At 39.7% G+C, this 72,089-nt stretch overlaps 2 protein-coding genes across 2 annotated transcripts; one reads left to right on the plus strand and one right to left on the minus strand.

The window, feature by feature from the left end:
* Positions 1-20,245: 20,245 nt before the first annotated feature.
* sec14l1 (SEC14-like lipid binding 1) lies at positions 20,246-34,207 on the plus strand. Its single transcript, XM_030790114.1, has 16 exons — positions 20,246-20,366; positions 21,453-21,542; positions 25,399-25,548; positions 25,944-26,075; positions 26,418-26,546; positions 26,953-27,154; positions 27,320-27,429; positions 27,666-27,855; positions 29,043-29,131; positions 29,246-29,316; positions 29,647-29,818; positions 30,133-30,267; positions 31,140-31,274; positions 31,886-32,119; positions 32,522-32,700; positions 33,255-34,207. Exons 2-16 carry the CDS (start codon positions 21,480-21,482, stop codon positions 33,358-33,360), a joined length of 2,097 nt encoding a protein of 698 aa, XP_030645974.1. The 5' UTR covers positions 20,246-20,366; positions 21,453-21,479; the 3' UTR covers positions 33,361-34,207.
* A 26,692-nt stretch (positions 34,208-60,899) lies between these two features.
* Positions 60,900-64,128, minus strand: nptx1l (neuronal pentraxin 1 like). Its single transcript, XM_030790764.1, has 5 exons — positions 63,688-64,128; positions 63,127-63,334; positions 61,934-62,178; positions 61,397-61,576; positions 60,900-61,121 (listed from the first exon to the last, which is right to left on the minus strand). The coding sequence occupies exons 1-5, from the start codon at positions 64,126-64,128 to the stop codon at positions 60,900-60,902; spliced, it is 1,296 nt and encodes a 431-aa protein (XP_030646624.1).
* Between the last annotated feature and the right edge of the window lie 7,961 nt (positions 64,129-72,089).

Here is a 72,089-nt window from a genome sequence, read left to right on the forward strand (position 1 = left end):
GCAGAAAGATTATACACCGATATCTCACCATGAGAATTCCACATGGTTATCAACATCCTACTAAGAAAAAACAAAAAAAACCTCTGTATTTGTACTGTCTTTTAGTCTTGATTCAAACAACCAATCACAGTGGCCAGTGCTGAACATGCCACTGCTGTAATCTCACAGTTGGGGAGAGGATTAATGACATGTACAGGCTGTAATGGCTTTTACTGTGATGGCTGCAGTCTTTTAGTTCATTCACTACCCATAGCATTGTGCTGTGGTTTAACTGAATTAAACTCTTTTCTCTTTTAACCATCTACAGCAGGGGTGCCCAAGTCCAGTCCTGGAGGGCCAGTGTCCTACTGGTTTTTCTTACCATCTAGCCACCTATTGTCTCTGATTGGCCAAAGGTAAAACACGTCAAAAGCAGCATCTAATTAAGAGGTGAAAACAAGAGCATTTTGTCCTCCAGGACTGGACACCTCTGATTTCTGCTATGTTTGACCATGCCGTTTCTCTCAAAAGTCATAATTAAAATACATCCGCAAAATAACAATATTGCTGGACCAAACAAACCATTACATTACCAAAATATCTAAAAATTCACATGATATTCAGTGTAAATGTAAAAATTTTTTTGCTGTTTCATAAAAAAAAAAAAAAAAAAGTTAATTTTATTTTTCCTGCTAGTTTTGAGACACTGCACATGAATACTGTCGCTCACGCTGGATTTATCAAAATGAAAGACAGAGCCAGATATGACGAGCCGTTTGTTAAAACATCATTTTTTCACGCCTTTCTGCTGTTTCATCGGATCAGATTGGACACATTTCAGTGAAAGAAGTTGTGACCTTGAAAAACTGACTCATCTTTCCTTTTTTGGAGATTACGGGAGGAGGGGCAGCATTTGAAGAGGAATCTTAAGCTTTGCCAAAGCATCTGCTCTGAAAATGATGTTGATTTGTTCCATATGAAGTACAAGCTGGCTGAATGCATTTTTAATGATACACTCAGGAGATTTTGCTGTTATTCTATCAATCTGAGCTGTTGCATAAGGGCTAGATTCAGTGCACGGTATCGAGCTAGTGGTTAAATGAGGTTTAGGATTTTCTCTCTCTCTCTCTCCTTCTCTCTCTCTCTCTCTCTCTCTCACACACACACACACATACATGCGCGCACACACACGCGCGCACACACACACACACACTGACACACTGTATTTTTCACTCACTGTATATGAATGTGCAGAAGTTTTTGCATTTAGCTCATGAAACTTGCTAAAATGAGCAAGAGTGCAGTGATGATTTTGATCGCAACAAGCTATCCCTTTCTATATCTCTTTCTTTCTCTCTCTCTGTCTCCCTCTAAATTAGGGTGCCAGTGGCAGGCTGAGCATGTCTGCTCACAGCAGGTAACAGACGCTCAGCATCTCTGCAGAAGAAAAATGGAATATTAATAACGAGCAGAGGTTTTCTTTTTTTTTTTTTTTGCGGATGGAGCCCAACAGCAGCTCAACCCTGAGTTGACTTCAAAGACAAACAAAGCTCTTAAAACTAGAGGCCTTTGAAAGTCCATAATATACACATCAAACTTTTAGCTCCCAAAGCAACAGCAGTTTCATTCATCTGAGGATTTTTGAGACTTAGCCCTGAGAGTGTTTATGGCAAAAAGTCCCCAAAGGTTGCCGAGTATTTGTGTGATATTCACGTGTGTGTATGTCAGTCACCATACAGTTTCCCACCGTGCCTTTTTGCCCTCAGAGACGGTCTTCTTTTTGCTACAAAATATCAGTTTATTTTAGAAAGTGAGAGCTGAGGAATTATAAGCATTGAACTCATGCCAACAATGTCGTTAGATTAATGCGAAACTTTCTGAATCCTTAGACACACGTAGGATAAGAAATCTTCTAAATTATCAAGTTCTTTCATGATGCATTAAGAAATGTCACCCTGACTTTATCTTGAGGAACACTGTATGGAGATGAATCACCATATTATGATAGTGTTTACTGAAGGCACTATATTACGGTCCTTGATAAAGATACCAGAATGAATAGAATACCCTCCTCCATTACATTTCCAACCTGCCTTGTAGCTTATTTGCTGATGAACATTCTCTGTCACATACTCAAGTTAAAAGACGCCAAAAATACATCACTGTAAGACAGAAAAAATAATACTAATAGTGTTTGAGATGAGCTGACAATTGAAGTCAATGATTAGAATCATAAATAAACTGTTTGTAAAGTATATGCTGTGTATTGCTCTAACACTATTTACACCTTAAAGTCACATAATTTGAATCCTTAAAATTTTTCTAGTAGAACCAGCTTACCAACCACCAGTTGGCTCTGTTTCAAGCACCCATGCGTGGGATAAGATACAGGGGGATACAGATCATACAGTATCGTATCGTATCGTATCGTATTGTATTGTATCATATCATATCCTATTGTACCAATCTGTACCATGTCATGTTGTGTCATGTCGTGTTGTGTGTATTGTATCATAGCGTAGCATTATGGCATCATAGCGTATCATAGCGTTGCATAGTGTAGCGTATAATATCGCATCGTTTCGTATCACATTATGTTGTGATTAGGTTTATTAGTATATGCACTAAGCCGACTCTATTTCTCAGTCCCACCCAGTCTCTCTCTCTCTCTCTCTCATCTCTTGACTCCCCCCTGGTGAATCCTAACTCCTCATCAGAGGTTTGGTTCTGTATGCATGGCAAAAGTAGAACAAGTCATGAGAGAACCAGTCATCTTCACTCCTGTAAGACATGCCATCTCCCTCTCTCCTCAGTTGCCTGTGGGTGGGGACCAATTAGAGCAAACTATGCCTACAGCTAAGCACAGCAGGGGTAAGAGCAGAAACAGAGTGTATAAAGGCTAATCATACAGGGAATTGAGGTAAAAGAGCTTCATTTGGGGTCGAGACGGTGTCACCTAAAGATGAGAGGTCTTTTTTTGATCCTCTGATTTGACTCTGAGGCCACGCTTGCAAGTTGACTGCTACCACACGTCAGAAAACACAGTTTAAAAACCTGGGGCAGATTCGGAGAGGTGCCTTTAGGCAATCTCTCAGTGCTAAACGACCCAAGAAGCACAATCCTCGCATGACAAAAATAAACAACCAGCAGAGATCTTTTTTTTGAAGGTCAAAAACACTGATGCATAACACACTATTAGATGCCCTTTACAATTCAGTTCTTCTGACTTCTAATGCGTTGCTACTAATAGCCTTGTGTGGGGGCTTTATTTTAAAACCAACTGATCCTTGTTTATTGGAAGTAATGAGTAAAAACATGCAGTAGGGTATATTTTAAGTAGTGTATTTCTCATTATTTTGGCTTCTATTAAACCTTGTGAGGGTATGCTGTACTGGTAAAGACAGGAGTCAATACCACAGTTTATTTCTGCAGCTCTGGGGGATCTTTGTGGTCCTGGAGCTTACAGGATTGGCCAAAAATAATCTAATGCTTTGTTTGCCAGTGTTTGCTAGTATTGATCAACCATTTTCATGGCCAACAGCACAGCGAATATATAGTACCTTCATCTTAGACTCTCTCTCTCTCTCTCTCTCTCTCTCTCTCTCTCAGCCTGTTTTTCTGTTACTGTTATTCTGTCATCTCCTCGCATGTTGGTGTGACAGCCTGGGGTGTGTGTGTGAGTGAGAGTGTGTATGAGTGAGTGTATGTGTGTTTCACGTAGTACCTTAATTGGTATAGCATCTGGAATGAAACTGCCTCATCCTGTAACTTCTTTGTGTGGAAGCTGACCTTCCAACCCTCCACAGTTTCAGCAGAGTAAGCTACGCACAAACGGGCAAGGTTATTGGACAGTTAGCATTAGTATGCTGAAGCGTGTGTTCTCTCTCTCTGTCTCTCTCTCTTCCTCTCTCTCTCTCTCTCTCTCTCTCTCTCAAAATGATCCCCATCTATTCAGGGCAGTGTAAAATATCTGTGTGCCGAGAAAATTGGTTCCAGTTGCTGTCAGGTGTTCTGCTGCTGCAGATGTAGGGAGTGCTGCATAATTGTCTAGCATTTTGCCAGGAGTATAATAATCTTAATATTCAAATTTCTGTATATTCCTTTTTCCCCCTAATCACTTACTGTTTTAGCAATATTTAGTTGCTGAGTGTTGAAATATGTCTTATTTAAGATTTGTTTCAATCATAAACATAACATAACATGTTGGAGGTTTTTTTTTGTGTTTTTTATGTTATTTACACTGTTACAGAAATTGGAGAAGTTCACTGATTCTACATTCAACATTTATCCAGGTTCATAAACATTCAACATTTATCAGTCTTCAGCTGAGTCAGATTCTGTGGCAATTAAAGGACTGCCACATAGAGAGAGGGAGAGAGAGGGGGGGGGGGGGGGGTGGGTGAGAGAGAGAGAGAGAGAGAGAGAGAGGGAGAGAGAGAGACAGAGAGAGAGAGAGAGAGAGAGAGAGAGAGAGAGAGAGAGATTTGTGTAGTTCTTTTGGTTATTAAAGCATTTTTTCTGCTTTAACTTGAGTAATCATCACATAGAAAAACATCTACTCACAGCTTCAATATCTTTATCAAATCTGTCTTGTCCTGCTTGTCCACTCACACACTCTTAGCTCATGAGGAGTATCAATAATTTCATTGTGTATTAATGCTTTGGTTAGTATATGTTTTCATTCATTGCTTTTAGCACATTTATCAAACCACTGGAGCCAATATTCAGAACAGGTCACACAACAAGCAGATCAGTTCATACAAACAGCAAATGTCTCCCCGGTGTATGAAACCTGGAGTTTCAGTCAAGCTAATTTATCATAAAAATCCCCATAAATGTTTATTTACATGGTTTTGTTTACTGCGTGTACTGTGTGTAATTCCTCATTTACCACCAGGTTGGGAAATCTGTGAAAATCCACTTGGGATGAGAAACACAGAGCATTTGAATAATTTTCCTGTCACTGTTTTTACTTGTCTTTTGAAGGCCACTTGTGATCAGTTTGTCATAGTAGTAGTATTAGCAATGGTGGATAACAGGTCTACCGTGGTTTCATGGGAGATATCTCTGGTACCACAGCATACTGGCTTCCTTTTTTTTGTCATCTCTTTCTCTTTTTCTTCCCTTGTTTCCTTTGTATCCTCCTCTGAGCTTCCAGTTAACCGTTTTTTCTCTCAGGTATTTGCATTTGGCCTGTAAGGGTTTCTTTGTGTAGTTTTTAGTGTTTTAAAATGAGATCTTTCCTCACTTACAATTATTAACAGGTTTGGAACTATAGTTCTCTGTGCGCACGGCTATTCTGTCTGAGGCAGTAATTTAGCCAGTTTCTAATGTTGGATCCCGGAGTTGCATATGCCACCAGTTTTTCTGTGATAATTAAAACAAGCCAAGAACTATAATGTACAACTGCATATGCAGTGTTCAAAGTCCATCTACACTGCAGTCATGGAGGTTAAGGCAATGTTAATATGGCTTGTCCATCCCAGGTTCTCTGGCTGCGGTACCAGCCACTGTCTTGTTGATAAAGCAATATTTACTGTGTATACACAGCAGTGTTTCATTTGTAGTTTATTCTCCTTTTTCTACAGTGCCCACAGGGGGTGCTCCAGTTCCTTTGCTCTTAGTGCGGCTGACCCTTTTATTTCTGTGCAATTAGCAGCACCTTGCCTTTCGTTAAGTCTGGCCTTGTGCTATTTTTAGTTTTACTTTTAATTAGAGGGAAATATAGCAGTCTTTAGTGTTCGTTCTCATTTATCTGGGCAGGCTTGCACTGACCTCCTTCTCTGGGTTACCAGTAAAGTATAAAGCTCGGCTTGGTTTAGTCTAGTGCTGTTATCTTATGTTTGCTGTACCACTGATCCAAATCAAATGGTGAGCAATCTGGTTTTGATATCTGACTTTATTCCATACTGTGTCTCACAAAGCTGAAGTCAGTTACTCCCTCTTGGTTGTCCTTCCTCTGCTTGGCATGCAGAGAGAGGCACCATTTGGATGTGGGGTGCTCACTTTGTAGTGGTCCTACTTATGTTCCGCTCTTCTGCATACATTATAATGGTGATTGCACCGCTGTGTGTGACACTATTTGCAGTTTCAGAGCAAGGCCATATGTACGAGACTGCTCATTAAAGACACTAATAATTCACATAATTGTTTTGTTTTCTCTGTTTCCTACCCTTCCACATCGCTCAGAGAGATTGTGTGTTTCAGTTGTGTGCTTTCATTAACTTAATCACTCACTTAAACAAAGGATCACAGTTCAATCTCTCTCTTTTCTTTTCCTTTTCTTCCTTCCTTTTTGAGTAATTGAATTCTGGTCTCTGTAATGACATCTTCATGTTTAGTCAACCATAAGAACATGCATGACCCACGCTGTGTAATCTCAGTGTGTTGAAACTCTTTGCTAACAGAAACTGTCTCCTTTAGGAATGAATATCAAGCCGGTGTAGTCTGGTTAGGCGCTCTCGCCTTTTCCTCTGCTCTGAACTTTGTAAAGATCCTTGTGGAGTTTGAGCCTTTTCTGTTTGACAGTGTGGGAATGTTTCAGTCCTCCATTTTTTCTGATGCCTAAATCTACTCCCGATATATCTGAAACTTATTCCGCCACGTGCAGACAGAAGAAATGGAAGACAGACAGAATAAATCCCAGGCGTATGTATAAAGTGAGCGTACACCTACACGGGAAAGAGTGTTGTTGACATGAAGAAATGAAGAAATGACATTATGTCATTTGACCAACATAAGTCTACAGATAAGTCTGTTCATTGCGTGTGTGATCAGAAAGTCTTTCCGAGCATCTCTGAGAAAAAAACACACTCCATTTAAAACCCTCAATTGTACTGTTATGTCACAAATACACACAATCTTATGGTTTATGAGATGACATAGTGCTGCTATTTGGGGATGGCTTTATCAGTTATTAAGTATGTTAAATTGGATACTTGTGCTCATGTACATCCTTTCTTGCTGTGGACTGAGAATAACTATCTGGTTAAGTTCAGGTTTCACCCTGACTACTACTGTGTATTAGGGACTAACTAAAGAGACAGTATGCAAATACAGTATGCAACATTAATTTACAAGCATTTGTCAGGAGAAATCAATTTAAGCATTAGGATTCTAATGCCTTCAGAACCAAGAACCAACTACACCACTGCTGCAGTTTTCTTTTTGGTGCTTATGTTTTTATATGAATATGTGTATATATATTTATAATTTGCTTGTATGCCTTTTGTTTTTTTAAAAAAATTATTTATATATTTTTTTGTTTTTGTTTTTAAATTGCTGTATTTCCAAACAAGAGCAATGAGTTTTGGGTCAATTTCCCAGGATAATCCTAAAAGTCTCTCAAATATGAAATTGCCATGTTTGAAGAAGCATATGAATTATTCATTCGTTTAAATCATTGTTTGTTGAATAATTCATGCAGCACTGTCAGCCATTGTGCAGAGAGAGAAAGAGAAATATAGAAAATTATCCCTGTAGTGACCTACGAGGCTGTGCAGCTTCATTTAATTTCATTAAAACTAAAGTTCCTAATGAAAGCCCCTTCAAACGCTCTGCTACTCCTTGCAATGCACTATCCTTAGGAGAGACAGCTGTGAAAGTCCCTTAATGACTCCATCACAAAGCATATACAGTTGTCTGGGACCATACTAATGAAAGGGTCCCATTCAGCTCTCAGGAGTCCTCGTACTTACTCCAAAAACCAATCAAGGGAGTGCCTTCAAATGAAAGTTGTTGGGAAAGGATCAAAGTGCGTTCTGGAGTTTTTCACGAGTCACTCTGTTTTCCAGCCGGCTTGTTCTCATAAGTAATTTAGAATGCTTGTGAGCGAGTTACTTGAGTGAAGGGATGGTTTGTGTGTGTGTATGTGTGTGTGTGTGTGTGTGTGTCCACAGCAGAAGCAGCTGCACTGCCTGCTATAATAACGTGTGCACGGATACACACGCACACACACACACGTACACACACACACAACTATGTCCTCTCTTACACATACTCTCACACATATACAGACACACACACTCTGCCTCAAGCGCACACACTGGAAAATGCAGAGACCACCCAAATTAATAGGGGAGGGAAAAGTGTTAGCTTTGACAGAGCTGTCATTCTAAATCTGTATAGAGTGAAGAAAAAGGTAAAATGCTTTTCTCCGCTGGGCTTTTCAACGAGGGTTTTAGTGTCACATGTCAGTACAGATATTATCACATTCAAGCCTATGCAGGTCTCTTTTGATTCATATGAGCCTCTTCATTTGAAAAGTTAATGAATATCAGCTGCTGACTAACCTCTATACAGCAGAGCACATGATTTGTTCTCATTTGTCAGTATACAGTTAAACTCTGCAAAATCTCTGCAAAAGTTTCTGTGTTAAAATTCAGAGCGGTGCGTGATTTTGCATTCCAGTGAACGCGTCTTGGGTGTGCCTGCGCTCCATTTTAAGTGACACAATGTGATAAAGTCTGTTACTTGAAGAGAACGTGTGTGTGTATGTGTGTCCGTGTGTGTCCGTGTGTGTCTGTGTGTGTGTGTGTGTGTTTATGTAATACCGTTTGAGATGGGGAGAGAATATGATCAACAGTACGAGGTTGTTCTCTCTGATTATAATAGACGTGGCTTTTCTCAGACTGGGAGTGTGGTGTGTGTTGTTTGATCTCTTTAAATGAAATGGCTAAAGCTCTGTGAGTGACAGGGACAACTCACCCAGAGCAAAATGAGTTTTTAAAGAGGAGAAGACTGGATTGCAGTTCTGGGTTGGGTTTCTCTCTGCTTCTGTGGTCTTTGCCTGTTAAATTAAACAAATTGTCTGTGTGTTTGTTACCACTAGTTGTTGCAAACAGCACTCTATGGGACAATGAGTCCATTCTGTTTATAAATGTTTTCTGATTTAATAACATAACATTCCTGCACATGGAATTTCATTTGACTTACATGGTGTTCCTTAAGGCATTTGAAAGATGGTATGTATGGTAAAGCATGCATTGAATATCTGTAGATTAATAACCAATTTTCTCTATCAGATACTAAGCTGACATTTTTCCTGTAGGATATGAAAATCCTGGTGATGTAACCTAAATTTAAACCACAGTCAAAAAGACCTAACAATCTTTTTAAGCGTTGGTGGAGTTATCAATCAACAAACTGTATTTCCCAAAACAGATCTCAGAGCTATGTAGGCATATCAGATTTGGAATTAAATTGTAGACATGATGGTTGTGCCGGACTTTGAAATGTCATTCATACCTGGTTTAAACAGAGAACAGCCTCCACTGAAAGTCTCTTTCTACCTGCTTTGCATCCAAACATCAGTATGACTGTCAAACTGTCAAGACTAACTCAGCCAAGGTAACTCCTTCATCTCCCAGCAAACCCTTAGTGCAAGCAATAAAAACGACAGAAAATAGCCAGTTAGCATAACATAGTTATCACTTCAGCCTACACCTGTGTAAGTATGAGAAATTCATAAATAAACACTCAAGGCATGAGTAATCTCCCGCTTCGATTAGCTCTAATGGAGCTCATGTCCACTATTTAAGGTGGACTGAGGTGCCTTGGCTACAGCTATTGCTGATCTTTGTCAGATTGTTAATTTCTGTTTTAATGTGTGGCACATCATTAGCCTAAACATGTTGCTCTCTCTCTCTCTCTCTCTCTCTCTCTCTCTCTCTAACAGTGCCTTTTGAGTTAGCATCTGATATGTCACCATATGAGTGATTACAAAAGCATTTGGGAAAGCACAAACAGTATATATATATATACAGAGATAGATAGATAGGTAGATAGATAGATAGATAGATAGATAGATAGATAGATAGATAGATAGATAGATAGATAGATAGATAGATAGATTTTTTTTGACAGAAATAAGTACATGAAAAGATGCACCGAGTAAAAGAATACATATGTGAACAGTATGAAAAAAAATGAACATTTTAAATGATAACAAACATACTGACAAACCAGTGTTATTGTGGTCGCAAATGAATATTCATTTGGATTTACAATTCAGCCAATGTATACATGGTAACACTCATTATGCATTCAGTCTCAAGCATACACTAAAATCCTGGCTGTCCACTCTATGTAGTACCTCAGGGCCTGTGCTAGCATTGATGTGTTTGGCTGGTCTGTGGGTGAATGAGAGGAGTGGGATTACAATGTCTTATTCAGGGACAAAATATCATGTATTAGAGAATAGTGCTAACAAGCCTTCAGCTGCATTTCCTCTGCAGTAATACTCAAAATGTAGACTTGACATCCACTGAGCCTCATGATGAGGGAAAATGCAGCTGTAAAGTCACAGAGGGAGAGATAGAGCTTCTTGTGATTGTTAGAATACCTTCAGTTTCAAGTTTGAAAATCTTTAGCTCCTACTCCAATGTCCTGTCTTTCAATTATTAGCCTTTTTTTCCTGTGCAGTCATTTCAGAACTTCACACTTTTTTTTTTTTTCATTTTGAATCTGATGCCCCAGGGACTGCATCTATCATTATGACTGATGTGTTACAGATATTCTAGTATTTGTTCTTCTTTGCCCTCCCCCCCTCAGTCTAACTACATTCATCTAACTTTCATCAATCTTCAAGACATAGTGATAATAATTTAAAAAAAAAAAAGAAAGGAAGAAAAAGAAAAAAAAATTAAGGACAAAATGAACTTATCGAGAGGCAAATAAAACGATTTGATGTGTACAGGAATGAATTTTGTCAGAGCCCAGGTTTCAGTGAAATGAAAATATTCATCGTACGCTAACATCCAAGCCCGTACAAAATGGCTGAGGTGACTCATCCCAGTCGCAGAGTGAGTATACGGAGGGTCTTTGGGTCTGAGGAGAGGGGAGGTCTTATGTGAACGTATGGACTCATTCACAATTTGTACAGTATTATGAATGATGACATTGTATTTTATATTCAGTGAGGTCATTGTGGTCTATGTTTAAGTAAATAAAGACATCGATAGTTACTCTGCTGACATTACCAAAGGTGATAAGACAGTGTGGGTAATGACAGCTGGCCTCTCTAAAAGGAGATATGTTTGCGCGCATTAGCAAGTCCACGTCCATGAGCACCTGCCTAGCATTTAAGATTTACATTTGTCTGTGTTTACTGGTCTCCCTGTGTTAAAACAGGACACCGGGGGGGTGGGGGGGGGGGGGGGGGGGGTTATCTAAGATTCATGAGGCTTTGTCTGCAGTTCTGCAGTGTGAGCAGGGTGTGAAAAGAGACAGAAAGACAAGGAAAAAAAAAAACTCAACCAATATGTTCAACCACTGCACAGACACAGATTTATGCTCTTCAGGGTGAGTTTTTATGAATTTGCCCGTAAAAAATTAAATGCAACAGCAAAGATTGATTATTCAACTTTTCTCCTTATTTTTCATCTCGGGAATATACATAACAAGACATGACCATGAAAAGATCTGCTGTGTAAATCAACACAAAAGCTATCCACTGTAACCCTCGAACATGCACAGCAATGTTCTGTCCACGCTTTTGGCTATACATATGGAACAGGCTGCAGTCCGGGGTTCCTCTTCCGCAGATAACCGTCCAACCTGTATTCCACTGGGAATCAGAAACATTTCCATATCTCAAACTGGAACTTTCCTGCGATTCTCAAGCAGAAGACAAGCATTCAAAAAGATGTGAGTTCAATTCATGCTTCCATTACACACAGCTTTTCAGAGAAAAAAAAGGGAGGGTATGCTTTCTGAGATAAATCCATCACATCAAGAAGGGATGTCATAAAGCAAGTTCAAAATATTCTGAGTTTCTCGTAATTATCCCGCTTCGCAAAACCACACGTTCCCACGCTGGACCTGATTAACATCACGACAGCGGTTAACAAGATGGGAGTAACATCGAGGGTTTAAAAATGGAGCATGTTTTGGGCAGTCTTCTACAGCTATGAAGAGCACTGAATTTCAGTTCAGAATCTAGAGGAAAAATAATACAGTCACTGCTGCTGAGTCCTGTGAAGACCCATGAAGAGGAGAGAGAAAAAAAAACATGTAGATGCATAAAAGTCCAATGAACATGCATGCTTTATGCCTTGATAACTCTATATAAAGTAAAAAATGATAATCATTTAAAAACGATTTAAAGAATGGTATCTGTGGAATATCACTACTGGGATTAGCTAGTCTTTCAACAAGAAAAAAAAGAAAAGAAAAGAAAAGAAAAGAAAAGAAAAGAAAAGAAAAGAAAAGAAAAACCTAAAGGGCATTTCTTATGGCAGAGAGGAAAAAGACAGTCCCCCAGCCCTGTCATTACACCAGTGTGAGTGCCTTTTCCAGGGCAGATATTCAGCCCGTTAGGGAAGGGGCACTGGAACAGTACTCTCCTGACTGTGGTGCCTCACTAAAAGGTTCGCAGATCTTACACAACTAGTCTGACGAGAGACGGTATGTTTCCACAAAGTTCATGGCTTTTGTCTGTGCATAAACATGCTTGACCGTTGCTGAGATCTTCTCACACATATATTTTTAATTTATTATTAAAACATATAATCTGTTGATGTAAGCCTAGGCAACAACATCAGTTTAAGATATTTAATAGATATTGTGCTAGTTTTCCTTTTTGACCTCTGACATCTATTTTGGTAATATTTTATCACACGTCATACAATGTTCATTAAATGTAAGCTCCATCGTCGTCTGAGTGCCAAGTTCTGCAGGATTTACAAGAAAAGGAGGCACTTTTTTTTTTTTTTTTGAGTGATCAAGAGATGGGGTCTATGTGTATGCGGAGGCACTAAGTTTGACATAACTCTCTCCAGAGTGGTTTAGGTTTCGGCCATCTTTCTGACCCTAAACTGAACCCAAGCATTGCTAACCTGAGAACGTGTATTGTGTCATACTCCACCCTTCAGGAAAGTGGATCGCAGAAATAACCGAGGAAAGCACGGGCGAGTATGACCCATTTCAGTCAGTCTGGCAGGCTCCATCCATAAATAATCATTAGCAAAAAGTGTTGCTTCTGTCTGCAGTGCCTGTTAGACACACTTGTCCGGGACCTCAAGCCCTCAATCCTTTGAGCTTTGTGTAACCTGTTCTGAAAATTGTGTAACCGTTTTTTCATTATGTATAAACAGTAGCCAGACTATTCCATCAATAGAGGTGACAGATTCTCTATTAAACAGAGTCCAGTGTTATGGGCAAGTCATTTAGTTTTTAATGAGTGCCTAAAATGTATAAAATACCTTGGATTCCTTTCCAGTGTGACTCCAATTTGAACTGAAACCTGTATTGCGAGAGATAATGTCACAGACTAATTAAGCATTAACACACCTTCTTCTTTGGGTTTGTTAAAAGAAAATCTACTGTTATCTGAAAAAATACACCCTGTGAAAAAGTGCACGTTTTTCAAGTTTGCTTCTTGCAATCATTTATTCATTCAAAAAAGGTCTGAAATGCAAATGTCTGAGGTGGGGGGGGGGGGGACAAAACCTAGTTCCAATGGCTGCTGTTGCCCCCACTGGAAGAAATCACCTCTTGTTGGTGTTTCTTGTAATTGTCTGTCAGTCTCCTGCGTTGACCTCTGAAAATTTTTTACCCACTCCTCATTACAGAACTTCCTCAATTTTGTGATTTTTGAGGGCTTTCTTGCATGCACTGCCAACATCAAGCCCCCACCCCCTCCCTCTGCATCTCTATGGGGGAGTTTGGCTTTTGACTTGGCCATTCCATAACCCTCTATTTCTTTTTCAGATTTCAGCTTTTTGTCACATGGCCTCACATTGTCCCTCAGTACTCTCTGGTATAATGTGGAATTCTTAGTTGACTCTATGATGGTGAGCTGGCCAGGCCCTGAGACTGAAAAACCACCCCAAACCATAATGCTCCCAGCACTGTGCCTTACAGTTGGTTTAAGGCTGTTTTTTTGCTCTCACCAAATATGTCATCTGGCACCGAGCATATTGTTGAAGTAATACTACTGGAACATTATACTGGAACAATATGATCGTCGCCTAAGTGTTCTCTGGCAAACTTCAGTCCTGCATCTATACTCTTTTTGAGAGACTTCCTGCAGTGTATTTTGGTCAGTTCTTAGGTTGTATTTGGTGAGATGACCTTTCTTCGTTAGACTGCCAATGGTTTGAAGTTTTTTCCATTTCGAGATGATCTTTCAGACAGTGCTGTGATTGCCTACATATTCTGTGGAAATGGCTTTATGACCATTCCGAGATTCACGAGCATCAACAATCTTTCTTTTGAGGGCGTCAGAGACCTCTTTTGATCTTGGAATGATGTACCCACACCCCTCTTACAAAGATTAAACCAGACCACGGGTTTCTTATTTTTATTAAAATCAGTGTGCTCCAAGTTACTCTCTAATGATGTTCTGTACCTGTTTTGCTGCACTGGATTCTAATTTTAGGTTTTTGATGCAATTATAATGATAGGGCTGTAGTGACTTTTTCTGGACAAGGACATTGCATTTCTGTTGATATAAATAGTACAAATGAGTGCAAAATATGATTTTTCAATGTTTTTTTTTTTAAATTAGACCACCTTTATCTATCAGTATTGTTGAAATGACAAATAAATATCCTTTTGTATGAATATGTTAAAAAAAAAGACAAACCCTTTCATGGGGTGTACTTAGTTTTAACTACTGCATGCATAGAGATTCTTTATAAATACAGCTGCAGTTAGGTGAAGAGGTAGACAATGTGACTTCCTTCATTTATGTGATTAATTTAAGCTGTGAGAAAATTTACTCAGTTGTATGGTTCATTTGTATGGCCCCTAGTGTATTTTTCTGACAAACAGTATCGTGTGTGACTCCAGTATGTTTAACACAAGAGGACACGGTTTAATGAATGGTCTCTTTGGTCCTCACAAATATAGACAATGTGTGTGCTGGAAGGGCTGCTGCTTCACATCGCGGGTCTCTGTTAATGGTGTCACATCTGAGATATTGTACTATATTCAGCACATTCAGATTTAACTAACATTAAACTCACCACTCTTTAGCTGGCACATGGTATACACCTCGCAGTTTTACATCCATGAAATAAACAAATAATCAATTAAACATACAAGCACATAAACAAAAAATGTCAACATGAATAGGTAAATACATAATTTAAGGGTGTGCGATTCTTGCTGAGGAAATGACTGAAGACGACTGTGCTGATAGTGTTAGCTGGAGCTTCCAGTAGGCTGTCGATGGGGACTGAACTGTACAGGCACCGAAACACAAGCCATCTTTGTTTTACTGCTCTTAAATCACCGGAAAAAGAGAATGCATTCAGTTATTGCCCATGAGCTGCTCACATCAGTCTGTAACTGAGGGCAGTTAGGCAAAACAAAAAATAAGCACTCAAAAACTGAGGTACAGTGAAAGAAATAGTTTCATATTGGCTAGCTGAATATCACAGAAAGGCCATTTTAATTTACAGTTTGCACTAATTTCCCATTTGGAACAATAAAGTTCTACTACTAGGCCCTACCATTCCACTGTTCTTCTATATCCTCCTATCATCAGAAAGATGAGCAGTGAGATATGTGTTGAATGATAATAATTTATTGAATAGTCCAATCCATGGACAAATCCATTGTGGTGAATGGCCCAATACTTGGATGAATCCATTGTTGTGGGTGGGCCAATTTAATTCTCAAGCCAAGCAAAGATGCTTCTTGCTTTGCCTGTTTATGGTAATTGCACTCGTACACTGGGACATGGCAATGAGCTGTCAATCATCAGTGGGTCCAGCTCCGCCTGCTCCTGCTGTATGAGCGATATGGCATTATTCTAGGGTTGGAGTAATGACATAAGTCATTTTGATTGGATGTCATATAAACATGCAGATGTCACAATATTGTGAGATGGAAGCTGACTGATGGCCATCGCTGTCCACTCCTACCCTACTTTCATTTTCGATTTCTGCAGTTTTTAGAATATATTCACAATATAAACCCAATTTACACAGGAAAAACCTACATGAATGAAGTATTCTGCCGTAGTATTCAAATGCAAGGATGGGAGAAAGATGCACAAATGCCATATCTGTTCTGTAAAAAAGTGTGTAACCAGTGTTTGTTCATACCTCAGCTCTGTGTTGCAACTTTGATTAAGGACAGAGGACTACCATGGGCTGACCGGGTCTGCATGGGTTTTTTTTTGTTTGGTTTTGTTTGTTTGGCTTTTTGTTTTGTTTTGTTTTGTTTTGTGTTGTTCTTTTTGACTATGCACAATTGCAAGTGTAAATCAGAGTGTGACGGTGAAACAGAACAGAATGGGGATCTTACTGGTTTGTGTGTGTGTGTGTGTGTGTGTGTGTGTGTGTATGTGTTATGTTTTGTTTTATTTTGTTTTCTCTTTTGTCCCATCTTATGCTTTATCTATGATGTATAGCTATTTTGGCTTACAACTTTGATGATACAGCTACAACAGTTTCAGTTCAAACTTTGACACTAAAAGACTAACAAAATCAGGACCAGTTATTGCTGGTTTGTTGTTACTAATGCATAAACACCAAATACAATACAGTTTGATGTAACAAAGCTGAATATGATGAAATGAAGCACAGTGTTTGCACTCCCTGACCAATGCACAGTAAGTTAAATTACTGTAGTGAGGCATAAAAGACAAAGTCTGGGCAGACTGCACAGCATCAGCATGAGCATGAACTGTTAAAAGATGAACTGGATGTGATTCCCTCGCTTCTCAGATTGAGGGGAAAAAGTTTGACCGAGATATCCTGTAGCAACAGGTGCTTGAACATTAAATGGCCTCCCAGAATGCTTTGCCATCCAGGAAAAGAGAGAGAGTTGGAGATAGTGAGCGAGAGAGAGAGAGAGAGAGAGAGAGAGAGAGAGAGAGAGAGAGAGCAAATAACTGATCCGAAACGAATTGATTACAACAGAAATGTGAATAAATCCAGAAGGATAAACAGGGAAATCTAACAAACACATACTGGTCATTCAATTCCTATGACATCCCAATTATCAAATAAAGAGGATAATACTTCAAAGTTAGTTCAAACAAAGTCACTTTGAAGTGCTAACATGTAGACAGGCAGATAAAGAGTGAGAGAGAGAGAGAGAGAGAGAGAGAGAACGAGTGAGGATGAATGAGCTGCAGTTTTAATGAGATATTGATACTGCTCATTGGGCCCACATCAGTGAAGCCCCAGGGGTCTATCCTCTCCAGCACCCATCCTGCAACCCCCCCCCCCCCCCCCCCCCAACACATACTCATACACACACATGCTGACACACACACACACACATACAAGCATACCAGAAATTTGATTTTCCTGGTAGGTAAATAATCCATTGGAGATATGCCTTGGTATCACTGGCTCAGTGCTACACTTTGAGACATTCAGCAATTGGATTCTGAGTGATATCCTCTGAAGAGTTTAAACTCTTCATCTTTTGACATACGTGCCTCTCCCTCGAAATGTATTTGTTCTAAAAGGAAGTCAGTTTTTCTTTTATTTTGCTCTTTCCCAGGAGAATGCCTCCATTTTCTGACGAATTACAACTGCCGACATGACTTTACTCCACGTATAATCATAAAAAAAAAACAGAGCTGCACCTTCAGCAATGACTTTGCTACTGATACAGTATTACCATTTACCAAAATAGAGAAACTCAAAGCACACATGAGAAAAGCATACTGAACTGAACTGTCACCAAGGAGCAACAGATTGCCCATGAACCAACGCCATACACTTTGCTAATGATGTCCCAGCTTGCTGGGGCAAAGACGTCAGACGCAGTGAAAAGAAAACGACAACATAACGAACAAGAGAGTGAGGCGAAGATCAGGCAACATTGTTAGGAGGGAGGACAACCATCAATTAACCACAATCACAGCATTAGTGTTAATCAGGCAACACGAGACCTTTCACTGCAACCCTGCTAAGAAGAGACAGTAACAAGGTCTCTTGTTTTTTTCTTTTTCTTTTTTTTTTTTCTTTCTTTTTTTTTTAATACATAATTATATTCAACCTTGCGATGAGGAGATTGTAGCTCTCCATGTAAACTCTGGCCTGGGGTTAAAGTCGGGAATGAGCACTGGTCAGGGAACACCTCCCACAACCTGAGTCTTAGTCTTGAAATATTAAAATTGTAGAGCAGATAACATTTAAATCTGGGGAATTTATAACTTCCACCACGACTGGAACAGCACGGACTGAAATGCAGCAGTTCAGAGGTAGTATATCTGTGTAAACCGTTCCACCAAACCCAGTCCTAAACATACCTAGACAGCACAATTGGACCATTTTTGCAGTTTGGACTTTTCTCTCCCTCAGGATTTTATTTATTCAGTGGTTGTTTCCCCTGAAAATCTAGTTTATAATTGCAGATACAGATAGTTTGAATGTGGGCAAACAGGTAACAGAAATGAGCTATGATAAGGTCAGCAAGAACAGTTTATGCTCATTCTGTGAACAAGTGAACAGGAGCAACAGAGATGGTGGTTGTATAATGTGCAATACACAATGCTATTGCATATGCAATATGTAATGCCAATATGAATGGCAATGCCATATTACACTAACATGCAAGCTATAAAGATTTCCTTTGCGTTTACTTTGCGACAACAAAACGGTGATTATGACTGTTCCACTGTAGATAATATTATTGACTTCAGTGGAGTCGGGTCTGAGTTCTCTTTGCTTTGGTTGGTTTGTTACTGGTTCTGTTGTTTTGCATGTTGGCAGGTGCCAGCCTGGCTATGAAAATGAGAGATGAGTGGCTGAATTGCCTTCACCAGCTGTTACTGGGTTGTTGTTTTTTTTTTTTATGATAATGAATATTTATTGTGTTTTCTCAGTTCTGACGGTGTAATTACGGTAGTTAAAGTCTGAAGCTGTGGCAGTTGTCAGTACTTTAAATATGTTCAGACACAGTGTCACTGACATGTGTGAAAGGGATGCAATGTAATCTTACGTGTGATACCGTGTGAACAGCCTAAGAGGAAAAATGAATTTTTTCTGACACGTTTTACATCGTCATGATTTTTTCTTTCTTTTCTCAGTTGGCTAATGGCCTAAAGGACCAGCCAGAAGAATGCCCAGGCTCACGGGTTTCAATTTAACCAGTGATTAATACAGAGAGGCAACACAGAAGTTTTCACCTCGCCGAAGAGCTGAAAAAAAGAAAGAAAAGAAAATGGTGAGATTGTTAAATGAGCGACTCCCATTCTGATTGGACGGGAGGGAACAGCGATGTCATAAAGAAAGCAGTGGAGTCCTACACGGCCACCACTGGTGCGTAAGGCTTTGGTGACGTCATGGGAGGTCCTGGAACCAGTGCACTCAATGGTTATTTGCTTAAGGATTCTATGGTGTGGTTTACTTCAGCTATGGTGTCTCTGCGTGCCATGTATTGTGCCACCATTGCATTTCTAGAGCACTGACTTTCTAGAGTTATCAGGCTTCATAAACCTCCATCAGAAAGGTCTCCTCCTTATTTTTGGTGGTGTGGACAAGGCATAGAGGCATTGCCACAGTACAGTTTTTGATCATGAGTAAAATATATGTCAGAGAACCATAATGAGGTTGTTGTTGTTTTATAAATAGCACTATTTATACATGCTTCTCACCGACTTTGGCTTCATTTCTAGTTTTTCTTTTTTTTTCAGATCTGCACGTTAAAAGTACAGTTTAGAACAGAGGACTTCTTCGTAGATCACTGTGTTTCTGCGAGTATTTCTTGGTGTGTCAGAGCGATAAACACATTCAATGGAGTGTGAATTGCTCTGTTGCTCTAGTGTAAATGTGTTTAAAGTCACATGGGCCAACTTTCATAGTTCAAAGACCCATCACAACGGTACAAGATTTTACTGAATGTGGAGACTGTTGAACTACGGCGACATTACAGAATAAAGAAGTACCGCAGCACCATCTACCGCCCGCTGTCTTGCCTGCAAGTGTTTTCTGAAACGAAAAATGAAAGACATTTATGCGCATTGTAGGCCTATAAGCACGCACTCTCAAACCACTAACACGCAAAAGAGAAACTTTACGGTTCTGTTACAGGACAGTATAATAGTATTGTATGACAACAATCAGGCTACTATAAAGACTAAAACAGCAACGTGGAGATCAAATTTTATTTATGCAGTGTGTCGCTTTAGTTAAAATTAAGTGGTCGGCTTGATTCACGACTCCAAAGTACCAAACTTCCTTTCCACAGAATTGCTGTCACAGAAGAAAGGGGTGGAGTTTGGCAGAGTCAAGGCCCGATTCAAGACTCAAGTGAACTCAGTTGTGCAACATCTGACCGTTTGGACTGCGCGTTACTTAGCAAATACTCGGTCTACCGGTGGACCGCTCCACAATGGATTTATAGTTGATCAGATTATTCGCTTAAGTGTTTTTCCTCTGTAAAACCATTTATGCAGTTCAAATCATACATCTAAGGTAAGATAAAAGATATTACCGTTCCTTTCCACATAATTCTCGTTTTGCATGAACGAACCCAATTTAAGATGCCGGGTACTTCACAAGGTGAAGCGATGAAAGAATATTTCGTAATGACGCACGTCATTATATCGCTAGTGCTATTACATTTGAGAGACTCTGACCGAAGATCAAAACTCTTAGTTTTTCGTGACTTAGTTCTACCCTCTGATTATTCTACATCTGAGCTGGATACATATTGTCAATGCACCGACAATGTTGCTGCAAACAATGATCACTTAATCATCATTTCGCTGATATATGATTGATGTTGTGTTTATTCACGTTGCAAATTTCCCCCGTCCTTTTCAGTACAGGATTAAAAAAAGTGCAGTAAAGTGTAAAAAACGTTCACACATTAAGATTTAGCAATGCGTCACTTATTGGGGAAGCGGTATGTTGATATTAGACCATTCTAGCTTGTTTTGTGGCCATATTTTATTTGGACACTAATGAGAAGACTTCAGGTATATGATGAATTCAGTGGGGTTTTTTCCCATGTGATAAAACTCTGTTGCTCTGAAACATCTGGTATTTTGTATGGAATTGAAGTGGTCAGCTATTTAGGCAACTAGACATTTACTGGTAGCTTCCCTCACACAAACGAGTTTATCTCAGACTTAAATTGGCCAACACTTTTTGACTGAACAGCAACACCACAGATGTGGAGGCTCACGGCACAGTGATGTCAGATGCACAGTACAGCAGCATATTTAACCAAATATTAAGTTCTTTCTCTCTGAGAAATAAACGAGGGGAAATACCATAATGTTTAATGACCAACTGAGGAACATTAATTTGCAGTGATACACATTCTGACTTAGCTGTTCATCAATACTGGGATGAGATGCATACTGCATTACTTCAACCCGTCTCCTTCTAAACGCATGCTGTTGTGTACGCTTAATGTGAAGAGATCAAATTGTTCCTCTTTTTTGTTTTCTAGTTCTGTTCATTTGATGGATTTCTGTGGAGCAGAATGGTAGTGTTTGTTGTGGTTTACTGTAGGGTGATAAAAGTGATAAAACTGCTATGTATTTGTTTCAGGAAGAAGACATTAGTGGAGTTGCAGTCATGGTGCAGAAGTATCAGTCACCTGTGAGGGTCTACAAATATCCCTTTGAGCTGATAATGGTGGTGTGTACTTCTGCCTGTCTCTGAGTGTGTGTGTGTGTGTGTGTATGTGTGTGTGTGTGTGTTGTGTTGTGCCTTGTTAAGAAAAACACATTGTTGTGGAGCTCAACTGAGTCTTTTTGTTTTCTTTTATCACTTCTGTTCTGAGTAAAGCAACATGTTTATTTAGCTGTAGCCACTGTCCATGTTGCTTATTTATTTATTTGTTATATGACCTCTTTCAATGAAGAGACCAAGTTTCAAAGCAGTTGGAGTGTACAACAAGTCTGTAAAACTATTTGTTTAAGAAACTGAGCTAAGTTTTTTATTCTTTCTATCTTTTTCTTTCTTTTTTTTTAAAACAAATTTTCAGAAAAGTTTCAGGTCTGATCCGAGCTAATTTTTTTTTTTTTTTTCAGTTTTGGTTTACATAGGGCCTACTAATTGATAGCATGTCTCTGGGGTTGTAAGTAACTTCTGTTGAAATGTGTTTGCAAGAGCACGCCATCTGTCCATACATTTGGTAGGCGGTTAAGTCTGAGTTTGTCTTCCCTGTCTCTGTATTTGTTTTTGTACTCACAGTAAATGAATAATGAATTGGGAGCTGTTTGCTCAAAGCTGTTTGTGGGAGATCATTTGCTAGACAGCGTCTCACTGTCAGCATTAATACGGTTCCAGGTCAGTACAAAAATCAGCTGTTCAACATTGTAAAACAAAGTGTTCTTAAGATCACACCAGAAACTGGGATTCGCTCCCAAACCGGTTGAATTTTTAACCTGTGCACCTGGTAGTCAGATCGTCTGCCACGGGACAACGATGTGTTGGCAGCGTTTATTATTAGGTCATTAATGTACTTGAGTGTGAAGAGTTAATCAAGGTGAGGTTCCTGTGACCTGCTGGTCAAAAATGAAGCTACTCCCGTATGTAAAGGTCTGTTATTTCACAGAAAAAGAGCTCTGTGAATTTGGATAGCATGAAATGCTGTTGCCATTGTTAATGGGTGCTTCTTTCGTACATGTGTGCCTATGCTGGTTAAGAGAAGTCTAGCAAGTGCTTTTCTAGTTCAGCTGCACAGGCCTACTAACTGAGGAAGAATTGGGAAATGTTCCCTCTTTATAGATACTTGGTGCTTCCAGGGTGAGAAAGGCTCTGTAAATGTTGGTTGTCTATGTCTCTCTGGTTTGCGGTCAGTTTAAGGAAAGCCCTGTATGAGTCAGTTAGGCAGTCCTTAGTGTGCAGTCTTTTGGTTGCTGCATATGGGTTTGTGCGATAACGCTGATAAGAGCAGATCTGTTTCACTGTGTTCACACTGCAGTCAAACACTCCACAGCTCACAGAGTTTTACATAACTTCTCTCTAGCTCAGAGAACGAGAAGGCTCCTTGATCAACATCACACACAAAGTCTAAACAAGGTGCAGGGAGTCACAAAGGTGCACTTAGACTGTACATTTAGGATAGTAGTGTGTTTTTACTGGAGATATCTTTTTCATTTCACAGGATTTGGGTAAACTGAGCTCAGGATTATTAGTTTTCTTATCCCTGCAGAGTTTTGCTGACACCACTATGCCTTTACATAAACAGTTATGTAACCCCACCAAACTTAATTCAGTGGTTGTTTACAGTTTTTGACCTTGAGAGTAAACCCCTAGTGATTGCTATGTAGAAAAGAACTGAAAAGTGCTTGTTCTGTACACACAGCATTAAAAAAGAAAGAAAAATCACCCTTATTTTGAAGAATTGAAGAAGCTGAGTGCTGGTTTCTCCTTTTTTGACCAAAGAAGGCATCTGTTTTCACTGGCAAGTTCATGGCAGAGAATCCAGTCGACCTACAGCAAAGAAGCACACAAGGCTTCATAAGGTTTTAATGTTACACAAACACAGATACTGATATATGTAGATATATGTAGAATACAGAGTCAATATTAGTTGTGTGAGTGTGGAGTATTTAGCCAATTATCTAGAAACCAAACATGGATCTGCTGATCATGCAGGTTTTTTAATGTTTGTAGTGGTGGTTCTTGGTTCTGGATGTTTCTTTGGTTGCTCATCAGCGCAGTGTCGTTATTGATTACTCCGTCGATCTCTCTGGTGATCTGGTTACAGTTTACACCCATCGATCCTCCCATGACTTCACCCCCACCAGGAGATTAATTGAACGGTTTTGTTTTTATCTCACATTACGTGGTTTTCGATCGAGCTTTTCACGCTTGGATTTTTAGCCTACGTCATTGTGTGACGTTGGGGTTCACTTAGCATTCACCAAGGCAAAAGTTCAACTCTCAGTTTAGTTCTTTGCTCTTGGCTTCCCAGCACCGAATGTAAAACATGCATAAATGTGTTCAATCCCGTCCTATTCAACCATGAGGAAAATTCAAATGAGCACAACAAATGTTTGAAGAATAATCCCTGAGCTGTAGACAGGAAAGTCAATTGCTTTTCTCTGTAGTCATTAAGCTAGAGCACTTGGCTTGCATCAGTTACATTCAAATTCTCCATGGCTAAGATAATGTTTGTTTGTTTCTTTGATTAATTATTTTTCTATAACATTACACATGGAATTGACAAATTACCCATATTGCAATAGATATACACATATCCTTTTTGGAGGATCACTGATGGAGTTGTGTAGTTTTAATAGTGTGCTTGATTCAGAGGTGGATTTTTGTGTGTAGAAGTATTTTGGAGATATTGTATTCAGCTGTGGAAGATTTAGAACATGATACAGCTGTACAGTGAGCACCCTCTGCATGAAACCACAAATCCTGTGTTATGTAACTTTATCTGTGAAGCATGAGCAGCCATAGTCAACTCTTCAGTTTATCAGTTGCCACTGTAGATGACGTCTATCCGTATAAATTTTTCTATTGATTAACCTTGACACACTTACTCATGTAAGTGTGTGTGTGTGTGTGTGTGTGCCTGTCTGCGAAAGCTAGATACTGTGATTAGTTGTAAAGTATTTGTGTTGTCCATTCATTCTTTTACACACAAATTTGTCAGTCTAGCTTTAAACTGTTGCTATAGCTTTAAAAAATGTAACTTCATTATGAGTTTTTTCAGTGTGGACCAGTGCAGTAACCAAATAAAAGCATTACTTCAGACAAACATTCTGTTTGAATTCTATTTAAATTCTATTTGAAAAGTGCTGGCACTCATATGCCCTGTTTCCTGCCTTTAAAACTTGTAGGGTTAACCAGAAATCCCATAGAAAGGCTCATTAAGGAATTTCGCAGAAAAAATGACACCAGTAAACATTGACTGGGTCTAGATGACCCACATATTAGATATTCCTCTCCTTCTCTTACCAGGAGGCAAACCCACACACACACACACACACAGTAGTGTGATGGAGACAGTGAGTAAACATTGACAGAGCTGTAGTGAATTACCCATCCCGCCATATGGTCACATGAAGTGAAGAGTCAGGTGTGGGGGGCAATAAAGAGAAAACGGCCTCGAAAAAAGGCTTACCTTTACTTTTTGTTTCAATAACTGGTGTTTTGTTTTGGACACAGTTTAAGATTGTCTGTTTCAAATCCAGGTAGCAGTTCAATAAGTTACCGGCAGGAAGTAAGTTTGTTTTATGTTGCACGCTTAGTTGAGCATTACCAACTGCAAATGTCAGACTTCACTTCCTCTTGCCAGTGTAACAAAGAAAAATATTGTCAGTGCTTATATCTGAGTGAAACTCATGATCCCTGTCTGGTGTGTGTGTGTGTGTGTGTGTGTGTATTTGCACCCATATTTTTATCTTTCCCATCTTATCTTCATTATTATCAATATTATTATTATTATTCCTATTATTTCCCTCTCCCTCTCTCCCCCTCTCTCTCTCTCTCTCTCTCTCTCTCTCTCTCTCTTTCCTTCCCTCACGGACAGGCCTATGAGAGGAGGTTCCCAAAATGCCATCTGATACCTGTATTTGTGGACAGTGTTATTGTAAACGAACAACAAAGTGAGGACGGGGCAGTGCGCGTGATTGAGCGCAGATGCACGGTGGATGTGGATGCTCCTCGGCTGCTGAAGAGAGTAATTACATAAAGATTTGTTGTGTCTTTTTACTGCTCTGGACGGGAAACTGTGAGCTCTCCTTGGACGGGAGCGCGACGCTAATACCCTGACACTTCTGAAGTGCTAAATTCCTCTGGTTTTAATTAAACAGCTTCTTTTTTTTTGGTTTGCTGACAGCAGCTAGATTAAAAACAGGATGCACTAGGCTTTAAGAGCGTCCTCGTTTTATTTGTAGCCAGTTATACTTATCGAATTGAAGCCTAATGGTTCCTCCACATATATTGTACCTCAGTCCATTCAGTATTGATATGTTATTATTGGTCTATATTAGTTTATTGATATTGCTATGACCTTGCTCAGCGGTGAGTAATTTGGCTCGTGTGCTGACGGTTGGTTGTGTTCTCTGGTTGCAGATCGCTGGTGTGGATTATCTATATTTCATCCAGAAGAACACTTTGGACAGGAGGGCCAGGACGTTGCACATTGAGGCCTACAATGAGAGTTTCTCCAGCAGGGTCACTGTGAACGAACACTGCAGCTATACGGTCAGCGTAAAATAAAGCCATCCCTTACTTTTTAGTCAGAGAGAGAGAAAGAGAGGGTGTGAGAGAGAGAGAGAGAGAGAGAGAGAGAGAGAGAGGGAACAATAGCCCCATATGTTTCCTTTCGGGTTGTGAAACACCAGAATAGGTATGACATTAAATGATTAACCATGTCTTTTGTAAAACAGATTATATTTAGGTACAGTCGACTACTTATTTATCCACCAAGTCGCTGTCAAGACTTTGCCATATTTACCTGTCATCCACATTACTGAAGCTCATGTTTTCAGAGGAGCTGTTTCCACACTGTTCTCATCAGGTCTGTGATGTCCTGTTCTTTCTCAGGTGCATCCAGAGAACGAAGACTGGACATGTTTTGAGCAATCAGGCAGCATGGATATAAAGTCCTTCTTTGGCTTTGAAAGCACAGCAGAAAAGATTGCCATGAAACAGTATGCCGCCAGCATTAAAAAGGTGTGTGAGTGTATGTTATGTGTGAGTGTGTGTGTGCGCGTGCGTGTGCGAGTGTGGATATGTAACATTTTTGTAATCTCTGGACCTATGCCAGGCTATTCTACCTTAATTATCCTGAAGAAAAGACTTGCCCTCCTTAGACTCTGTACAGTACAGTTTTATAATCCCGCAGTGAATAAGGTCACTGCTCTACTTGTTCTCAGGCTGTGCCATAACGTTTGTGTTTTTCATACACGGATCTTCTCACCAAGGTTCCTGTCCAACAGGATATAGGCCTCTGTTATTGACACATGAGTGTGCGTGTATGTGCGTGTGTCTGTGCATCACTGAATTTCAATATTTGTTCTCAGGGTTTATTTACTGCATTTTGTGAGACTCTTCTTAGCATTTTTCTAACTTCCTTTAGGGTAAGGAGATCATTGAGTATTACTTGAAAGAGTTGGAGGATGAGGGCATTACCCATGTGCCCCGTTGGGTTCCCAGTACACACCTTACTGCCACACTCCAGCTCCCCCCCAGTTCAGCCAAGCCTGTCCCAGTGCCATCCACTGAGGCCAACTGCAGGAATCAAGCCAACTTACCAGACGTCCTGTCAAGCTCCCCAGATGGTCGGTACACACATTAAAACACACTAAATACATTTCAAGTCATTATTTAAAGACGATTATTTCTTGAAATTGATTTTACATCCGATACACTTACCACTGTGCAAAAAAAGAATCCTAAACACATTAAACATAAAAATGAAAATAAATATGTGTTTGGGATTTTAGATAAGATAGATGCTGACTACATCAGACGTTACTTGGGAGAGCTGACACCACTCCAGGAAAGCTGCCTTATTCGCTTACGCCAGTGGCTGCAGGAAACACACAAAGGCAAGGTGGGATGTTGTACATACACACACACACACACACACACACACACACACACACACACACTCTCTTTTACATATGCACACATATCTGTGCGCAATATGAACATGTGAAGAAACACTTGTAATAGAGCACTTGCCTCACAAAAAGCTCACGGAACACAGACACACACACCATAACACCATAACACAAACACACACATACAGAAGTCTTGCCCATACTAATCCTTATTCCCGTCTCTCAGATCCCTAAAGATCAGCACGTACTGCGTTTCCTGCGCTCTCGGGACTTTAACTATGATAAGGCTCGAGAGGCACTGTGCCAGACACTCACCTGGAGGAAACAACACCAGGTGGACTTCCTGTTGGACAGCTGGCAGCGCCCGCAGCTCCTGCAGGAGTACTACACCGGAGGCTGGCATCGCCACGACAGAGGTGATGCCGTCACCTCCTTTTTCCTAAGTCGTTGTGGTCTCTGTGGCAGTCTTTCTTAACTACTTTTAGCTCCACGGGGTTTGTTATGTTCGTCACAATTGTGTAATGTTGATTGAAGAGAGCAGAGCTGGGTTTAACAGAGAAAGCAATTTCAAATGTCTCGCAAACATGAGCTGCAATGATTGTGCGGGATTTGCATATGGCCTATGCCATTTGCTAAAGTTAGCCAACTGTCTGAAATGATACTGCGTGGCGAACACGCCGGTGAAGAGATTAGCACCAACTCATTTGTTATGCCGTTGCTACGTTGCAACCTCAAAACTCCTGACTGTGTTGATAAAATGAAATGGCTCATTCTGAATTGTTCAGGTGTGACTGATGAAAGCCAACATGCTTTATGAGAAAATTTTTGTTTAGGTGGAATCAAATTTATGAAATGGGGGTAGCTAATGATTAACTCGGCAAAGAGAGTTAAAATTAACTGAGCAAATTAACTTTAGTTATAAACTGGAATGTCATATCAGTTGAAGATAAGTCATAAATCCTCCTCTGCTTATTGGTGTTGCTTTGACTTCATCCGCAGGCCACCATTTTTACCCTCATAATTTCCTGTCAGCATACAAAGAAACACGGATACACTCGCAGCAGTACATGCACACGCACACACACACACACACACACACACACACACACACACACACACACACAAGCCAATATTAATTGAGTTACCATTCAGCTACAAAATTTGGTATGCTTGACTGCAACCAAGCAGTTCAATTATAATGAAAGTGTAGCTTTATTCACAGTGATTAAAAAGTTTTCCAAACTTTCTTTAAGACCCTTTTGTTGGTTTAGTTAATAAATGTGACATACTTGTAACAAATGTGTCTGATGTATCTTTGTATGTCAATATTATATATATATATATATATATATATATATATATATGATATGATATGATAGGATGCACTGAACTGTATGTGGCTGTAAGTGTGGTGTGTCTGATGTGTCTTTGTATGTCAGTATTATATATACATATGGTATGATAGGATACACTGAACTGTATGTGGCTGTAAGTGTAGTGTGTCTGATGTATCTTTGTATGTCAGTATTATATATATATATATATATGATGGGATACACTTAACTGTACGTGGCTGTAAGTGTGGTGTGTCTTTTATGTGTAGATGGTCGTCCTCTCTACATTCTTCGCCTGGGACAGATGGACACCAAAGGGCTGGTCAGAGCCCTCGGAGAGGAGACCCTTCTTAGACAGGTAAGACATGCACAGCCCCCCCCCCCCCCCCCCCCCCCCCTCACCACCACACACACACACACACACACACACAACTACAAATTTGCTACTAAAATCTGCTCACTGCTTTATCAGGTGCTCTCCATCAACGAGGAGGGTCTGAGGCGATGTGAAGAGAACACAAACATATTTGGTCATCCAATCAGGTACAAATCTGTCTCTCTGTATCATAAACAGAGTCATATCTCTGCAGTAATGAATAGCATTTTTGGGCAGTTGCTGTATTGTCTACTTGCCTATTTGTCCACATTTGTAAACAGGTTTGTGTGTGTGTCTCTGTATATGTATGTGTGCACATTTCTTATAAAAATACTATTTAATATTTTTAACAAATATAATAAAAACTGCTGTGTTATTATGTGGACTCCGAGTAGTAATACTACTACTCACAATAACGCTGTTGTCATTTCGATGATGATGATGATGATGATGATGATGATCTGTGGTGTGTGTGTGTGTGTGTGTGTGTGTTGTAGCTGTTGGACATGTTTGGTGGATCTAGAGGGGCTGAACATGAGGCATCTGTGGCGACCAGGCATTAAGGCCCTGCTCAGGATCATAGAGGTGGTGGAGGCCAATTATCCTGAGACACTGGGCAGACTGCTCATTCTCAGAGCCCCCCGAGTCTTCCCTGTGCTCTGGACACTGGTGAGGACACACACACACACACACACAGAGACATGAGCACAAATACATTAAACAGCATGACACATTGCACATACACAAAGAATAACCCTCTTACACATCGTTTAACAGTGGTAAATATCACCACACACACTGACTGTTTAGACCTGAAATGTCACGTATATTAAAGTGAAAAAGCTGTAAACATCTCGCCAACTGATGTTTCATCACCATCCAAGTGTAAATGTCACGTTCGGGTGGCGTCTCTGTTAGCTTAGTGCTAATGAACTGCTGGAAATGCTTGAACCCTGACCTCTTGCTCGTCCTCCCTCCCTCAGGTCAGTCCATTTATTGATGAGAACACTCGGAAGAAATTTCTCATCTACGCTGGAAATGATTACCAGGGCCCTGGAGGACTAGTGGACTATATTAACAGAGAGTTCATCCCAGATTTTCTTGGAGGAGACTGTCCGGTGAGTGAGACTGAAAGCACTGTGAATGAACTTTGACTCCCGGTGATTTAGCCAGTGATGAAGCCATTAGGATCCTCTGAGGTCCCTTTAATACAGAGAAAACCGATGCTTAGTTCTCATCAAACGAGGCAGGAAGGTCCGTAGTTCTTTCAGATCTACTATACAGTTACTGGTTGATAGCTGTTCTATTTTGATAGCTGTTCTATTTTGACATCAAACCCTGTTTCTACCTGTAAGACAGGAGGAAAATTGTATTTAAGGAAACACAGAGCCATTGTCAGCAGAGGCACAGATAGAGTATTGACAGATCCTTACTACACCATGTGTGGTACACTCTGATCTGGTTTTTGATACCACTGTCAATCCCCCATTTCACCTTCGTGTGGAAAATGCTTTCCTGTGTGGATGGAACTGCAAAACAAAAGCACTAGTCCTGAAGTTAAATGATATGAGAGCAGACAGTTTTGTGACAAAGATGTGATGGAAAAGGATAAGTCAGCTCAGGATATTGTGTGGTATCGCATCGTCTCGCATCGTATCTTATCATATCGTATCATATATCGCGTAGAATGATTCAGTACAATATGATATAATGTGACAAGGTCACAAATGGTAACAAGTCACCATTTACAGGTTAATGATTGTTCTGTGAACCGTTATTGAGATTTGTCACTTTTCTGTGTACTGCGATCCATATGAATATTGAATTGAAAATGACTCCCATAAAATGCAGTAGTGAACCTTGTGAAACATGTTTTGAAGGCGTTTGCTAACCCCACATGCTGTGCATTTCTTTTAATTAAAAAACCAACCTCTCTCTCTCTCTCTCTCTCTCTCTGTCTCCATCGCTGCCTCATTCTCTCACTCTTAAGTGTGATGTTCCTGAGGGTGGCTTGGTGCCTAAGTCTCTGTACCGTGCTCCAGAAGATTTGGAAAATGAGCAGGTTAAACTCTGGACTGAGACCATTTACAAAAGTGCCAGTGTGTTTAAGGGTGCACCACACGAGGTAGTGTCTATCCTCACAACCTTACAGTATCATTCAATCATAAAATCCACATGTTACAATAAATACAGCCTCTTTATCACTCAGCTCTGTCTGATCAAGACTGAAAAGGGTATCCAATATCTGTACTCTAAGCTTTTTACTGAATTAACAGGGCTTGGTAACTTTGAATTAGGGCACAATTGTTATGGAGAATAATTGATGGTGTACCATTTACTCTCTGAGAATGTAAAGAAAAAGTGCGCCATCTGCTGTTGGTATGGAGTAGTGAAAGCTAATATGTGAGCTGGTGCTAGAACTCAGCAAGGATCATGTTAAAAATGTTATATGTTATCATATTTTTATCGTAGTGTCCAGATAGTCTTATAATATAATAATATATACAGTGTATACTGGCAGTCAACAAATGTGTAGGTGTTCATTCAGCAATGATGTTAGGTATAATAGTCCTGTAGTTTTGCTGAATGAGGTTTTGTGTTACTGCATCCTGCTTGACTGTATAATGTCGAGAAGTACTTAGGCAGACATACAGACAGACCCACAGTAAGGCAGATACAATGACTGGTAGACCAGTTGAGAGTGATAATAAACTTTGACTTTGTGTCCAAATGCAGGTACTTATAAAGATAACAGAGCCCTCATCTGTAATCACCTGGGATTTTGACGTGTGCAAAGGTGATGTCATCTTTAACATCTACCACTCCAAGAAAGCGCCCCAGCCTTTCAGAAAAGACATCACCTCCCCAGGAGCCAACAACATGCAGTTCATTGACAAGTCATGGATGCTGGGGTATGACTACAGCATGGTGGAAACAGCTCTCACCTGCAGGGAAGGAGAGAGCGTACAGGTGTGTGTTGGGAGGGGACACGTATATCGGATTATATTGTATTGCTATATTGCATCACAGTAAAACTAGCTTGAGCCAGAGATGGACCTTAAATGAAATAATAATAATAATAGTAATAATGTTTGCGCCAATTATAGTACAGTAATCTTATGCTTAATAAGTAGTGACATATCGCTGAACCTGGGAAAAACGTCCATATTTGAAAGAAACTATGAAGAAAAGCCACTGATGATGCCACGTTGACTCTTGTGTAAAGGGAGAGGAATTGCATGACACTGGTTGCTACATCTCAGTGACCCATTTCTAAGAACCAGGGTGATGTGTCGCAATATGTCATCTTTCAGTATGTTTCTCCAAGTTCTATCAGTTTAGGCTTGGTTCTCTGTCATGTTCTCCTTTCAGGGCTCTCACGTCACACGTTGGCCAGGGTTCTACATACTCCAGTGGCGGTTCCACAGTACGCCAGCCTGTGCTGCCTCTAGCCTGCCCCGTGTAGACGATGTTCTGGCCTCACTGCAAGTCTCCTCGCACAAATGTAAAGTTCTGTACTACACCGAAGTGCTGGACTCTACAGACTTCAGGTCAGCCTCCCCATACTCACTCATTTTCTCTTACTGTACACAGGACAGTGTGTTAGGGATCAGTAAAGGTGTGGAGGTTGTGCTCGTGAGAGGAGTTGTGCTTGTGGAAAGAGTTTGGTCGTGATAGAGACAGAGTGGAAGTTAGCTTTTGCATCATCCTGAGCGTCAGCTTAATTAGTAGTATTGTACTGTTCTTTAGTAAGTACTGTTAATCATAAAAGAGCACTTATTCAATTCCACTCAAACATTTTCAAGATAAGAAAACTCTACATGTTAGAGATGTAAAATAGTGTAATAATAAAATATCCATCTGAGAAATTAGATTGTAAATTTGTATTTATTTACTTAAAAATACATTTACATTGAGATATACTAGGTAAATGGAACAGTGTCGAACCAGTAGAATGTCTTAACGTAACTGTGCAGTAAACTTTAAAGACTGCAGCCGTTCTAATATCCTTAGAATCACCCGATATAAGTTAAATAACCGTGTATTTATGGTTGATAACTTGTGTCTGTTTGTCTGTATTCAGCTGTTTGTGGTTCTTTCACAGAGGTTCTATGAGCAGTCTGGAGTCCAGTCACAGTGCATTCTCCATGCTTAGTGCTGCCACCACCTCCTCCAGCCAATCACATTCTGGCTCTACTGTTTCAAGGTAGCAGTTGAACCAGCTGTAAAGCAGTGCGCTCCCACTGGAGTAGAGCCACTGACCGGCGTGGACACCGCACTCCAGTGCAAGGACTCAGGGACTGAACTAAACTACTCTTCACTCACATCATCAAAAGTCAGGGCTGTATAACATATTTTACAATCTTTGCCTTGTGCGGAAAACTCACACGCTCACAGTATACTGCACTTTGAAATTCACGGGTTTAAACTCTTATAATTCATGAAGTCGTTTTGTTTTATTATTACAGAAGATATATTAATGCGTTTTCTTTATTTTCGAATTCAAATTTTTCCTGTTTTTAATGTGTTTCTTACTGTATGGTCGTACGAATGACCTTTATGACCCAGACATACTAGCTATAGCCTATTAACGTTATGTGTCACTTATATTTCACAGTCCTGTTTGTTCCAGTGACTATGTTTGTGCTGTTTCATATTTTTGTCAGCTATTACTAAGTAACTCAGTGATATTCAGCTGTCTTCTAAGTACTACTTCTGTCCTCTAACTGCCTTTCTTTAGATTTATACACACACATTCCTGAACACCCAGCAGCATTAGTTAGTGTGCTTCCTCTGATGTCCACTAGATGGCAGTGCGCTATTTAAAGACTTAACTATGTGTCTACAAGTGTGTAGAGAAAGGGCATAATGAATGTTCTAGGAGACCAAGCTGGGATTGGCCTCTTAGCTCGAAGGTGCCTAATGCAATTACATGTTCTGTTCCAAGCTTGACATTAGCTGTAACTGTGTAGAGACAATGTGACAGAGATATTATCGTTTATAAATAAACATTAATTTGTGACAGAGATATTATCGTTTATAAATAAACATTAATTTGGAATTGAAAATGATTGTAGAAAATTTTTTCAGTGCCCCATTCCTTAGTCTGCACTCTCATTCAGTTGCTTATACAATGAGTTTAAATCTTCCCCCTTTGTGCTGTTTGATTGAGTTTATCATAGATTACTTGGGAAGCAGCACAAACTTTGATTTATAAGGCTTTTTACTCTGACATTTTTTTTCTCACCTCAGGGCATTTTTCCTTCGATTGTATCATTTGATTATTTCTATTATTTTCAGTGTGCAGCCGTATTTTTTGGTATGATGGTCAAGAGGGTTTTTTTCCCTTTTGCTCTCTCTCTCATTCAAATTCGTAGTTGAGTACTGCCTGACAGTACAGTAGTCTAATTTACATACTGTATGTAGGACTTGGATTACCATAAACTCATCAGCAGCCTTCAGCAAAAGCTAGATGGACTGATTCTCTTTCCTCTGTCTTTATATTGCCCTTTGAAGACCTGGCCTGTAATGCACCATATCCTGCTCCTTACAAATAGCCCTGTAAGATGTGCTCGTTTTGCTTGCAGGTGTGTGTGTGTGTGTGTGTGTGTGTGTGTGTTTGTGTGTGTGTGTGTGTGTGTATGTGTGTGTCTGTTAGTCTACAAGAAGCCTTCCTTGTGCTTTTTGAGCAAATATGTTACGATTTATCTTGGGTTTTTTGGAGGTTTATTTTTACAAAAATTCCAAACAACTTCATCTCTGAGTACACATTTAAATCTAAGTTTTGTACAAACAGTGTTTATTGACTGTGTTGAATCCCTGTCTGTCTTTGTAGATGGGCCCTGGTCTGTTACTCAGTGCCTGATTGCTCACTTTTGGTGTTTACTCTGTTCGTCAGACTAAAGTGAGACAATGTGATAACTCATTTCCTCTGTGATTTTATTTTAAAGGATAAAGTAACTTTTTAATGATAGAAAATAAATGTAGTTAAACAGAGGTACTGTTTTGGTCATATAAGCAAGTTAAGAAGAAGTTGCTTTTGTCTGCTTGGGTAACAGTTATCAGAAACAAAAAAAAAATGCTTTTAAACTAATAATTTGTAATTTTCCATAACATAAAAATGACCAAGTAATCCATGCAAGCCATACAGATGAAGCCAAAATTTGTTTGGATTTCATCAGATAATGGAGCGGAACAGGAAAAAGGTGAGGTCATCATATTTTGTTTTAGTGGTAAGGTAGTATATTTAACAATGAATAAATGAGTTTGAATAAATAATCTGTTTCTTAGCCTATTCTCTTCTACAGTCATCTACAAAATGTAGACATAGAATAGATAGATAATGTACTTAGACTTTCTTTTTCAGTATGCTACTAGTGTACTGAGGGATATGTTGACAGAAGAGAGGTCCAGACAGGGAGAGAGACTGCTCCCCAGTCAAGCTCCTCGGTGCCACTGTAATTGATTTCACTGTGTGTGTGTGTGTGTGTGTGTGTGTGTGTGTGTGTGTGTGTGTGTGTGTGTGTTTGTGTGTGTGTGTGTGTGTATGTGTGTATGTGTGTGTGTGTGTTATGAGGATAGCACTGAAGGGAAGTATCATTCTATATTACATGCCTCTTCCCTAGTGTCATCTCTCATTCACCATATATCCGACAGATTCCATAGAGTCAGTGGGTTAGCTCCTAAGGGTGTTTTTCCCATAATGCAATTCTCCTTTTTCAATAATATCAGCTTTGCTGACATACTAATAATAAATCATGCTCCACACTTCTAACATGATGTACTACACAAACTACTGAGTCAGCTAAAGCCTGAAGACAACCTTTTGATCCTCTCTATCTGGGAGGTTATGAAGTAATTTGTTACCAGTTGTTTGTACCTTTAATATCAATCTGAGAACAGGCAAGTACCACGTCCCCACCTGAATTAACTGGATAAAAACAATAAAGTCATGTTTTTCCAAAATGAGCTATCTGCTGATCTGCTTCTGTCTAAAAACTCTTAAACAAAGCAGATAATAATAACCCATTCTCTAAGAAAAGGTTCTGATTAAAACCTTGAGCCACAGTCTATAAAGTTTTGGCCACTGGAGCAATTAAATACCAGGGTTTTGAACATGTTGTATCTGTTTTAAGGTCCACGGAGTGCTGGATACTCAAAGTGATCTGCAAAACTTCAGACTTACGTGTTTAACTCTTTCTAAACTCTGCACTTTCTCCCCAGTCCCTTTGAATTCAAGTATTTTTAAAGCTCTTGCTGATTTTTTTAATATCTCTGTATTTCTTAAGGTAAATTGTTAAGTTGTCAATATTAACATTTTAAGATTTATATGCTTTATATGCTGATCCTGTAAAATTACATTATGATTAAAGATTAGAACTCCCATATCTAATATTAGAATGATACCATTGCTTCTAAAGAATAATTTCAAGCATCACACAGCACACAGACTAGCAGGTGCTATGTAATGTCAGCTGGTGCATAGGGGAGACCTGGTGGGCCTCTTAATCTCTCACTAGAAGGCTGAAACCCACAGTTTCATTGAATTTATGGTAATAAATCAGTTGGTGACAATATGAAGGTGAAGTAATTGTTCTACACAAAATGTGCAGTACATTGTTTTATGCATTATGTTTATTGATGCTTTGTAGTTGTATCCATTTAATCCCATTGTTGAAGATCCTGCCTTGTTGCATGTTGTTGTATGTTTTTGTTCACTGTGTTGTGAAAAAAGATCAATACTGATTTAACTGGTGTTGTATTCCTGTATGTCTCGCTGCATTTTGCGATATTTTTCTCTCAGAAACTCCATAATGACCATTTCCACTTCTTAAATATTAATAATGCAGCCATCCATCTCTGGATAACTGAGTGTCAGATGTAAGCTCATGAATATTGTTGTTTGTGTTTCCAGTGTTGTTGGATGTCAGTCCCTCGCTGGGCTTAATGGCCACTCATCCTTACTGCTTAACAGGAGATCAGAGCAGCAAAGACAGCTCCAATGCTGTCCATACACATTCCATTTTCTTTACAAATTCACTTGGAATTCGTCAACTAGTCTGAGATAGGAAGATACTGAAATGTCATTGTCGAGTAAATTTTGTTGATTTTCAAAGAGGTTGTAGTAAAGGGGGCAGCTTGTCTGTTTGAAAATTCAACGGCGAGAATTTTCGCTTATCAGTGAATACAAGTCAGGCAGAAGAGGCACAGCCCGACCAGTCTGTGTTCCCTAGCACCAGTGAAAATACAGATGGGTGGAGTGAATATGAGAATTTGAATCGGGGCACACAAATCCAAATGTGAACATGCTCTGCATCCCATAGACAAAACCTCTTTAAGATTATCCGTACAGGGAGATCCATCTTTCCCAGCACTGGGCTTTGAACGTGCAAAGAGGGTAAATGAGAGACTTCCACGTTATCCCATTTGGTCACCTAGTAGATTTAAATAAGAGTCCCCGCTGTATCCCTCACACACGCTCTCAGGAGAGGAAGCTGAGGAGAGGGAGAGACATGGAGGGGGAGGCGGAACAGCTGGACTGTGTCCCTCAGCACTGACTGTCTGTCTGCAGGCGCAGGTCTCAGGGTGTCTGTGCGTTTGAGAGGGAGAAGATAAGGGACTCATCTCAGGTGGGCCGCCTGTGTTTTCAAGACCCGGGGCTGATTCAGTGTAAGCCACCACCTGTCTCGCTGAACCCCTGAACCCTCTGTTGTCTGTAGCTCTGTTTCAACACCTTGCCTGTGCCGGTGACCTTGGCTTCATTCCTGAGTGCCAAAACTGTCATTAAAGCACAAGTACATAATTCAGCGAGTTACAGCTGCATAAACAGTATGGCATGGCACACATTTCCCTTTACATAACAACCTGATGAAAAATGTGAACCAATAGCTCTGCCAATTTGATTGTTTTTTTTTGTTTTTTTTTTCTTCCTACCATTGTCAATAAATTGAGGAAATGACTGTTTCAGGAAACTTCTTTCAATAGAAGATCTCTAAAAACAAGGAAAGGTCACACAATATTGTCTCCAGCGTAGATTTCTTACTTTAAGCTGTGTTTTGGCAGCACACTGTCTTCTTCGGGACATCAAAGGAACAAAAAAAGATTCTGGCATCGGAGAATAGAGTGTGCAACAACTCACAGTTTGTACCGGGAAAATGATTTTTTAATAAATTCTAGCACCTCACAAAACAAAGGTGTGCATTGTGTTTCCTTCTTATAAACAACAGCACGTAGCATATTGAACTGCGGGCTGATAAACACTTTTTTGGACTCGTTGTTCCTTAGTGAATTAAAAAAATAAATAAATAAATAAACAAGAAATCCATATCAAATTGTTTTCCATGATACTCTGTATGTGGACTGCAATTCATGACCTCATGAGTTAATTATGTGTGCACGGACCATACAAGATCAGTGTACAGGCTAATTAAGCCTTCCCAATACTGCCGTGAAAGGGGTCTGAGAGGGAAGACAGCTCTTCACAACTTGAGATGGAGCACTGAATTAATGTCACTCTTAATATGTCTGAGTGATCCCAGTGATCCAAAATCCACTTATCACAACTCTCCATTTATTGTAAGATGTTGTGGTGTGGTTGTGAGTCAGTGACCAGTTCAATGGGTGGCAGTAATAGCCTGTAAAGACAGGATAAGAGAAGGGATCTGGGGTTTTAAGGCTACCCTGATCTCCTAAACCAATTATGCACTTGTGTGAAACCTAATCCTGTCTGATGGACAGTCTGGCCATTCCAATAGGAGGAAAACTGGAAGTTCTGCCGTCCCAAAATGCACTCTGTTCGGGAATTGGTGTTTGGGTTCTGTTTAAGCCTAAAAAAATTGTGTTCCAAAGACTCCTAAAATGTGCTTATACAGTCAAACGGATTATTCTTTGAGCGTCATCCATAATTGGTCTGGTTTCTTAACGGTTTATTTGTGGCGTGGATTAAGGGGGGGTCTTACGGGTACATAAAGCAGATTATGACACAGAAAGGTGTCATGGAGAAAGACCATGATTTGGAAAATATCTGTGTAGTTTCAGATGTTTCTCCCTGTCTTTATTTCTGTCAAATACACTTTCCACTCGGTCCTGGCACACAGGATTCAGCTGCCGCACCCTGTTCTTTGTTCTTGGTGAAAGGTTTATGATACTACATAGATTGCTCAACAGAGAATAGCATGTGCGTGTGTGTATGTGTGTGTGTGTGTGTGTGTGTGTGTGCGTACGTGTATATGTTTGTACATGGGTGCATGCATGCGTGCATGTGTGTGTGTGTGTACGTGTGTGTGTGTGTGTGTGTGTACATGCGTGCGTGCATGCGTGCGTACATGCGTGCTTGCGTGTGTGTGTGTGTGTATGTGTGTGTGTATGTGCGTGTGTACATGCATGCGTGCGTGCATGTGTGTGTGTGTGTGTGTGTGCTTATGCATGTGTGCACGAGCATTTTACTCAGACACTACATGTTTAATTGCCAGATGAGGGGGGATTGATTCTCCTGTGTTGAAGGTGTTGCTGACACACACTGCAAACTCCCAGAAATGTTCTGACACACACCTTTCCGCACAAACATCCTCTCAACAAAACTGAGGACTGTTTCGTCATTCGTCTGAATGAGAGTAACATTAGCCAAAGGCAGGCTGTATTTCAGAAAAAAAACCCCAAAAAACATCAAATTTAACAAACCAGATCGAACAAATACTTCAGTTTACCAAACAAACACAATGTCACCACCATCATCAACAACTCAGTGCCCAGATGTCTCTTCAGTGACCTGCCTCTTAATCACCAAACCGTTCCAATGGCTATAAAGTCTCAGGGAGCATGAGATAATCTTAATGGCAATCCAATTAATGAAGTATGCATTTCCAGTTTTTACGTCCACTTAATTAAAATACCATCACATCTAATGCAGTGAATGTACAGTAGAGTCAGAGGATGAAAATGGACTGTAGTTGACGTTACACAGGGATGATTCACCATCATGCTCAGAACCAAGAAGTTCATTAATCCTAATGACTGTAATTTCTCTCTCTCTCTCTCTCTCTCTCTCTCTCTCTCTCTGCCTCCTCTGAAATATCGCTCTTTTATTTGCGTGGCTTTATACTGGACGAGGAAAACTCATATGAAGAGCTTGGAGATCTGGGAACAGCGAGTGCATAACATGACATCTGATCTCTGTGATTTACAAAGGTCGTGGAAGCTTGGGAGGATTATGAACGTAATATCTGGAATTTAGAGGCATATAAAAGTCAAGCAACAGACTATTGAAGTATGACCTTGCGTGGAAGCAAGTCTCTGTGGTTTAAATTACTCCCAGGTTTTAAAGATTGCGGGGATTGTACGCCGTTGAGTGAAAGCTCTAAATAAAGAGATGAGAAAAAGCATAAATTCAGCGAACTACAATTTCAAATCCCGTGGTTCAGAGGCATCCACATTGTGGATGCATAGCTTCCTGCCTATTACATCAAAAGCTAAGAGGGACAGCAAACAGCAGTTGTCACCGTTGATTCGTGAGGTCTGATTTGTGCGTTGTCCATTGGCCCAATCCATGCCACTCAAAGCTGTATGGGTTTTTTTTTTCCCACCTTGCCACCTGGTTGCACTGTTTCACTGTAGATCTGAATCCATGTATGACTCTGCTTATCTAACAGTATTACCCAAGACAGTCTCCTACAGTATTCTCTACTACAATGTTCTCTTAATATGGACTACACTCACAATACAGGCCGTTATTTTTCTACTGGAAAACTAATAGTCAATTCATGGTTACTGTGATAGCTTGATTTTTGTCATTTATCTCTTGGAGTGAAGAACGACTTGATCAGAGGACGGATTTACTGCGATTTTCCAAGTGCCAAATTAAACATCTCCTATGAAAAGTTTTGAGGTGAATCCCAGAGTTACATATCCAACAGAGTGAGATTCAGTAAAAAAAAAAAAAATACTTCTGTTTTCACCTCTTTACCTGTGAAAACCCAATTTGAACCTCTGTTCTCTGGTCTCTGATCGATCTGACTGTCATTAAGGATTAAGAATAGATCAAACACATTAAGAATTGATCAAACACTACTCAAATTGAAATTTCACATCACCCTAGTCTCAGCAGATCAAAGGGCACAGGCAGTGAGTTGGTGGTGGTGGAAGGCGTTAAAAAAAGGATCACAATTTCTTATCTGCAATTTTACTGTTTAAATTTTTTAGTTTCAGGCCAGTTTTGAAAAGGAGATTAATAGTCATTATTGTGGTGTCACATAAGTCTTGTAATTCAGTGTAATGCATTCACATAGCAAATATTAATCCCAAAGTGGTTTGCAGAGCCTTCCTTCCAAGTGTTGTAGAGGGACTACGACACAAAATGGAATAAGAATTTCTCATTCCTCGTGCTGACTTAAGAGTGAAATGATCCATGCCTATGTGTAAATGGCTAGCTGGTACCGGCCAGATCCAGTGCTGATTGTCTGCTCCAAACAATAAAAATTCATTTTCTTTTTTTTTTGCCTCAGGTGGATGTTTGCACTGCGCAGAATTTCATGGTAATGTTCCCATGGGTGCCTCTCCACGGCTAGAATGTAATTTTGGTTTTGAATGATTTCAGAGACCTATGAGGTCTGGCTTTGTTCTGTGGATTTGTAATCAAGCAGCTTCATTTTCCAATATCCAACTGAAATGGTCTCACCTGTGTTTTGGTTACAATGTGACTGGTGGAAAGTGAAGATGTCAGGAAGACATTTTTTGAATGAGGGATATGACATTGTATGGTACTCGGTCAGTCTGACATTTAGGCTGTGGAAAAGAGCCAAGAGATACAAAGCCTTAATTGCAGAATGGACATTGGCCTTGACCACATTTCATAACAAGCAACTAAGCAAATAACCTCTGGCCCACTGTTACCAGTTACCCTGGGACTATGACTGCTCAGGTCTCCAGTGCACAGAGGGGAATGAATCACATACACTGGACTATATAGGATGTTCTGGGTTTTTTTGTGAGTGAGAGGGGGTGGGTGCCTTTTGGCCGTAAGTTCAAAAGTTGAAGCCAAGCAAATAAAAATGTACAAAATTTGGTTGCAGTTATCTTTCATCAACCACGAGTGTAAACGCTAATAGTCTTATTTTTACAACTGCTACCATAGTTCTTTGTCTGCCTTGGTCTAGAGAGAGGTCCAATCTAAATGAAAGGTCCAGCTGTCTCTGTGTAACTTTAGCATTGCTCTTTACTAACATGTCAGTGAATGGGAATCTCTGACAGCGCGTAGTGCTCCCAGTCACATAAAGAACAGACGAGGTGATTAATGGCTTTTCTCCCACAAACCAAATGAGTTTGAGTAAGGATCACTTCCTCAGAATCCTTGAACAGATGCTGAGCCCTGTGTTAATGGGGGTCACTGGGGACCAGTCTGATCTGACTGTCAGCTGGAGATAGCGGCTGACTGACTGCCAAGCTCTCCCTGACTTTAGGTCAACACCGTGAGCACAGACACCAGGCACCTGAATCACTCTCTCCCTGGGGGCTTTATTTGCTTTGTACACTTCCAGACAGCTTCTATCTAGCCAGGACTAACCTCACTCATATATTTACCAGATTTAGAATAACATACAGATGCATGTTTTTTTTTGTCGATAGAATTTGATATTATTGTTGGCATTAATAAAAAATAATAACATAGAACAGCAAAACACCATATTATAGAGTATCTTCCACTTAAAATATTGTTTAATACATTCAAAGATCTAACTGTGGGACTATTTCTGTCCAGTCTGAACAATCTTTGTTTTATATTTGAAAGAATAGTTAATTGTTCAGTGACCTGAATGAACTCTGTGGTGTCATTACATTAGTGATCATCAGAGACACAAAAGCCACATCACATGGATGAAAAGACACAAAAAGACACAAATGACGACAACAGAATCCACACCTGTTCATAATAAACTCCATAACCTCACATAGAGAGAGAGAATGGCCTCCTTTTACAAGCGAATATCATACTGTAACTTCCATTGGGCCGGAAATGATTTCCTCTACTCACTGCTCTCTTCCTTCAAAAGGAATTGCTCTTGAAAGCACTTCCTCTTCCATTTTAGCATTAATGCTTAGCCTTGCACGCATAGATTCAAAAGTTATCACATATAATTCTTTTGTAAAGTTTCATATAATAAGATCTGCAAAATATCATTTCCTGCCACATAAACCATAAATATCTACAAAGAGAATGTATTGTCACACCATTGCACTGAACCACTAATCCTCCTCGACCCATACATATATATATGTGTGTGTGTGTGTGTGTGTGTGTGTAAACCATAAATATCTACAAAGAGAATGTATTGTCACACCATTGCACTGAACCACTAATCCTCCTCTACATATGTATATGTGTGTGTGTGTGTGTGTGTGTGTGTGTGTATACACACACACACTTTGCTTACTTAGATGTAAGCAGCTCACCGTCACACATTCGTTCCCTGTACTCAGGTAAGTGGGACTTTGGTAGTTCTCATAGACAGAGAAAAGGAGCAGTAATTGGAAAAAGCCTCTTTGGATGTGTTGCTGATTGGGAATTGATTTGTCAGTCCTGTGCATTTGTGGAGGCAGCCCATGTGCTGTATTACTAATACTGTAATGGAATTAAAAGGTTACTCAGGCAGTGAGCAAGACAGTGTCCACTAATACTGCATGCTCTACAGAGGAGGGGGGGGTCAGGTCGCACAGCGTAGGAACAATGACGCGGACCTGAACGCACCAGCAGCTCTGCCGTTAGCCGAGCGTTATCTGCCCTTCCCGTTTCCCTAACTTTCCACTAAAGATTTCCTCCTGTTACCCAAGAGTCATCTGAACAAGCTTTATGGGAATCCAGTGCTTTTCAATATGTTGATATTTTCAGATCATCCTAAAGCCTTTTGTTGGGCGATGACGTGAGGCTTTCATTAGTGAAAGATGAAGGCTTAGCCCTTGTGTTGTGTTTCATGTCTTTATTCTAGCTGCAAATCTCTGCTGATACAGTGAAGAGGTGTTTGTGGTGAAGTTCATGTAAGGCTACATAGCTGTCAGACTATTGTGAACATCATTTTCAACTGCATTACATGAACATGATGATAATGTAGTCAAAAACTCTTTTCTAAATATAGTTTGAGTGGAATTACCATTATAATCCTGTGTACATTTCATATAACTTACAGGGAATAAAAAGCTGAGCCAACTGATTCCTGAAATTTCAAACATTTAACTCACATGCGTTATTTTGTGTAATTTAGTATAATCTGTATTGTGTAATGCTTGTGTGATATCAATTTAATGTCTGTATTATCCCTTGTTCACTTCCTCTTCTTCTTCTGTGTGTGTGTGTGTGTGTGTGTGTGTGTGTGTGTGTGTGTGTGTGTGTGTGATTTGGAGGTTATTTGGCTTGTGCTCTGAAATATACTTGGATATTTTCCACCTTACAAGCCTTACTGTTGACATTGCTACATCTTTTACACACTCAACTGATACATTACCTGACTGCTGCTCCCAGACAACACACATTCAGCAAAAACGTCCTAAGGACTATAACATGCTTCCTCTAGTCCCTGTCAGAAGTGCTAAAAATGAACATTAATTTTCTTTTTTTTAGGTGAATGAGGATGGTAACTTACTGACAGCATAGAAATGATTCGACTCCCATGCAAGTTTTATTTATTATACAGGGCAAACAGAAACTGTCAAGTGAAAATTTAAAAATATTTAGCATATATATGACTTGTTTAATATTACTTTGCGCAAGTCAACAAGAAAAATGACCCAATACATTTCTTGATAATTTGGTATTTGATGATTTTGATAACTTTCCGTTTTTCATCACTTAAACGCGGTCAGGACTTAGGCGTGACTCAGTGTGTTTTTCCTTAATTGATGGCGTTACATTAAAGGTGTAAAAGTTCACACGTAACAAGAAGCTCTTATAACGCAGGCTCTTGCTGAAATCCATTAGTGATGCTTCACTGTTGCTGAATATAAACATAATGGTTGTTTTTCCCCTGCTTTCACAAGGTCTGTCTCAACAAACGGACCACTCTGAATTACAATGGTCCTAAGCTGGCTAATGTGTTGGACTACTATAAGAGCATTAGCCAGCTCATCTTGCTTAGCGTCTGTGTTAACACCTCAGATAATGACATTAAAACCAAGCTGTTTGACAGGACATCCCCGGGGATCTTAACATCCGGAATGTCAGCAAAGTCTTAAGATTGTGGAGGCCTTTAATTCTATTTTCAAACTTCTCTATGGCTTTATCTATCTGTGAGATTTGAGCATCTGATGTAAGGGAGGGTCTAATTTATATATAGATTTCTCCCTGCGGTTGATACTTATAATCCACTCTCTACCCCTTTCTTGGGTTCAAATATGTAAACTTAAGCACTTTAAGACGATTACACAGAATGCTAACAGACTGTTATTGTGGGTGAGTCAATAAGGAGCAACAACCAAGCATGGTCTTTTATGCTTAGTTGCTGCAGAGCTGAATACTGACAGCCATGTAGACATGAGCGAGGGAGAGGAGACGCTGTAATCCTGTATCTCCCTTCATTTTTGTCTTTCTCCATGTCTAAATCTGTCCCACATAGCCTCTTTATCTGAGCCCTCCGTGGGCATTCACTGGACTGTCTGCCCTGTCGAGAATGAATCACCCAGGGTCTTCCATTGTGGGTGGCCGTATTGGTAACAAACACAGACAAATGGACAGCTGACATCCATATCCACCTGGGCAATCACTCAGAAGCCTCCAGACACCTTTGGCGTTTTGTATGAGCACCAGCAGGGGAGAGGCGCAGAGAGAGCGTGCGAGGGAGATGAGTATTTTGTGAACACGCCAAAGAGGGATGCTATGTCAGTTTTTCCACATTGTCAGGTTTGAATGCCATTGTCTGAATGTATTATGTCCCAACCACCCCCACGCTCTCTCAGAAAATGAAAGGCACAATGGGGAGCCTCGTGGTCCAAGGTAAAAGAATAAAATTATTCATCCTCTCGTCTGAAAACAGACGTATATTCGTGACGGGGCTTTCACAGAAAAACTGAGTCACCCATGAAGCAAATCATGCAGCAGTCACGATAGACCTCTTCCCAAGGACGTTTGTGTGTGTGTGTGTGTGTGTGTGTGTATACGTGTATCTGTTTGCAGCCTTATTCACAGTCACTGCACATAGCTCTCTCCAGTTAAATGTTGCCTTCCTAATGAAAGAGTCTATGTTAATATTCAATTATTCTCAAATCTCTGTCTATCTTATGTGGAGCTCATATCTCACAGATCTACACTCTTTAGAAGAGAAGCTTGGGATATTACCGCTTCAGTTAGTTTAAATCGCTGTGATAATACAGGTTTTCAGCCTGTAACTCCTTATTACAGTCATACTTTACAATCAGTTTTCAACTCTTTGCACACAGCTCTTGAAATATACTACTCACACTGTATATGTATGTATAAGATATACAGTAAAATGCGTGTATACACACACTCATATATTCATATACATATACATATACTATACATATAGTTGCACATACATATACATGTACATATACATTTTAGTATATATATTATACACACATATAGCTTAAGCTTTCTCACTAATTCAACTTTTGTTCATGCTATTTTTAAAAATACACTTGAACACTTTTGGAATTTCATCTTTCCCTAAATACTGGACATAGCTACCACTTAACTTCATCAGCTGCTGTAATTAGTGTCACTAACCTTTCAGATACGTGGTTTACTGAGTGTAGCATTGTTTTTTTTTAACCTGTTTGCCTGTCATGCCTGCCACTTTTGCGTTCACACAGGTATTTGACATTTCAAGGCAGGGACTAGAGCTTAGGGTCTATGGTCCCGATTCATTTCTGGCGCACTGAGTGTAGAGAACACACTCATTTCATTACCTGCTCCCCGGAATCTTTCTGGAAAGGTCAAACTTTCGCTGCCTAAAGCTCACACACTCCTATGGTGCGAGATTTTTTTTTTTAGCTATGTCCTCACAAAATGAGATTTTTTCCCCCTGCTGAACATTATTAATATTAAAGTGGAGGCCTCTGAGGTTCAGCATGGTGAGGGTATTGCCAGAGAGAAAATGTCAGATAAATGTTTAGGAAAAGCTGTGTCTGTGCTACCACACAGAATTGGTAATGCCCTTTTCTGAAGCAAGAGCAAGCTAAGATATTGCTTATTTCTTTGCATGGATGAATGTGCTGACACTGGCGTAAATGTTGTGTGTGTGCGCGTGTGTGTGTGTGTGTGTGTATGTGTGTGTGTGTGTGTGTGTGTGTGTGCGTGTGTGTGTGCGCGTGCATGTGTGTATGTGCCTGTGCGTGTGTGTATGTGCCTGTGCGTGTGTGTGCCTGTGTGTGTGTGTGTGTATGTGTGTGTGTGTGTGTGTGTGTGTGTGTGTGTATGCATATGCATGTTGTTGTGTAACCTTATTTGTATGTTTGGTCATGCATTTGTAAATCGTTTGAATCTTTAAACATTATGAAAAAAAAGTTCATGTTTGGCCCGCTTGTGACTGTTCTCAGATGTTTCTAACAAAGTGACAATGTTGTTTTAGATGATTTGTGTACAGAAAACAAACACACATTATTGAGGCATTATTAGGCATTTGATGAGATTAGATTGAAGTGCAGAAACTGAAAAGAATTTCAGACCTGAAGAAGAGCCAAAGAAAAGATGACTGCTTCGCCTTTTCTTTTCGATTTTGCAGTAGCTTGTTCTCAGGGCAGTAACACATATTTCAAGCATCAGACCTTGTTCAGGACAAAGGTAACACAAGGATAGAAAATGATGAAAGTATTTACCATCCAAACACATGAAAATAGGCTCAGCACACATTAGGTGGTAATCCCAGTCCCCCGATAACGCTTTGGGAACTGAAATTACGGAAAAGTGTCATCATCTAGGATTATCCAGGCCTTTGATTGACGGGGCTAGACTGAGCTCGTTTGATGAATTTTCAGAATGACTGATGTCCCTTTAACCTTGTCCTGATCAGTGGCCACGTACAGCCATACCGTGAACCCTAGGTCACGACATAAACTTTTCTGTGATTGTCATTTGACACTACTCCGAATAAAGGTTCGTTCTTATGTCACAGTTTGACGACCGCTGTTTCTTTGCTTTGATTATACTCTCCCTGTCCCTCTCATGAATGTTAAGCGAGCTAATCTGTATGTCATTCTGCATTAAAGTATCCTCATAATGCATAAAAGTAACTGCAAATGTAATTATGACTAACACCTTGGGGAGCCTGAGCGTGCTACCCTTCATTGTGAAATTGCCTCTGAAATATCTCGTTGGAGTTGTGTATCCCTGTGCAAGTCCCATTCCCTCAAGTGTTAGCTGCTTTTGACTGCTGACATGCTAAAATCCTCTCAAATGAGCCAGTACTGAGATTAAAATGCCTCTTATCAGTGGAGGGTGAGTTGAGCCTGATTTATGGAAATCACAACAAAGGTAGTCACTGCAAAAAAAAAAAAACCCAGTATATCCTCTGTCTCCTAGAAGACATCTTGTTGACCAACAGATTCCAAGAACATGATCGTCTTCGTGAAGCATAATTCTGAGGAGAAGGTTCAAACCAGGGCCTTTGTTTATTCTACACAAAGCCAACAAATCTCCTTTGATTTTTTTTTGGATTACGTGAGCGTCTCCAGAGACCGTCTTCGTGTAATTTTGTTTGTTTACCGGGGGGTTTCGTGGGAAAAAAGCTTGCCTGTTGAAGCTGAGAGGAATAATGATATTTACTGATATGGCAAGGCTTTAATATATCACATCTTAGCGCAGCGTTTTTGGACAAGTTTGGGAATTTTACGGATTCTGTGTGCAGGAATCCAAACCATGAGGACCAGCTCCGGACTCAGCACTGGAGATATAGAATAGGAATGAAATACAAAATGAAACAAGCCTGTTTTCAGATCTGTTGGTCTGTGATTGACAGGGGAAGGTTAAAAGCTCCAAAGTGAACTGGGATTAGGAATGTCTGCCCTCCTAGTATCTGGCGGTCACACAGCAGGACGCTGGGATTACACACGTGTCATTGAGATCCTAAAGCCAAAGACCCATGAGAGATTACTCAGTATTACGGGACCCCGGACTATGACAGGTTTTATAACATATTCTCTCTTCGTTTGGGATGAGTGAATGACAGAATGCATATGTATGACGTAAACAAAAGTGTGATACTGACATGACAAGTCCTTGTGGTTCACAGTCATTCATGAATTTGTTTCTTTGTTCATTTGTTTGTTCATTAATGTCTTCATTTTGTCTTACTTTCTCTCTTCCTCTTATTTGTCTTTGAAGTGAACGGGTGGTTTGGTAACTGGACATGCATGGACTGGCTGACTGTGCATTAGAGGTAGTTCACCTGAATGTAGTCCCTCTGAACAGTGAGATTAAAATAGAAGCCGAATGTTACATCATTACAAACACAGAACATACTACAGGACTCACAAACTCTGAGGATTGCTGTATTAAACACTTCAGAGTTTATTCACACAACTGTTGTGTGGTAAGGATTTACAAAATCAGTGAGACAAGACTTTCACATTCTGACTTTTAGCCACATTTAACGAAGAGATTTCCATACTCATACAACTGGAGCACCCATTTTTTAGTTTTGCTGGATAGAGCAATTTTTCTTTCCAGAAGTTTCTTAGGGGGAGCATTGATTTCTTACATTCTGGATAACTTCTGTACCAAAATCAACTCCTTCTCCTCACTGTCATAGTCTGAGTGTGGTCAGTTAAATCTGATCTCTGTTGAAGACCAACCAGAAGGCTGGATCAGTGTGGGCGATGTGAGTCAGTCGCCTCTGGTCTCAAGTGAAATCTGTACCCAGGTTGTGTTTGTTTCGCATATTTACAGAGAGAGTTATTCATTATGACCACATAAACTGAGTGACTGAACAGAATTTGTGGTTCTGACAGCACACAGAACACACTGTTTTTAAGGAAAATATTGAATCTTTAAACTGAGCAATTCTATTCTATTCTATTCTATTCTATTCTATTCTATTCTGCTTAGCTATCACTGAGGCTTTCGGTATTTTTTCTATACTATCACCTTCTTTGCTTGTTCTTTCTGGCAGAGGGCCAGATATGTTCTCTCTCTCTCTGTCTCTCTCTCTCTCTCTCTCTGTCTCTGTCTCTCTCTCTCTCTGTCTCTGTCTGTCTCTCTCTCTCTCTCTCTCTCTCCCTCTCTCTCTCTCTCTCTCTGTGCCTCATCCAGGTGTCTAAGGAGGACAAAATGAAGATGTTCTGTATTTTATGTAACAGGAAGGATTATGGTATGGACCAGAAAAGGGCCAGGGGAGGGAGAGATTTATATAAATCCAGTCAAAAATCTGACCCTGCTGTTTATTGCATAAACACACAAACACACAAACACACACACGCACACACACACACACACACACTGCCAAGATACAGATCTCATTCACCTGAATGAGACTGAGTGAGAGCTCACATTTACCCTCTGCCCTCTCCAATGATATGGGAATTGCACCCTTTAAGACAATTCAGATCTCTTCAGCTCATATCAGTTCCTTTTCATTCCAATTCATTTCATCCAATTCTTCTTATTTAGATTTGATATGGATCAGTGCATTTCAGTTTGATCTGAGTTTGATATGGTTCTGTTATGTACAGCCTGCACTGTCTTGTCTCAGTTAATCTCTGTCATTAGCAGTCTCATTAAACATGTTCTGCATTGTCAGGTGTATCGTGCATACATCGCAAGTTTCACAGGGTTTTTTTTTTTTTTTTACTTTTGCTTAAGTAGCTGTGACACAAACTGTCTTCCATGGCAATGTGTTGGTGTGTCCTCATCTGATTTAATTAGTCAGACATTTGGGGTTTTTTTTAATCCACTAGGCTCTAACAAACACTATATTTGAAAAAAAAAAAAAGCATGCTTTAAAGCACCTTGTCGTGTCATCTTCTTCTTTTTTTTCCTCTTCTTCTTCTTTTTCCTTGCTGTTACACAGCATGTATGAAACTTTTTGTCTTTCCAATAATGAAGTTATGCTTCATAAAACTGCAGTTTTGTGTCGACACATTTGCCCAGACTGACTATTAGTGTTTAATGACTGTGCCTAATTGTCCTAGCGCCATCTTAGTTGGGTCAGTATTACTGAAAGCTGCACTGCCAAATAACAGTTGGTAACATAGACAGTTAGCCAGCTGAACCCATCTGTACCATATATCTTGGCACGAACTCATAGAAATAATGAACTGGGCGACAGTGAGGTGACAAAGAAAGATTTTAATGTCATGATAATAATAATCCAACTTTCTCTGCTGATCTGAGATCAGTTGGAGTGGTTCTGTCCATGCTGCATTAACTCCATCAACCACAGAGTGATCAGGTGATATATTCAGACAGTGTGGCATTCATTAAGATGATCACCCTCCATTTTGAGAGCACTGTTTTGATTAACCTGTGAGACCATATGGGTGTAAATTGCCATACCCAGGCAGTCAGTGGCTGTTAAGACAGTCTTTTAAGGTAACTGCACCTGCTAAAAGCTCTCTGCAGAGGTGTGTCCTACAGCTGGGCTTCACAGCTCTAGTCTCAGTTACCCCACTGGGAGAACAGCACTGCTTGTGTTCCTTTTGACCTGTGCTTCAGCTTGGTTCACTCTCCTTCTAACTGTTTGTCAGACAGTGCAGTGTAGTTGCTGGTTGTGTCACATGAACACTGCTATCTTTCAGCTAGATCATGATCTCAATTTAAAATTATACAGTGGCTGTTTTAATAGATATGAAGCCGTGCCTGCCATGCAGGCCGCTGTGTCTGTAAACTGGTGCTAATTGAGGTGCTCCCCAGTCATTGATTCAGGCAACAGATAGAGCAGATGACTACCGGCTTGGTTGTGATTGGCATAGTAGTACAGTATTTGGCAACTTCCATTCCAAAAGTGCAGGCTCAGAATGGTGGAATATGCACAAAAGAAAATGTGTGTGTGTGAGTGTGTGTGTGTGTGTGTGCATGTGTGTGCGTGTGTGCATGTATGTTGAGGAGAACATTGGTATGTATCCTTCACTGGTATTTCTGTATTCATAAGGAAGAATGCCACTTTGCTCATCTCTTCCCCGTTGCCGTGGCAGCATTCTAAACGTTGGAATCTCTTGTCTTGTGCTGACATGATCAGCGATGCTCCACTAGAGGAGAATACCATGGTGTCAGTGCTAACACTCTCCTTTTCCTCGGCTGCACAGTAATGAGGTTGGTGTGGACATTCTGCACATATTCTCCCTCTGAGATGGTATCTGATAAGTCAGCCCCCATTGAAGCAAACAGAGGTTTCTTTAGTGAAATTCCATCTGATGGATTCACCAAGCAAAGATCCACAGAAAATTCTACTGAGAAATGTTCTCGTCATGCTTATATACGTATACTTTATACCTATACTTTAGAATCATGCAGTGAGCAATGTATGAGGAAAAATCATATGAAATCAGTAAAAGAAAAAAAAAAGCCCACCAGTCATTGACAAAATGTTGTGCTACTGTCTGTCAAAAGAAAACTACAGTCAGGGATGTCAGTTATTCCGTTACTCCAAAATACGCCCCCCCCCCCCCACACACACACACACACACACACACACACAGACACACCCACACACACCAGATAATGATTTTATTCCGCATGAGGAGTTGAAAAATTGGACGACCTATTTGTTTGCGTTTGGACCACTCTCATATGAATGTACAGCAGGTGTCTGGGGTCGCGGGGAGTAAGGGACAGTGTTTGCTCTGGTCAGTGTTAAGACAGATAAGAGAGAGGTTAACAGATCTAACAACACACACCTGACCCCGCTCTCTGGTGCAGCAGCGTTGCTTGTCGTCAGAGCTGGGCTTTGTTAATTAAAAGCTCAGGATTGAGATACCACCTGGGTAAGAGCCAGAAATACCTGAGTTCCCTTTCTAGGTCTGAACATACTGAGCAGAGATTCTTCTACTGAACTAGAATCAGAGACAGATTATCTGTTCTTTAAAACCAAAGTTCTCTGCCTTATTCCACTATTTGTTCTCTCTCGTCTACCACAGTTCCAGACTTTGGAAGAAAGTTATGGAAGGTTGTTTTCTTTTCTTCTTTTTTTTTCCTCTTTTTTTTTTTGTTTTTTTTTTGGGGGGGGGGGGGGGGGGGGGCTAAAGATTGGAGTGAATTGTGTTCTTCATACAGACCTTCAAAAGCGTGTAATTCATGTCACTCCTTTCTTTTTTCCTAACTGGAGGTCTTGTTTTTTTTTTCCAGTCACTACCCACAGAACAGTGTAAGTCAGTCTAACTCCTTGTTTCACATGCCCAAGCCTTAGGTCAGCCTCTGTGCGTCAGTTTTTGATTAGATTTAGCCAGGGTCATATCAACAACCGCAGAGGGATTACCATTTTTTTTCCGTTTTGCTCACGTACATTATAGCTTCCCCTGATTTGTTTTTGATGCTCGGAGCTGTGTTAACAAGACTGCTTGCTCACTGTTTGATTCTCTGGTTTTCCAGTAAGTCATGATTTATTGATACTTCTGTATGAGTTCTGTGACGCAATATCTGCATCTCTGACTCTACTGATGGTCATCGTTACGTCAAAACATCAAAAACCGATTTTCCTCTCTTCTGTGCTGACTGATCGCTTAAATGTTTGATGTGCATATTAATATTATGCAGGGGAGCTCTAAGCTCCTTGTGGTTTGTTTATCTCTCATGGATTACGGGACAAACTGCTGGCCTTTAGCTGCTTGGATTACATAGCATTAAGACAAATGGAAGAAAATGTCTGTTTGTGTAATATTCGATATTGATATCAATTTGGTGAAAATATTAACACCACGACTGAATTCTGTGAAACTGCTGGAGTTAAAGAATGATTGATGAGTTCAGCTTTTCTGTTACAGCAAAGAAGAGATATGTGATATTTCAAAATCATAACCATGTCTCTCTCTCTCTCTCTCTATCACTTTTTCACATGTTCTTGTTCTCTAACTCTTTCAAGGCTGTTGAATATCTCATTGTGGTCCTTCCTGTGGGAGAAGTACACATTCTGAACATTCTTATAGCCTTTCCAGCAGCAATCACACTGAAACTGCAGACATGAAAGCACTTACTTTGAACCAAGGTTATTGGAAAAATGAAAGGTTGTTTTGTTGCAATGTATTTGGGCGAACACAAGTTATCCATGAAATAGTTCTTTTGTTTGTTTGTTCCTCTGCGATTGGCAAAGGAAACTCTGAACAAGTTAAACAGAGTTGAGATTCAAACAAGTCCTCTAATCCAGTTTTATTCACTTAGCCTTCAGTTCAATGGAAAAATTACCCTTCAGAGCTATTCCTTAAAACAAATCATTATGTTGGCCTTTTAGAATACTCTACCATGATTCACAAAGGTTTTTACAAAGGGAACAACCATTGCGTCACAAGCAGTCCTCTGCTCCTACCTTACCTCAATATATTTCAGGGTTTGTCAAGTCGTGAAACACTGTGATCTTAAAAGAAGCCTGTTGTGAAATATTAAATGATCACTTTTTATACAATAATAAATAAACATAACCATAAACCATTTTTATAGACAGAAGACCATCCCTGACTGTCACAGGAGAAGACTCTCCAAACTTTTCAAGGCCTCCAAACTTTTCAAGTAACATGTGTACAGAGCGTATTCTGTTTTATGATGTTTTTTTCCAATTTCTTTGGTTGTGGATGTCAGTGTTTGAGGATTGTATGAAGTTCTTGCAAACTCTGAGTATTTGTGTAGTTTTATATTTCTGTTTTCCAGTTGAGGTCATTTGGAACCTAGTACAAAATGGACTGGGTTGTGTTAAGTTCTTTCACATTCTACCCAACATGTTGTAACTGTTGATTGCGGATCAGTTGTGTTTCCCTCAACTCTCAGATGGTATGGAAAATCCACTGATTGTTTGAGAGACTTCTCAGCAGTGCTAGCCTTTGCCATAGCTTTTGTTTTAACTTGGCTCTCATAGAAGCCAGAACAGAGATACAGTGAAGAAAAGGAATTGGGTATTTGTTGCCAGGTTAGATCCCAGGTGATGGACCAAATTCTATACTGTTAAAAAATACAGGAGATCATGCATCTGTATATAGACTGCACTGAGATCTGCTTTTTTCTAGCTGTGATCAGTAGAGACAGGGAGGAATGAGTAACAGTGTAGTCACAGATAAAAGACCATAAGTCAGGGAACACTGAGGTGTCTGTGTAACAGCACAAAATATTTGAATGAGATGAGGACAAAAGTCCAGTGGGGTAAGGTTTTTGTGTGTGTGTGTGTGTATGTGTGTGTGTGTGTGTGTGTGTGTGTGTGGTCAACCTCCTGTACTGTGATCTTTGCATAAAATTTACATGCAAATGTCTACCCCTCCCTTAAAGTCTACCCCTCCCTTAAATACTGGTGTAAAAGGACAAAAATGGCAGCAACATCAGAAAAACAATACACCCAGCAGACCTTTTGGCGAGTCCATGGTTACAGAGATTACAGATCTTAAGGTGAGAGAAACTGCAGTCTAGTGTTTATATTTGCAGTTCCACAGATACACACACACACACACAACCACAGCCCAGAAAAGGGGAACTGGGTTGGCTGGTAGCTGTACAACTGCCAAAGATGTGAAACAAAACTTCACCCTGTTGGAATGAAATCAATAACTCCTGGGGTGACACACAAGTCCTGAGTGTGGTGCTGAACAGTGGGAGGGAGGTAATGAGGAGATAAGGATCTGAAATAGAGATGATTACCACAAACAGGTTTAAAAAATATTCTCATAGGGGAAACATTAGGGATTATACTGAGAAAATTCAGAGGTGACAACAATATGACTGAAGGTTTTGACATGATTTGAAAAGGGTCTCTCGTTTCTTTCTTAAGCAAGGAAAATCCCGCTTAGCTTGACCATTCTTTCCTCTTATTATTGATTCTGAAGCTTGTCCTGTTTCTCTGCGTGCTCCACTTACCTATTTACACAGAGACCATTTTCACTCCTCCTCGCTAGCGGGTGACCATGATATGGTAAAAAGCCCTTAGGATTTGAAAACGTTAAATGGCCCTTAGCAAACAGCTAACAGGGGAAAACAGCTTCCCTTTGCATGCAAAAAGTCTTTATAAATGTGAGTTCAGTTTCTATGTTTTAATGGTTATATTCTGTTGCACTGATTTATGAGATGGGATCTGATGATGGGGTCCATGACTGGAAAAGGGTCATGGAATAACCTTTCTTTTCCTCCGCTGGGAAATTCACAGCTACCTCCCACTTCTCTTTCATGGGCTTCTGAGACAATGATAAATAACAGAGTACAGTGGTTCATTAAGGTACAGGTATAGTTCTGTAAAGAATTCCCATAACTGCATCACTCATAAACACACACACACACACACACACACGAAGAAATAAAGATATATCTATGCTGTATATTAATTATATGAGCAGTTATCAAGGTTGGATTGAATTCTGTTTCAGTTCAGTTAGTTCAGTTGTATTTAGTTTAGTTTATTTCTTGCTAATCCCTTCATTCCCTGTCCACATATTTCCAGCTCATTTTCAATTCATTAACGGAATTTCTGCTCCTAGCTTCGATATTGAATTGAAACTCTACACTGCAAACTTCATACATGGCAGAACTTCATACATGGTTGAACTTCATACATGGCAGAACTTCATACATGGCAGAAGCACCAACATCAGATCCATACATTTCTCCTCCCTCTTGATCTTCACTTTCTCCATCCTGAAGGTCATCTTTAGAGACGGGTTTGTATATATCGTTTCCTGTGTCAGTAGAGTTCTCCCTACTCTCCCCCTCCCTGGCTCCCATCCTCCTGACCTACTTTAACAACTCCTGTTGTTTACCTTCAGTGGTCATGCATTTTTCATGGGCCACTGGTGGGACCACTGTGTGTGTGTGCGTGTGTGTGTGTGTGTGTGTGTGTGTGTGTGTGCACGTTTGCATGGTGTGTGTGTGTATGTGTGTCTGTGTGTGTGTGTGTGCATTTACACATCTGCATGTTGTGTGTAAATGTGTGTTTGTGTGTGTTTGTGTGTGTGCGTGGGTGTGCATGTTTCAGATGGTAGGGGGTTGAATCATTACTCTGTCCAAACAGGTGGTGAAAATGCAGGAGGGACAACGGTGGTGAAATGTCCGACCACCACCCGCATTCACCTCCACCTCCACTGTCACAACAGGATAAAGGGCAAAAGGTCAAAGAGGTCAGCCTCTTGGGTGGGTGCTCGGTGATGAGTTTTTGACAGTTGTAATGAGAGTTAGGGAGAGAAAAACTGTTTCACATGCATACTGCACAAACACACACACACGCACACACACATATGCATACAAACATTTCATAAACGCTAACATTAGACTGAACCGCACAGCTCTCTACCATTGCTGAGACTGTATGATGCTCAGCCGCAGTTGCTAATACACACACACACATACACACACAAACATGACTGTATGCATACACACAGACCCCTTGATCAGATGTTTGGCAAGGCGGTATTTTTGGTGAAAGCTAGTATTAACCTTACAGGTATATGCTGTGTGTGCCCACTTGTTCATACCCTCCTTTTCCTAAGATAATAGAGGACTGGACTCAGGTACAAAAAAGAAAGAGCAAACAGGAGAGAGAAAGAGGCCCCATTAAGAAAATGCAGCACAAGTCCATGTAAAACCAGTAGTATATATATAAAATGGTCAGGCCTTATAGATGATAACCATAAAAAGGTCACCCATTAACACTAGAAGCCCCCTGCCGTGATTGTCTAATATGAAACATAAGCTTGCCCAGATGTTTCATTATCTATTCATAACATCCTGTTTTCTGGAGGGTCCCAGATATATAGAGATCAGTTTACAGGTCAGTGGAACAAGGTGGTTTGTTTGTGTGTGTGTGTGTGTTTGTCTGTGTGTGTGTGTGTGTGAGTGTGTGTGTGTGTGTGTGTGTGTGTGTGTGTTTGTGTGTGTGTGTGTGTGTGTGTGTGTGTGTGTCTGTGTGTGTGTGTGTGTGTGTGTGTATAGAGGGGAGGGGCAGAAATTCTATTTCAGGAAAATAACTCAGTGACCACTCAGGCCAGAAGAGCATTAGGGGATTCTGTGGGGTTTTTTTCACAGTGTAAAACGAAGGTAACCCAATCTCCACTGAGATTCATGGATACAGTAATGGCTTCACACTATGTGTGGCAGTCTGACACGCAGGGAAAAGGTCTAAAGATTTCAGAGCTGAGAACCACAGAGGATCCCCATACATCCTCCAATACAAGGACAACATGAAAAGATACGAAAACCTGGAAACAGAGGTCAGCTTGGTTCCACAGCCTATCATACTACAGCCACAGAGGTCATGTGACATCAGTGGGTCTCTTTATTGTGTCCTTAACATCCAGAATGCATCAGTAATCATCTGGTTTGCATTTCTTTCACTGTAGTCAACAATTGTGTTTCTATTGCAAATCACAGTTTGAAATTCATGTGAATGTGTTTGTGAAATGGCTTAAGGGGCTTGATCATCTGAGGTATAACCTCTTAACTTTATTTTGAATGGAGGGGCAACACCTTTCTCATCCAGAAATATATCTAAGGTTTCATTTTTTCAGTCTACAGTGTTTTACCTTGACTGAGATGGTAAACACATTGAGATGTTATTTGTTTGTAGATTTAATCAGCATTAATCTGGACTGTTTTGGAGAGAGAGAGAGAGAGAGAGAGAGAGAGAGAGAGAGAGAGAGAGAAAGAGAGAGAGAGAGAGAGAGAGAGAGAGAGAGAGAGAAATTTGTCTGCTGTTCCTTGCACACTGAAAGCTATCGTTGCATTTTTATAAATATGCATACACCGTAGTGACCTCCCCAGTGCTAGTTTAGCTGGCGGAATTACTGTGAAATGCAAGAATAAGATATTAGACTATGTCTAGAATGGGATTAAACACATTTAAGGTATGAGAAAGGCCACATTGGTTACCCATTCACCCTGACAGTGGTATACCTGACAGGACTGTAAAGTTCCAGTTTTGAGTATTTCTGCTTAAGCTTGCATGGGACTTGAAACAGTCTTAGTTATTTTTGGCTACAGCTGACTCAAGACCATTGATCTTTCTATGGATTTTTCTTTTTATAATGCATTAGAATTCTATGAATTCCCTTAGGGTTTTTGTGTGTGTGTGTGTGTGTGTGTGTGTGTGTGCGCGTGTGTTTGTGTGTGTGCACATGCATGCGTGTGCACATTTTTGTGTGGAGGGGCATGTTTTTTCCTTAAAACAGTTTTCCTTCACAGTATTTGAGCTGCATCAATCAAATCATAAATAATCAAATCATCATTTCTTCAACCACTGAGCTTGTTAGTAATACATTCATATTTTTGCTGGATTTCTGATGTGTTCTACCTTCCCCCTTTAAATCCTTTAAAAAAAAAAGCTTAATTTTCTATTTAAATCTAGACTGACTGTGTATAGATATCATCAGAAACTTTGAAAAATCCCATTCACAAGCTCATGGCATCAGTTTTGAATTTCTTGTAACTGTGCTCAGCTGCATGAATTCTGTATAATTTCTCAGTCATTGGCAGTCAATGTAGTCATCATCACTCCATTTCATAGTTTTAAGTATCACAATTTTATTACAAAAAGTAGATCATTTTTTATCTTTCAGTGCTGCCATGCTTAGAGCATATAACAATACAGTATAAAATCTCAACCCAAAAGGAGAATATTAAACGCAGTTTTCATTTGATTTTGTTGCAGCATTTGAACTGTCATGCTGTTTACTGTACACATAACATTCCTTGGAAAATACAAACAACTGACAAAAATACGCCATGATCTTAAACAAATTACTCTGAAACGCTGCATTTCTCTCTTCCTGTCTGACAAAGCACACCGAGTGACCAGATAGAACAGAGCCTTCACATCAATTGTTACACAAGGAAAAAAAAAATACATAAGTACAAGAGGTTTTGCAAATGTTGACAAATGTGCTGAGTTTTGTCTTTTACACAGCCCAAAGGCACCCAGGCTTGTAACATATTGGCAATTATGAATATTGATTTATCACAGAAAAAAAAATCAAACAGGTGATGATAAAGAAACAATCATGAGAGATAGACAGAGAGGGAGAGAGAGAGAGAGAGAGAGAGAGAGAGAGAGAGATCTTTGTTCTCGTATTGGTTTGTATTACATTCTTCTGTGGGTCCATCCTTCATTCACAGTGAGTATCCTAGGCAGCGGGGGTAGGAACTCTTGTAACTTCAGATAAGATAAAATTATGCTTGTAGATTTGGGATAACTATGACTAACATAACTTACGAACTTACAGCAGGTTGAATGATCCGTGCAGTCAGAGAGACAGATGTACACTGTCAGTCTCAGCCTCTTCTGCATTGTACTGTCATTAGAACCTGCCCTTTAAGGCATCACTTATCAAAGTCAATCAACTGGTCAAACACAGCACCTTCAAACAAAACTCAGAGCTGTAACCAACAGACTTTGGCCAGACCTAAAACCTCAGGACAAATGAGATCATGTGACTTTGTTCAACACCAAAAAAAAAAAAAATACTCAAGTGTTCACACAAGAATCATTTAAAATACCTAATAGAAAACCCAGACGTAATTTATGGAAAGGTTTTGACTCTGTCTTCTAAATGATAGTTAAGATGGACAGTAGTTCTGAAGACAGTCTTTGAAGAAAGAAAAAAACACATTTCTCATTGGTATGTTGTGTTTGTGCTATTCTCTTCAGTTCAGTTGACGACAGGCTTCAAATGTCCACTTGGATGCTCCTCCATAAATCTCAATGCTGGTTTCCAACCATGAAAAAACGTTCCCCACCTGTGCCTTGCTGCTGCACGTGGACAGATTATAGATCTCTCCAATCGAGAGTTTCCGGTCCCAGATGTTAAAATTTGCCAGGTCACCCACAAATGCTTGAGTGGCATCAAAACCTCCACCAAGAGTATCCTGCAAGCATTTACAAAAATGAACTATGGTGTCGCATTGAATCACGTGTTCCTTCAAAGTAATTACATTTATTCCATGCTTCTCCCTAAAGCTAATTCATCCATAATATAACATCAACAAGCTTCTTACAGTTTTAACATTTAACACTTGTCGCAATAGATGTATTTCCTAAGGACTGTAAAGGCCAGACAAAAAGATTCACTGAGGACAATGTCAAGGTCAAACTGAAACATACTCAGCTTGAACTAAGAAGAATCTGAAGGACCAGAACCAACCTGCTCTTGGCCCAGTATGAGAATTCCCTGTGGTTTGATTGGATGGTATGGTGCCAGGTTTTCTCCACTACCTCTCATGACTCCATCTTGAAAAGCTTCCCAAACTCCATCTCGTGTGGTCCAAGTTACACAGATGTGGTGCCATTTTCCATCATTAATGATGAATGGTAACTTAGCAACCTATAGCAAAGGTATGGAACATCTGAAACTGAAACTATGGAGCTTATGACAGTGAATTCTGTCAACTAATATTTAAGCACTAACACAGGAAAATATCAGGTAGCTTTTTATATTTTCAACATTTTTAATGCATATTATTGACGATAACAACTACAAAATTTAATACTAAATCTAAAATTGCTCTCCAGAACAGACTGAAAGCATTGGCACTTGATGCCAAGTAAGAGTGTCCATGATGTGATAATTTACATTTCGTGAATGATGAAAATACAGTAATATATATATATATATATATATAATCTGAATGCATGTTATGAATGTAACTTTTAGCATAATGCACAGTAATGCAGAACATACTTTGTCGTTGATTAGGATCTCCATTGGGTTGTTTCCCCATTCAATAAGAACCAGTTCATTGGCCTGGCCTGGGACAGCATAAGAGAATGGAGTTCCCACTCCCGGAGATGCGTTTGATTTTATCCACATGCAGACAGTGAAGGCATACATCTCTGGCAGGCTCTTCTTCACTTTTGCATACATGTAATTGGTCCTCAGTGGGAAAGTTAACTGGAACTTGTCCAAAGGTCTGTTTTCCTTCTGACCTGCATAAAAACCACACACATCCCACATTACTTTCCAAAATAATGCAAGTAGTGGCACCAAATCAATTCTCAGCTAATGATTTTTGTAATTACGCAGGCCAGTCTTCTACTATATGTTCACCAATAGCTAGTTTCTGAGACAATTAACAACCAAATGTTAATTAGATCTTTTTTTCCCCCCACTTGGTCTTGTGTGTAAAATGCATATGGGTGTATCTGTTACAGTCAGCATCTACAGAGAATTAAAGCAAAATTAAAGCAATTACAATAAATCCTCTTTGTTCACCACACTCGTGGAAGATAAACAGAGAGAAAGGAACATTCTCCTTTTCTCCTCTCCTTTTTTTTTCTTTTTTTTTTGTATGACCGGTGTATTTGAAAAAAAAAATAGTGTAATTCATAATCAATACCCCAACGCTGTTCAGAGACTGAGTGAGCATGAGCGGGCATGATTAAGACTCACAATGAAGTTTGTGTGTCTCCGAGGGCGAATGGTACACCAAGAGAGGCTCTTTGAGACATGCGGATTTTAATGATTGAACGAAATCAGATCCGCGTGAATAAAAACTGCGCAAAATACATGAGCCTGCACAAAGACAGTTCCGTCTGATTTCTATGGCAGTAAATCAGCCGCATATGCCATAAAATTGTTAATGTGGTATTGGATATGCAAAGCAATGCAGGTTTTCTATACTCCCTCCTCCCTTCCCCACGCTCACTGAGTCTCCTGCGACACTTTCTAAGGAAGGAAGCTCTTAGTAGGCTACACAATCGATTCCTTAACACTTCAACGTTACATAAAGAGAATAACAAAAGGCGTATTTTCATACGTTCTGTCAATTTATCAGGCATATACATTTTTATTTGGTCGGTTATCAGTCCTTTTAACTATATTTTTTGAGCTGTTGATCTTTTTTTATTATTATTGTATATTCCTTGTCTGTTCACCTTTCTCCAAATCGGTGATTCTCTGGTGCAGGGAGGTGAGAGTGGATTCCACGCGCCCGCGCTGCTCAGTCTCGTTCCGTAGCCCGGGTTTGCCCTCCTCCAGACTGTTAACGCGGGACAGCACCTGCTTCTCGAGGTCGTCGATTTTACTCTGCAGCAAGTCTTTCAAACTGTTTGCTTGTACCGAGTTGTTGTTTCTGCTAAATTGCTGCAAAGAACACAGTAATAATTTGAAAAGCTGTTTCACACTAGAGCGATATCTTTATAGGTTAATTTTAAAATTCAGCTCTAAAAAATCCTTCCTAAATCTCATTTTAAGCGAATACGGCGAGTACACTAAAGCCAGATTAACTTTCCTAAAGCTTATTGCCTAACGTCGTTACAGCTGAGCTGAGTACATGGGCAACTAAGTTTGTACACTAGGCGTTTGACTCTTGATCAACACCAATGTAAAACGTTTTGAACCAGAAGAACAAAATGTATGTTTCAAGACCTTGGTAACGGGAAATGTTTTGACATTGTTCAAATGATCTCAAATACACGGTGTTTCACGAACATTACCTCAAGGTTTTCTAGCCTCTGTTTGAGGGACTGTAAAGTCTGTGAGAGTTGAGCCAGTGTGTCTGTCGGACCCCTCGATACGTCCCCCATCGTGTTTTTGGACCCTTGCTCCTTCCTTCTTCCTCCGCCTTTAGAGTCTCCCGGTTCGGACGCACTTTGACCCTCGCAGCGAGCCAGTTTGGAAGTCAGCTCCCTGATTGTTTCTTTTTGGTTCATAATGGTTTCCTTCTGCTGCAGAACAGTCTCCCTTAGCTGCATAACTGTGGTCTTCAAATCCTCCCCGGGCACGCTGTTTTGCAATGTGGCCGCACATATGTCCATATCTTTGGGCACGGATGTGCAAATAAATTGGGTCTGTCCAAAATCTTGACTCAGTCCTTCCAAAAATAAACAGGAAAGTATAAAAAGTTTCCATTGGAATCCTCTTGCGCCGCTCTCCATGTTGTAAAGTGTGTTTACGTGTCGAGTTATTTGGTGTAGTGGCCACTGCTTACTGAAAGCTTCTGATTTCAGCACCGTGGAGCTGTCCCGTGCTGTTGTAATCCGGTTTGTGGCGCGCGCCTGGGTTTATATATGGCGCGCGCTGCTGCGGAGCTAGAGAAAGCTCGCTGCATCACGAGGGGGGAGTAATCCGAGTTTCAGCACCTAATTGCCGTTTCTCCCGCCCATTCTCTCCATATTCGAAGGTGAAGAGAATTTCATGCAGATGGAATCTCTCTTTATTTCCCTGAATTTTTTCCCAATTTAAGATGAAATTTTCATTTCTGTTTTATTTACATTTACCGCTTCTTACGGTATATGTCTATGTGTATTTATTTCTTGTTTTTTGTTTGCTTGCTTGCTTTTTGTTTTGGGGGGGGGGGGGGGGGGGGGGGTTGTATCTCACAGAGTGTCTTATTTCTTGTTATATAGAGATTTTTCCTATGTCCCATGGCCTGTAGTTGATAGAAAATCAGACTAGAAATATCGCCGGTAAATGACGTAGAGTGTGAAGCTTGGACCCTTCTGATTTTGAATTCAGTGCAGTAATTCAACTCAGCGATTTACCGTTTCATCACAGCGTCGATCACAGTTTTAAGTATGGCCTTGGCAGAGGATAGCTAGTTTATGAATTTGTCTTTTGTTTGTTTGTTTTTTTGTTTTTTAAATCTCCTCATGAACTCTTTTTTTTCGGAGTCGATGTACAATGACAGAATAGCAACAAAGTAATCGGTTTGATAAACATAAATGTATTTGTTTTTACCACTGTTCTCCTGTGGTTCTAAGTGTCAAACATTGGCTGCATAAGTGTGCTGTGGCAGTAATACTCTCATCACTATGTTTTTAATACGAAAATGAGTAAATCCACAAAAGAGCCTCTTGCTTTATGAATTATGAATGATGGTATCTTGTTTTGCTGTGTGGCCAAGCTTTATTAATTTTATCAGCACCTGAGCAATCATACAAAAAACTGGCTGAATAAGCAATGAGTGTAACAATCCTGTTTGTTATTGACCTTAAACAGAGGAGTCTGGAGACAGTCTGACCGTGATAGACAATCAATACTGTCATTCAGTTTCACTGAGAACCCCTTAGGTTTTAAATATATACATATATACAGACCTTCAAAACGTCTCAGGAGATTCTCCAACAACTCAAGACTTTTCAAAAGAAGCTTCTAAGCTTGAGAAGGCTAGAAAGAAATGATGATGATGATGGTGATGATGATGATGATGATGAACATGTTGGACTTGGTTGCACAATCATTGTTTGTAGGCATGTCTCAAAAGCCTCTTTTTTTTTTGCTTGTGCACGATTCCCCTCTTATTAGATACTTAAATGGGAAACAAAGCCATTTGAAAGCATGAAGACAGCTCATATATCTATGGGACATACTATAGACAGAGGTTGTGTTTTGGGGTAAGGACTAGGTGGGGGTGGGGGTGGGGTCTGTTAAAGGAAAAAGTTCTTTTTTTTTTTTTTTGCCCCTTGTCTTTTTTTCTGATCTTTTGGGCGTTAAAGAGAAACAGAAAAGTCAATTTGTTGTGATGTAACCATCTGGGGGAGGTTGTATAATAGCTGTCAAGGCTGTACTTGCTTGGGCTCTGCAGCCACTCTCTCTCTCTCTCTCTCTCTCTCTCTCTCTCTCTCTCTCTCTCTCTCTCTCTCTCTCTCTCTGATGTATAGAAAGTTTCACCTACACAGATAGTGTTAACATTGACCTTTGAAATTAGAGGGTTTTTTCCTAGTAAACTTTTTTTTCTAGTTTTTTTTTTTTTTTTTTTGCTTCAAGTAGGAAGTCACATTTTTCTCTTTTTCACAAATGTCATCATTGTAAACAGAGGGAAAAAAATAAAGATTTCATTGTCCATAGAGCAGAGTAAGAATATAAATATCACCTACGCGTTCTTAAAATATTTAACAGCAGAGTTTGGAATTTGAACTCTCTAACCTGTTGACTCAGTGGGATTGTATTGGATATCCAAGTGCACGTTTGTCTTCGGTAATGAATTTACTGTGATGCCACCCACACAAACAAAGCCCATATGTGATGATGTAATGATAACATATCTGGTTGTTTAACATTACTAAATTTAAAAGCCTTGAATCTCTCACTTAAAGCCTCCCTTATTCACTTTATCTATTTCAGCTCACAATGGTTTTCCAGTAAATTACTTAAGAGTGTTCACCCCATGTTTGAAAAAGACATTTTTCCATTCCTAAAAGTCAAGCCTATGCATTATTTGCTAATTAATTACATATTCTCTAATGTCTCCACTTTTTTGAAAGAAGCTCTACAAAACTGGTTAAAATTCCAATTTCATCCACCAGAAAATACAGAACAAGTTTTACAACAAATCATATGGCTGAACTCCAATATTATGATAGATAGAAGAACAATGATTTATTGGAAGCAAATGTTTGATGAAGGCCTAATTTTTATAAAGGATATAGTTGATGAAGCAGGTAAACTCAGTCATATAAACAACTGATATGTGTTTATGGAACTGTTTGCACATTACAACAATACAGCCAACTTATTGGATCTTTACCGCAAACACAGAGAAGGAAAATTAGAAATGGTACTTGGTGCCAGTTAGTCTGTCGGCCACACGTGAAAATGGCAACTTTGCTAAAAAAAAAAAAAAAAAAAATAATAATAATAATAATAATAAATAAATAAAAATAAATAAACAAAGATATGTGCAAATTTTACTTAAAAACAAAGAACTTAGTTGCCATACCACACAGGATTTTAGATAGCTGGGAAGAAATGTTAGATACATCAGTCCCATAGAATAAGGTCTTCATGATCCCTTATAAAACAACACTTGATTCAAAAATAAGATATTTCCAATACAAACTAATATATACGTTTTTGGCAATGAAAAAGATGTTAAATATCTGGGGAACTGACCCATCCCCCTCATGCTGATTCTGCCAAGAAGAGTGGTTAACTATGCATGATGTCCGTCTTCAGTTAAACTTGTTTACAGTGTCACTGGGCGATATATCAAAACACTCTCACGCAATACAAAATATAATTATTTTGCTGGGAAGAGCATTTGTTTTGGAGTGGACAGTTCAGAGATTCAGGAACTTTGTCAAGTATCCCTGTAGAACTGAGTGTCTTATGGCACATGAAACAGGAGCTCTAGCTTCTGCCAAAAGACGGGATAAAGTTAAGGAGGCTGAAGGATGGAATGGTTCATATATTTAAACAAAGAAATAAAGTAAATGAATAATTAAAGACACTGTATAATAAGAGAGAAGATAGAACAAGATGTTGTCCTCTGAAGGGGGTGGGAGTAAAAAAAAAAGTGAGAGAGAGAGAGAGAGAGAGAGAGAATGGAGGGGATGAGAGAGGAGAGGGAAAGGAAAGATAAGGGGAGAAAAAGATAAGGGGGGGTGGGCAGGTAGGATTGAGGGGGAAGGTGGTAAGTAAGGAAGAGGTTGGAATACTGGTCACTGGTTTTGGGTGGAGGACATTCACTTGCTAGTGGTGAGACAGAAAGATTATTGATAAATATTGTATCTATTTCTATTTTTGTTTGTTTTTTCATGTGATTATTTTATTCTGTCGCTATCATTTGTGTTTTTGTTTGTTTGTTTGTTTTTGTTTTGTTTCTTCACTTTCGGCTGCTTTCTGTAATTCAGTATTATTGTTGATCTTGTGTATTGCCTTTCTTCTTAAGCATTAATAAAGTGGTCCTCCAATGAGGGGGGTGGTGGCGGGCAAGGGAAAAAAAAAAAGCCAATATGTTTCATTTAAACTTTTCATGCAACGGCTATTTTTTTGTTTATAAGCTTTTGCTCAGACAGCATCTCTCTTCGCAAGCCCAAACCATTCGCTCAACCGTTTGTAAATAAAGCTTATCTTTGGAAGAATGAAAATGTTTTGGTCTACATTTAGGTATGAAAACTGTTCATACTAGTGTTTATTAGGGCACAGGAATTGTTTGCCTCATTCAGGGAACTACACAGAGTCCTGTCCAACTTACCAAACAGTGAATGCATCCTCTGGCCCCCCTGCACACAGGAACTAAAGGTAGACAGAGTCTTTCATCACTTTTACTGAATGTGGAGGTTACTCAGATGTTGCACAAACAAGTATTGCTGTGCATGTATCAATGCGAAAAGATATTCGGCAAATATTTTATTCGTAAGACACTGTTGCAAGTCCCTGGACAGCTTTTTAAGATCCTTAATCTTACAGTAGTCTTGCAATGGATATTTTGGAACTTTTCTCTCTCTCTCTCTCTCTCTCTCTCTCACACACACACACACACACACACACACACACAGATCAAATGTTTACACACCCTGCAGAGTCACTCCACTAATCGCCTGCCCACCTGTTGTATTCTGGCCCCCTGCAGCCTCTCCATAATAGATCTCCATACAGCAGCTCCATACTCAGCAACACCGTCAAGATCAATGACTATAATTTCACATGCCATCACCAGGCTCTAGTCCTTTTGTTTCTCTCCGTGTTTCTCTCTGTTTCTATCTGTTCACATCTCTCTCTCTCTCTCTCTCTCTCTCTCTCCACTCTTTCTTATGTAAGCAAGCACAAAGCCACAACCTTCTGAAGTTACATTTTGAAAATTTACCTCATAACAGTTCTGTGCCTACTGATATGAGAGATCCCCCTCCAGTTCTAATAAAAGAGTTTTGTTTGTTTGTTTGTTTGTTTTGCTTTGTTTTCTTTTTTTTTCCTTTTGTTTTCTTTTCTTTTCTTTTTGACTGTCCTCGTGGAAAGGCAACTCAGTGCCCTTATAAACAATATTATCTGGATGTCATATTACATCTCACCAGAACTTTCTCTGCCTGTCACATCTCTCCTTTTTACATACCTGCTGCCCCATTAGAGAAAGCTGACATGAAGGTTTTTACATACCTGCTGTCCCATTAGAGCAAGTTGACATGACAGTTCTTTCTGGGATCTGTTTCCCAAAAAAAAGTTCAATTTCTCAGCTCTGGGGATTGCAACTTGACTGTTGAGTCACTTCCATGAAGTTGGATGTTCCCACTATACAGAATGTAGTCATATCAACAATTCTGCCCATGGAAAAGTTTGACAGTATAAGTCTTGAACACTTAAAACATTTAAAACCATATTTCTCGGTCTGTTTTATGTTAATAAAGGAATTGGTTGTCCTAAAAATCCCAGTGCTCTCTGCATCTGTGGGTGACACAGAGTTAGCCTAGTCCCAAAATCTCCAGCCATCATATTCAAGTCAAGACGCAAACAAGTTACAGGAAGGTGTTCGGTGGTGAGTGAAATCTTACTAGCTGTGAGATCTGCTTCCATTCTAACCACGACTGAGTTACACCCCATAAATTAAACCATCTAAATCTAAATGACAGTGTTGCGTGTGATGTTGTTGGAAGTGGTTGTGAGTTTTGTTAAAAGCTGTCGTGGCATCGCGTGATTTGTTAAAAGAAACAGAAAGACAACAGATGTTTAGATTAGCTATTCCTCCCTGAACTCAGACTGATAGGCCCTTTGGATTCTGATATTTGTCCAGGCAATAGTGTGGATATCACTAAATATCTTTAAGGCAAAGGGTCTCCCCAAGCATGAGAGAGTGAATACATTGGCTGTGACACTTATAAGGCTGAATCTCATTACCATATTATATTAGATAAGTCTAATTAAGACTCAAGGGCCATGGTCACCCTTGTCTGGGCCATGGAGAACAGATGTGATTGCTAAGGAGTCTGCATAACAACTGGAAGAACCAACTGCTGGGATCCATTCAAATGCCGAGCTAACGTGCAATGAAAAATAACCTAAGCACAGCTAATTCATCCAGAGCTTTCATCATTCATGTTATCATGCTTTCTCATTCTCCCTTGTTTTTTTTTCTCTTTCTCTTTCTCCCATATGGATTAGAGATGCATACATTTTCTGTGTCTATGTGTATTCCATTAAAGGTTATCATTTCAGCATTCTTCCTTTGTGAACGAGGCAACTGTACTAAATTGAGGTAATACATCACGAGGCGAGGTAGTCTATCTCTCTCTTTCTCTCTCTCTCTCTCTCTCTTTTTTTTTTCTGTGCTGATGGCCTATGTGGAATTATATTCTCTCTGTTGTAAGAAGAGGCAGTGGGAATATTCAGCTACACAACCCAGGCTGCTGAATAGCAGAGATTGCACAATTGCATGGTTAGATTTACAGATATACATTACAAAAGAAGCACAGTACAAGAAGCCTTATCTGTCTTGTTGAGAGTAGGAAAGGCTGCTCAGGCCAGTGAAGATGGGTCTGTGCACTGTTTGAATGCAGTAGACATACATCATCACATTTTACATATATAGATCACGCTATTCCAACTGTAGATGAATATGGTAGTGTAATAGGTTAGAAACACATTAAAAATCAGAGTGTTACATAAGAATTTGTATATTTCCATTTTAGAGTGGTAGATGATAAGGTCTTTCTCACTTTAGTTAGTTCTAATACAACAACTTTTCCCTCTCTTTGAATAGTACATTTTGAAGAATTCTCTATTAAGCTTCATAGCAAGACCAGAAATTAGCCTGCAGTCTGTTTTTAATGACTGTCTCTGATCTGTTGTTGTTTTTGAGGACACTTTTATATGAGATGTGAGTTTAACAGTTTGATGAAGAAATGAATGTGTGTGTGTGTGTGTGTGTGTGTGTGTGTGTGTGTGTGTGTGTGTGTGTGTGTGTGTGTGTGGCACAGTATTCCATTCTCACATTTTCAGTTTGATTTTATAGTTTGACCTTATTTTCTTATTTATTGTGGAACTGATCAGTTTCCAAGTCAGCAGCAGTTTCAAAATGAGATGGTGGATGGTAAGATTTTGCTATGATTTGATTTTTACCAGTAATTTCACCATCAGTATTCAACTGGTTCTATATGTGAGTCGTTACTGATGTGGGTTATAATCTGGCACTGGTACAAGATGAGTGAGCGGAAAACAGAACAGATCAATGTTTTTAGTCACGAGTCCTTAGGGTGCACCCAATTATTCATGACCATGAGTTTTGACTGAAAGATCAACAATCAGTCTATGGATTATGATTTCAAAACGAAGGCTGTGGATAATATTCATGATATTGCTGCACGGAGCCAGGGTAGCATGTGCCACAGAGTATGTGTTAAAAGTTTAATAGTTTCTGTAATAAAGCGTTCAGATTATTATATACATATGAACGCACATGTCATCGCTTACATGGCTGTAAAACAGATCGATGATACAGCTTCATTCCACATGGATGGCTTATTACTTACATAATTCAAAACAAGCCCACATTCTAGAGGGGAGCACAATCAGATGTTTTCTCAACTATGCCAGCTGAATTAATTTTCCAATTTGCATACAGTCAAAGGTTGTGATAATGAACGTGTTGAGTGTTGTATCTATAGAGAGTCCACAGTCCACCACACTTGTGGAGGAGGTAGGCTTGAATCACATCTTTGAGTTAAGCTGAAACATTTGCATTCTGAAAATATTTCTGACATGTGACATTATATACAATGCATCAGGTATCATGTGATTTTCCTCTGTTTTCCAGTTTTCTGTCTTAAACAAAAAGATAGATAGATAGATAGATAGATAGATAGATAGATAGATAGATAGATAGATAGATAGATAGATAGATAGATAGATAGATAGATAGATAGATAGATAGATAGATACTGTACATACCTGCATACATACAGACATACAGACACACTGTACATACATGCATACATACATGCATACATACATACATATATGCAGGTCCTCCCCTGCCTGAGGACCTCCTTAGGTAAGAAACAAGCCTAACATTATGTTTTGTTTGTTATAAGGACACTGGATGATACAGGCAAAACATAATGAATGAACAAAAACATAAATACTCCATTTCCCTGAGGTTGTGATTAACGAGATCATATAGTTATAA

The sequence above is a fragment of the Chanos chanos genome, chromosome 13, assembly GCF_902362185.1.
Source record: "Chanos chanos chromosome 13, fChaCha1.1, whole genome shotgun sequence".
NCBI lineage: Eukaryota > Metazoa > Chordata > Actinopteri > Gonorynchiformes > Chanidae > Chanos > Chanos chanos.

Excerpts from the sequence above, each read along its gene's own strand:
- sec14l1 (XM_030790114.1), top strand. The coding sequence starts at position 21,480 with ATGGTGCAGAAGTATCAGTCACCTGTGAGGGTCTACAAATATCCCTTT. Across the intron at positions 21,543-25,398 it reads CCTTTGAGCTGATAATGGTG|GCCTATGAGAGGAGGTTCCC; the intron begins GTGTGTACTTCT and ends CCTCACGGACAG. Across the intron at positions 30,268-31,139 it reads TTCTTGGAGGAGACTGTCCG|TGTGATGTTCCTGAGGGTGG; the intron begins GTGAGTGAGACT and ends CTCACTCTTAAG.
- nptx1l (XM_030790764.1), bottom strand. The coding sequence starts at position 64,128 with ATGGAGAGCGGCGCAAGAGGATTCCAATGGAAACTTTTTATACTTTCC. Across the intron at positions 61,577-61,933 it reads AGATCCTAATCAACGACAAA|GTTGCTAAGTTACCATTCAT; the intron begins GTATGTTCTGCA and ends CCTTTGCTATAG. Across the intron at positions 61,122-61,396 it reads TCATACTGGGCCAAGAGCAG|GATACTCTTGGTGGAGGTTT; the intron begins GTTGGTTCTGGT and ends AAATGCTTGCAG.